Here is a 72,089-nt window from a genome sequence, read left to right on the forward strand (position 1 = left end):
GAGCCATTTGAACCATTTTGTGCGAAAGCCACTCTGAAAATTCATCAACATTGTTCCTGAAGTGGTCAGTTAACTGGTTCTGTACTTTAGCTTTCTGTTTTACAACAAAAGTATCGACTTTATTTCCTAACTCACTACAGTCTCTTCTAATTATTTTTATTCTTCAGACAATGTCTGAATGGCTTTGGGGAGACGAGGAGGGTCCTTGTTTAACTATGAATCATTATCTGCTAAAGTTTTATACTCCACTGCCAGTGTTGTAATTGACAGTGAATTTCTCTAAATTATGGGACTGTTTCTGTAAATCATCTCCCATTCATTTATGTTGTGTTGACTAACGGTTACAATTCGATTGTTATTCTAAGTCCCTTTCTGCTTTTTTCCATTGCTTGAATACTTCGTAATAACAGTGTAATTGGATCAGTTGTTCTATTACTTACTTACACATTCAATTCACTGGAAGCGTTGTCTACTATGACATTTACTCCACGTGAAGCGTCATCATGGTGAACAGTACCATTATGTAAAAAACTGTCTAGGTGAGCATCAACTTTAAACAAAAGATTATCAGTTGAAACATGTGCATCGTTTTCAGAGCATCATGCTACATCATGTTCTGAACTGTGTGAATTTTCATAATACTTGTTACCGAATTTACTTTGTTCACTGTTAAGCACCACGCGGTGATTTTCTTTCCTATCCATTATTGTCTTCTTTACTATTTTTACTGTAACACGAAATTCAGGCTAAATCATTTGAAACAATTTTGAAAGAAATCTGAATTACAAAAGTGTCTACCTGGTAATAGAGCTGAACTTTTATCTATATCAACAATGAAGAACTATGCATGTGGCAATCTGACATGACTTGGCTATTACATGAACTATGTTACAAGGATGCCTATCTCCCATATGGTAAAGAGTTTTTATTGGAGTGGACGTAAATCCTAGTATCAAAATTTATATATACTTTATGATAAGAAAATTATTTTGCTGTCCGTACCTTAAGAAACGGCAAGTTACCATTCTCAGTCACGGTTCATGTTAATCTTTCTCTGAAAAACTCTTCTATTTTCGGTTCGATCGAGTGATTCCTCTTATTTCCATTGTAATAATTTTCACTTTATGTTTGGGATATGAAACATAAATGAAACAATGTAGGACATTCACAACTCGTGTCACGGTCTCGTCATGATATTTCTTCCTCTCTTTCGTATGTGATAAAATGTTATTTTTTTTATACGATTAGCAAGATGAGAAGACAGAATTATCTTAATGATACAAGTGGGTTTTAATATCAACGTAATCACTGATTGTTGGTCCGTCACAAATATAGTCAGGAATGACAGTGGAAAGAAATTGAAAGAATTTCGAAGCTAGTATTTGCGTCGATTAGCTACATTTGTTTTGTATTGGACATCGAAAACAGAAGTTCGAAAAAGTACAGTTTTTTATTGTTCATGTAGTATGCATTAAAGATTGCAGCAATGGCGGCCATCAGTAGCATTAGCATGCTACTAACACCAATGCTGTATTCGCTCCACAATTACAATCCTGTAAAGTACTTTCAAAGTACAAGGTAAAGACTGGAAACACTTTTATAATAAAAAAACTAAATTTAGCTTTGAATTATATGCAATTAATCTCAGATTTACATCGAATAATGATCACCTTCTGATTTCCATACAGACAGGAGAGATGGTAAGAAATATGTGTTACAGAAACAACTCAGTGAGAACTGACCGTTGTATTAAAATAAAATCGCAGCGAAACATTTCACAGAGGTTATAATTTCTGCTTCATTTCAGTTGTAGGCAAGGTATGGAACTTATTTCATAACGTTCGATTAAATTACATTATCTCCTTCCTCAACACAGTTAAACCAACTCCATTTCTCTTGTAACTTACAAAAACGTCACTGACAGTCTAATAACAGAATTAGATTAGTACTCTTTTCCTATACAATATGTTTCATATCATAGAATATCATTGACCTATGCTAAATTCTTGTCGTCAACACCTCGAGAAACACTGAAACAGACATTCGTGAGGATATGTCTTTTGACTAGATTAACGATCGATTCGTTTTCTAGGAGTAATAAATATTGAACTATGCTTTAGGTACTAAGGACATTTATTTTCACGAATCGTCTTCATCGTCGACACTTCATTGGATTCCATTATTAAGGTTAAATAGGCAATGAAAAATGAAAAATAATTTTGAAACACAAGCTGTTGCAAATGACGCAGTGTAACGGTTTTTGTAACGGATAGATGGAACTGGACATTTTCAGCTACGACTAAAATATAGGGTAACGAGCCATCGGATTGGCTAATTTCGCCGAGGAGTTCAGCTGAGTTATTGTCTTGGTATTACTTCAGTGTTTTATCAGTCAACTATTCGTTAGCCACCGGAGCCACAATAACAGACAATGTAAATATTTGCCTCGGTCATGGCTGTGTGTGATGTCCTTAGGTTAGTTAGGTTAAATTAGTTCTAAGTTCTAGGCGACTGATGACCTCACGAGTTAAGTCGCATAGTGCTCAGAACCATTTTTTTTTTTGTAAATATTTCGTAGATGGAATAATATTCGGAGAAAAATCAGATACAATACTAGTGCATTTGCAAGTAAATATGACAATGTTTTTAACAGCACAAAATAAAATAGTACGTTTCCCTCGCAGAGCTTTGCCACAGCAAAAGATGAGAACATTTTGAGGTTCCCAGAAGAGAGAATGATGTTCGTCGCAAGAAATGAAAATTCTCATTCCCATCACTAATAGTTCCAACCTCGATATTTTTCCTAATTGGAGAATTAACACGCAAGTGTTTGCGATGTAAACCATATGTTGAAAGAATGTAACTCAATACACAATCTGCAGGAGGCTGCTGATACAACAAGCCGGAAAACTAGTTTTGGAGCAAAACAGTCAATAAGTTGGTGAATGTTTGATGTAATCGAAGAATCATTATGAATACTGTCACAAGTGAAACCAAGGTAAAGAATACAACCAACTGTAAACTTGATTAACCTTTTGTATTTGTGTAGAGCAAACAGAGAGTAAAAAAGCAACTATCTCAATCACTCATTACTTATAAGTTCTGTGGCACACATACCAAAATATATTTAATATGTGTAAAGTTTAATTAATTATTGTTCACCTTCCTTCACCTTGAAAAGTATACACTTACCTCCAATTCTGACTGAAATATCATTAGGTGCTTATCAATACTGGGGGTACTGGCTGCTGCGTAATATCGTTGCGGGTTAATACTACAAGAAAGGTAGCTACCGCTATTATGCATGATTTGACACGTTTTTCTGTGGGCTCGACGGTTAGCGCGCATGACGGTCACTTGATTACCACTCTACAGAGATGAAAAACTCAAAGTAGGTGCATGAAATCCGCCACTTCAGCTCAAGAATACTGGGTGGATACAGTCTGCCATGCTGAGCGATATATTCTGTGCGATAAAAAGTGTCCGCCCGCCAGTATGTAATGCGGAGCTGACCAGTAGATGTCACGAAAGTTGGAGCCGCCAAAATATAAAGTGGCGGGGAGTATTGTTGTCAGTAGAGATAATGTAAGCGCTGAATGACTCGGCCACAAGAGCTCAGTGAAATCGAACGTCAACTGGTGACTGGATGCCATGTAAACAACAAATTCGTCACTGACATGTCAGAAATCCGAAGCTGCACAAGTCGACTGTTGATGATGTCATTCTCAGGCCAAAACGCGACGGAAGAACCACAGGTAATCCGAGATCAGGAGGACTATATGTACTCTTCAGCCGTCCAGCATTGCGAAGATGGTAGCAAAAAATCAGAGGAAGGAATCACTTGTTAGTGACAAAGTGCTACCAGCAGTCTAGCTAGTATGATGATCTGCTTAGGGAGTTAGTAAGAACAGAGTACATTGATCATGCAGCTGTTTATAATCCACACGTTTTTGCAGTCAACACTTTGCGAAGCTTCAGGTAAAGTAAATACCTATTTCACTAGACTGTAGATGACTGTAAACGAGTCATGAGTCACGCAATACTCCATCTACATCTACATCTGCATCCATACTCCGCAAGCCACCTGACGGTGTGTGGCGGAGGGTACCTTGAGTACCTCTATCGGTTTTCCCTTCTATTCCAGTCTCGTATTGTACGTGGAAAGAAGCATTGTCGGTATGCTTCTGTGTGGGCTCTAATCTCTCTGATTTTATCCTCATGGTCTCTTCGCGAGATACACGTAGGAGGGAGCAATATACTGCTTGACTCTTCGGTGAAGGTATGTTCTTGAAACTTTAACAAAAGCGCATACCGAGCTACTGAGCGTCTCTCCTACAGAGTCTTCCACTGGAGTTTATCTATCATCTCCGTAACGCTTTCGCGATTACTAAATGATCCTGTAACGAAGCGCGCTGCTCTCCGGTGGATCTTCTCTATCTCTTCTATCAACCCTATCTGGTGCGGATCCCACACTGCTGAGCAGTATTCAAGCAGTGAGCGAACAAGCGTACTGTAACCTACTTTCTTTGTTGTCGGATTGCATTTCCTTAGGATTCTTCCAATGAATCTCAGACTGGCATCTGCTTTACCGACGATCAACTTTATATGATCATTCCATTTTAAATCACTCCTAATGCGTACTCCCAGATAATTTATGGAAATAACTGCTTCCAGTTACTGACCTGCTATTTTGTAGCTAAATGATAAGGGCCCTCTCTTTCTATATATTCGCATCACATTACACTTGTGTACATTGAGATTCAATTGCCATTCCGTGCACCATGCGACAATTCGCTGCAGATTCTCTTACATTTCAGTACAATTTTCCATTGTTGCAACCTCTCGATACAAAACAGCATCATCTGCAAAAAGCCTCATTGAACTTCCGATGTCATCCTCCAGCTCATTTATGTACACTCCTGGAAATTGAAATAAGAACACAGTGAATTCATTGTCCCAGGAAGGGGAAACTTTATTGACACATTCCTGGGGTCAGATACATCACATGATCACACTGACAGAACCACAGGTACATAGACACAGGCAACAAGCATGCACAATGTCGGCACTAGTACAGTGTATATCCACCTTTCGCAGCAATGCAGGCTGCTTTCTCCCATGGAGACGATCGTAGAGATGCTGGATGTACTCCTGTGGAACGGCTTGCCATGCCATTTCCACCTGGCGCCTCAGTTGGACCAGCGTTCGTGCTGGACGTGCAGACCGCGTGAGACGACACTTCATCCAGTCCCAAACATGCTCAATGGGGGACAGATCCGGAGATGTTGCTGGCCAGGGTAGTTGACTTACACCTTCTAGAGCACGTTGGGTAGCACGGGATACATGCCGACGTGCATTGTCCTGTTGGAACAGCAAGTTCCCTTGTCGGTCTAGGAATGGTAGAACGATGGGTTCGATGACGGTTTGGATGTACCGTGCACTATTCAGTGTCCCCTCGACGATCACCAGAGGTGTACGGCCAGTGTAGGCGTTCGCTCACCACACCATGATGCCGGGTGTTGACCCTGTGTGACTCGGTCGTATGCAGTCCTGATTGTGGCGCTCACCTGCACGGCGCCAAACACGCATACGACCATCATTAGCACCAAGGCAGAAGCGACTCTCATCGTTAAAGACGACACGTCTCCATTCGTCCCTCCATTCACGCCTGTCGCGACACCACTGGAGGCGGGCTGCACGATGTTGGGGCGTGAGCGGAAGACGGCCTAACGGTGTGCGGGACCGTAGCCCAGCTTCATGGAGACGGTTGCGAATGGTCCTCGCCGATAACCCAGGAGCAACAGTGTCCCTAATTTGCTGGGAAGTGGCGGTGCGGTCCCCTACGGCACTGCGTAGGATCCTACGGTCTTGGCGTGCATCCGTGCGTCGCTGCGGTCCGGTCCCAGGTCGAAGGGCACGTGCACCTTCCGCCGACCACTGGCGACAACATCGATGTACTGTGGAGACCTCACGCCCCACGTGTTGAGCAATTCGGCGGTACGTCCACCGGGCCTCCCGCATGCCCACTATACGCTCTCGCTCAAAGTCCGTCAACTGCACATACGGTTCACGTCCACGCTGTCACGGCATGCTACCAGTGTTAAAGACTGCGATGGAGCTCCGTATGCCACGGAAAACTTTCTGACACTGACGGCGGCGGTGCACAAATGCTGCGCAGCTAGCGCCATTCGACGGCCGACACTGCGGTTCCTGGTGTGTCCGCTGTGCCGTGCGTGTGATCATTGCTTGCACAGCCCTCTCGCAGTGTCCGGAGCAAGTATGGTGGGTCTGACACACCGGTGTCAATGTGTTCTTTTTTCCATTTCCAGGAGTGTATATTGTGAATAGCAACGGTCCTATGACACTCCCCTGCGGCACACCAGAAATCACTTTTGCTTCGGAAGACTTCTCTCCATTGAGGATGACATGCTGCGTTCTGTTATCTAGGAACTCCTCAATCCAATCACACAATTGATCTGATAGTCCGTATGCTCTTACTTTGTTCATTAAACGACTGTGGGGAACTGTGTCAAACGCCTTGCGGAAGTCAAGAAGCACGGCATCTACCTGTGAACCCGTGTCTAAGGCCTTCTGAGTCTAGTGGACGAATAGCGCGAGCTGGGTTTCACACGACCGTCTTTTTCGAAACCCTTGCTGATTCCTACAGAGTAGATTTCTAGTCTCCAGAAAAGACATTATACTCGAACATAATACGTGTTCCAAAATTCTACAACAGATCGACGTTAGAGATATAGGTCTATAGTTCTGCACATCTGTTCGACGTCCTTTCTTGAAAACGGGGATGACTTGTGCCCTTTTCCAATCCTTTGGAACGCTTCGGTCTTCTAGTGACTACGGTACACCTCTGCAAGAAGGGGGGCAAGTTCCTTCGCGTACTCTGTGTAAAATCGAACTGGTATCCCATCAGGACCAGCGGCCTTTCCTCTTTTGAGCGATATTAATTGTTTCTCTACCCCTCGATATCTACCATTTTGTCAACTGTGCGACAATCTAGAGAAGAAAGCACAGTGCAGTCTTCCTCTGTGAAACAGCTTTGGAAGAAGGCATTTAGTGTTTCGGCCTTTAGTCTGTCATCCTCTGTTTCAGTACCATTTTGGTCACAGAGTGTCTGGACATTTTGTTTTGATCCACCTACCGCTTTGACATAGGACCAAAATCTCTTCGGATTTTCTGCCAAGTCAGTACATAGAACTTTACTTTCGAATTCATTGAAAGCCTCTCGTATAGCCCTCCTCACACTACATTTCGCTTCGCGTAATTTTTGTTTGTCTGCAAGGCTTTGGCTATGTTTATGTTTGCTGTGAAGTTCCCTTTGCTTCCGCAGCAGTTTCCTAACTCGGTTGTTGTACCACGGTGGCTCTTTCCCATCTCTTACGATCTTGCTCGGCACATACTCATCTAACGCATATTGTACGATGGTTTTGAACTTTGTCCACTGATCCTCAAGACTATCTGTACTTGAGACAAAACTTTTGTGCTGAGCCGTCAGGTACTCTGTAATCTGGTTTTTGTCACTGTTGCTAAACAGAAAAATCTTCCTACCTTTTTTAATATTTTTATCTACGGCTGAAATCATCGATGCAGTAACCGCTTTATGATCGCTGATTCCCTGTTCTGCATTAACTAATTCAAATAGTTCGGGTCTGTTTGTCACCAGCAGGTCTAATATGTTATCGCCACGAGTCGGTTCTCTGTTTAACTGCTCAAGGTAGTTTTCAGATAAAGCACTTAAAAATATTTCACTGGATTCTTTGTCCCTGCCACCCGTTATGAACGTTTGAGTCTCCCAGTCTATATCCGGCAAATTAAAATCTCCACCCAGAACAATAACATGGTGGGGAAATCTACTCGAAATATTTTCCTAATTATTCTCTATGGCAATCCAATGCCAGTGTTTTATTTGTTTGAATATTGTGACAACTTTACTTGCTACCATCTGTAGTGCCAATAGTAAAGTACGGAAAAGACGATGTTATGATATGAGAATGTTTTGCCTAGGAATGGTGCATACTCGGTTCGCTAGACAAACAATTAAACAACTCGTATTAATGGGTCTTCTTACAACAAGACAAATACTTTGATTAGACATATGTGTCGGAAGCAAATGGCGCCACACCAAATCAACTAAACTGTAGCGACTGTTGACCTCTGTCTGTGCTACGTAGGGATTTCTAATGAAGAGATTACGATGCATCGGCTAACTTCTCAGAACCGTCTTTTCTCTGTTGTTCCCGACTGGCGTACCGCCGTCGACTTTACGCCGTATAATCCATCCCCCGAAAGCGATGAACCGTCGTCTATATGAGGCATGACAATGGGTGGAGCAGGGGGGAGGGGGGAGACAGGAGAGTGGATGCACTGATGGATCAGAAGCCGTGGCTGCAGGGGACGTCATAGTTCCGGTCGCACACCGCCAGAAGGGTACGCGTCCACCTCCTGAGGTCCATACCAAGATGTAGAATGTGTCGGCAGCTGCGGCGTGGGCCGGTCCAGTTCCATCGGTAGGACGTGAGGAGGCGGAGGAGGCGATGGCTCCGGCTCCATGGAGTAGTCCTGTGGTGTTGGGATGACACCCTCTGGCGGTTGCTGTGACCGAGCTGTCCTCGGGTTCCGTGAATCTGGGGGAAGAGGTACAGAAGGATCATCGTGCACGTGACAGTGGCGTATTTCATTGCTATGTCGGCGCTGCAATCCGCCTGGGCCTGTAATGAGATACATGCAGTCGCAGAGTCGACGAAGGAATTCACCTAGCGTCCACCGTCTGCTGCCGCCAGCAATCCTGAAAAACACAATATCATATGGCGCGAAGTGGTATTTGCGGCCTTTCTTCGGCGCGAGATGCTGAGGAAGGCAAAGGAGGTGGAGCAGCGCCCGTGGCGGCGTCCGTTAAGCAATTCAGCCCGCGATGGTCCATGCAGTATCGGTCAATTTCGGAAACGATGATTATTTGCGTCAGGGTTGTCAAAGCACTCCTTCACAAAGGAGCATCTGTGAAGAAATTGTTTGCGGCGAATAACATTCCTGAAATGGATTGGTTTCCCGACGTCTCGACCTGAATCCAGTAGAATACTTCTGGGATGGGTGCAACGTCGACTTCGCTTCAGACTCTAGCGTTTATCATAGCCTCTAATTTCGTAGGTTGAGGAAGAACCGGCAGCTATTCAACCACTGACATTCGGCTGGACCACTGAATGTATCCACAGCAGTAGTCAAGCTGTCATAAAGGCGAAGGGTGGACCCACATCATATTGATGCCCGCTAACAAGTGTGTGGATACTTTTGATCATGCAATGTAGAAAAAGAGTCTCTTGAGGAATTACGGACAAAACTTGGGATTTCGACACCTTCAATTACGACTCCTGCGTCACAACTCCAACTGCTACATTAAGGATATACTAGTGTTTGATGTACTGCCAAAATTTCTACCGGTACTTACGTGCTAAGCCATCACTACATATATCAAGAAATAGGCAAGACTTCTTCGATGATCAACAGATACCATCTCCACATGAGCTCGTACGTTCGCTGAAATGATCTAGAGCCAACAGGTTTTGGATAAAATTGGAGAAATTAATAAACGCCTGAGCACGCCGGTCGCTTTGGGGCGCTGTGAGCATCGTAGATCCGCTACGTGGCTATACAATGATCATCCTCCGATGACAAGGTCGTGCAAGTGAAGTGATGTGTATGTATACGACGCTATATGGATTCAAATAGTCAAGCGTCTACGGGGGAATGTCAGGTTCTCAGAAGGAAGCTGTCGCATGAGTTTCTAGTATTTAGTGTCTCAATGCAGACGTTCCAACGTGTCTACAGTGAATCGTTTACCACTTAGAGCCTTGCAGCCACGAGTTGTAAGTGTCGCAGAAGTAAACAAATCCCAACAGACTGAAACCAGATACGAGTGCCACGGGTTTTCAATGACTATCGAAACATAAAAAGTTCGGTGTCAGGTGCCCCACAAAAGTGAGGTATTCAGAGCTGCACATCAAGATATATGTTCTCAGTGAGCCAGACAACAAAGAAACAGTACAGTGACTAGCTGGAGGCATACAGTGCAGTCCTACGAGTGGCGTTTTGGCCACTTTTCAAATGACGCAAGCTGTCTAGTCTCCCGACGGCCAAGAAGGCGTTTAATCCTGTGTGAGTAGATGGCGTAATTTAGACCGAGAGTGGGATAGGGGAGGTGTTTCTCGTAACGTGACTTGGGCCCACTCATCCCCATAATAGTAAACAGGAACTAAGTTGTCTACTTCAACATTATTAACACGAGTGTATTCTACACCTTCAAGATAAATTTTCAGTGCACATTTTCGTATTCCGAGGTGCCAGCTGCATCGTTTAGAGAGTTACACGCATGATTTGCGGGTCTCACAAACACTAGGGAATCGTATGGCACCAAAATCACCCGATCTTAGCCTCATAAAAACATCTGGGCATATTTGAAACCGCAGATGATAGGTGCAATCAACAATGGACTAATTTAATAGCTACAACGAATTTAAGCGTCAGAGACTGATTTCATCTCGATATGGTGGAATTTTGGAGTCTCTTCCTCGTTTAGTTGAAGCTGTTATTACGGCTAGAGGCGGTGCTAGCTAGTATTAGCGTGATGTCTCTTTACATTGAATAATTTTTGTGCCTTGAATTTAGCTGGTCGGTTACCTGATCGGCAAGATCAATTAGTACACACCACGTGTTGTTTGTGGCCTCTTATGCATAGAATGTGGTGGTATCAACCAGCGCCGTAGCAAGACCTTCCTTGACCTCAAGTCGCTAGTAGTGGAGACTCTGATAGAAGGTCGTGTCCATTTCTGAAACAAGAGTCCGTGATTTAAATCATTTGAGTGTTATTACGTGAGTAAACCGTGACAGAAAGCTCATTTCAATCACGTATTTTCTTTCTGTCCGTTTGTACACACGTAAGAATATGATGACTTACGTATACGGTCGTTAGCCATCTCAGTGGGAACACTTGGTTTCACGCCCACAAGCTACAGGGCGGACATTAGCGATATTGTGCAACCACCATAATCACCTCATGTGTCACCTAATGAGTCCGTTGTGTGTCTCAGGAAACGGCATATCCAATCACCCAGAACGAATGTCGCAGCGTCTTTACTGCTATCGAAGAGCTCGTTATATGATACGCACTGCGAAAGTCTAAAATCCACACCTGGTAACAATACAGCCAAGTCACATAGCTGCTGCTGGTAATGTGAATGGCCGACCTAAACGGTACGTAAAGATGAAATTAGAAACTATATGTACAAGGAAACTTTTTTTAGAGATTTGTGACAAGCATATGAGCACGTAGGCTTCCGCAACCGATGTCAAGAGCGTTCTCTGTCCATTACCGCGACATCTTCTAAAATATTTAGATTGTTAAAGTGAATCAAGGTTTAGTGCTTCATTATACACATCAGAATTTAAATTAATCTCTATCTCTAAGTACGATTTGAAGAACTACACTGGTGTATCAAGCGATGTAAAGTCACTGCAGTACGTAAAATGACTAGTATAATTTACTTAATTTTCTTTCTGGGCTTGAAATTAAAAATTAAATTTAGCAAGAATGAGATAAAGGGAGTTCCAGAGATCCTGACAGTGTCTATCTGCATCTTATCGTACGGCTGATAATGCTATCTGTATAAAAAAGGTGGTACCTCGAGGGACACTGAATAAATTTTGGAGGGCGTATTAGTGAGGTTCTGTATTCTCGTTTGTCTTTAAGGAACTAAAGAAATTATTCACTATATTTCTGGGTAATATAAGAAGGTTATGAGATGAAGCGGTGCTGAGTCAGAGACGTGGGTGATACGTGTTCAATCGACAACGAAATTATTGGAGGTGGAGCACAAGCTCGGATTAGGGAAGGGTGGCGAAGGAAATAGGTCATGCTGTTTCGAAGGAACCATCCTGGCATTTAGTTGAAGCGATTTAGGGAAATTCTGGGAAACGTAAAATCAGATTGGCAGGACGCGAATTTGAACCATCTTCCTCCGGCATGCGTATCCAGTGTACTATCCACTGTGCCAACTCACTCGGTAACAATGATAAATATGTGCTTAATTGTTGTAGCGTGGTGTGTTATCGGGAAACTATGAACGGTCTGCACTCTAATTATCGGAGTTCCTATGTTTACACCAATATTCCTAAGAGAATGTTTACTTGTAAAAGTGCCCGTAAGCGTTGTACAGGCTGACTGAACTCTAGCAACAAACAGTCTGCAATAGGTGAGTGCTCTTTCATAAGCATATCGTCGTTGGGGAGGCGAAGTATCCAGTAACTCGTTACAGACAAACTGCAGTTCGTCCAGTTTCTTACCTCCTCTTTTCTTTGTACCTGTGTTGTGTGGGATTTTGGTTGTGCTGTTTAACATATCACTAGATGCAATAATTCGATCTCTGGCGACCTACGGAGGATAAAAGGATCTGATATCGTCGAGCAAATTAATTTAATTAAATGATGACGTCCACACAAAGTAAACTTTTTAATGAATGATAAATAATCGCGGAAGTCCTATCAAGTATGAAAATATGGGTACCACACCACGCTCATTGACATATTAAAGAGAGTAGGGATCATCTCATCTGTAACAGAAACAAATGGTCATTACAACATTAGGTTTAATATCGAAAAACAAAACACGTGAGTTAACTACTGAGATAAACAATTGAACACTTAAAAATTGTACAAGGGGCTCTAATGGTGAATTGTGGCCTGGATACAGGTTGTGAGCACGATAAATAGAATACAATCCCTTCATCATGCTAAAAAAGAGAGACTGGAGAGCCACCAGTAGTACAGAATGTCAGTTATGATCAGTGTAACATAAAGAGTTTTTGATCAGAATAATGACAGCAACACATTGCGAAAAACGTTAGGTGACAGTTTCAGATAACACAGACTATGCAACATCAAATCTTGGTTATGAACAAAATGGAAGTCTATGACGTTATATCAAGAGTCACCTATAACATATGAGGAGCTACTTTTCAAAACGCATTATGTCCCAGAAAGTAAATTTATCAGGAAAAGTGAAAACCGTACACCGCAAACAATATTCTATTAATTTTTACGAATTTTACAGCACCTTCTCAGGCAAGGCTGTTAATCAAAATGTGTTTCATACAAGGAAATTGTTTTTTTATACTTTCAAGCTATGAGCACTTCAGTGATGAACAAAATGCGTTTGGTTGGGTTCTGTTGGACAATCTTCCTTGTAGTGTAAACTATTTTTGGCATAATGCGTTTTTATTAGTTTTCAGTGACATAAAACCAGTAAAAATACATTTTATTGTTTGAAAATACATTTTTTAGCATTCAGTAAAATGTGCTTCATTTACAATAACAAAGTTAACAATATTTTTCCCAAAACAGGCTCCTCTTCTAAACAGTCACAAACAGTATCTTGGGCAATAAGTCCGTTACATGGAAGGCTGATTGAGTGAAAAAGTCAAGTATTTCATTTGCATATCTGAGCCTTGGTAGCTTTTTCACATCGTCCTATTCTTGTTTCCATCTCATCATTGATGACACTTGGTGATATCTGATACTTTTTCAAGCTGTATTCACCTTTACCTAATGGAAAAAAACCCTTGGAAGGATCGTCAGAATAGTTCATCAAATTAATTTTTAGATCACTGATCCTATCTACAGGCCTCAAAATTGTACTTAGTTCCTTGAAATCAAATATTTCCTAGTCTTTCCCTAAAATCCTTGTTTCGCCCACTTCTGTATAAACATCCTGGTACGCATTTGGATTCAATATTTCTGAAATGTTGCGAAATTTCTTTTCTATTCGTCGAAATTTTCAGGAGGTAAAAAGGAATGTCCTCGAAATAGAAAGAAGAGAAGTACACCAGTCAAATGCAGTGGAGATTCTTTGAATAACCAGAAATCAATTGCATAAATAACTTGGTGATTTTTGTTTTGGCCAGCACATCCATCTGCGAACAATCTGAGAAATGTGACAGTTGTGTCAATGGTCAATTATTTAAAGAAATAGGTGATGGCCTAGGAAATTTCTTGTGACCCTCTATCTGCCTACGTTTCATTCCAAATGTAAAAATGTAGGTTCTGTACCTCTCAAATTTGTTACACAAAAGGAGGAGAGGGATATCTGTTTTGCATAGTATGCCCCACCAATAGATAATTTTGGGAGAGGTTGTACCTGCTGTAGATCAAAGGCAAATGTAGGGCTACAGTCATATGTTTGCTTCATTAATTTGTGGAAAGCTCTAGCTCTTTACTTATGTGACCCAAGTTCAATCATTAGCTTATTCTTTGTGTTGATGTCTATAGCAGTTTTCATTTGGTAATACATTTTATGGCAGAAGCTACAGGTGTAACTTGCTGGAGTTCCAAAAGCTATATAAAATTTTGTATTAAATATTTTCGTATAAAATGTTTTCTTTACTTTCAGATCAGATGTGACTGAATTTTTATACATGAGGGAAAGTTTGTTATACTTAGGTCACATGGCAGATAAAGGCGCTGGCTATTAGTTCTGGAGTAGTGTCTCTCCCTTGCTTGTAGTTGTGCAATGATTTCAGTTACCGTTTTAGTTTTTGCACTGTGCTTTCCAGCTTATGATCTCCTCCTTTCTTGTGAAGCACTCCTTCACCTGTTTTATGGCCATAAGCGATGGTAAGCGATGGCATGCACTCTTCTTTGGCCACTGGCAAAAAGCTTCCTGAAGAAAGCATCACAGACAGGAACCCTACCACAGTTTGAATAATACTGAAAAGCATTAAAGGTAGCAATTACCGTATTATTCCTCTAACAAGTATTTTCAGATTAATACATCATAAACCTGACGACTTCTTCTTACATCACAATGTGCTGTTTGAGAAGTTGGTTTATTTCTACGATCATTCCGTACTCTCCTACGCTTAGGTCTGCTCACATTGAGAAGGAAGGAAAGCGTTTTTTCTTGTTCCTTTTTGTCTGGTTTAACAAATACTAACCTGTGAACAGGAATCGACCAACAGCAAAAGTGTCCCACTTCATGCTTTCAAGGAGGTTAGAAGCTAATGAGATGAGGATCCTTATCCTTACATCTGACAGTAGGAAATTACAAGAGAAATAATTGTTCAGGTAAGTACAAATAGATTAATTTAAATAGTTTTGCAATAACAGTAACTTTATTACTCTATACTCATACCCTAATCCCCTTCTTTATTCGCTCGTCGTTTGTTTTCTCGTTCCACGATTCATTTCCTCCCAGACAGTCACACATTCACTCGTAATAATGCTCTACATCTCAGCAGAAACACATTTTCACGTCGACTTCTGTAAATCTAACGTACAGACTGATAAATGTTCATACAGAACAATGCTGTAATACTGAAAACAAGTATTAACTGGTCATTGTCGGTCAGTTAAAGGATTTCACTTTATTCCACCACTCTTACATTGTAGCCAACATAGTTTAATAAAACAAAATAAAGGCAACTCTTGGACTTAATGCTGTTTAATTCAATCATAATAGAGGACAAATGCTATTTGTTGCATCTACTACTTTTCGGTGCTCTTTTTGAAGGTATTAAAATGCATTTGGACACAATCTGATAGCAGGAGTGTAAAGAGCGAGTAATAAAATCCCGGATTTCATATCAAAATCAATTTTGTCCACCAGTGAACATAATCCGTTTTGAAAAGTTGCTGCTCATATGCCTATCGACGTCCTTTTTTTGGATGAGGATGTCTTATTTCTTTTTTACGTTACACGTTCATTGTCTGCTGAGTATAGTTCCATGGCTGACAGTGTTCGAACTATCTCCATGGTAAACATCCTGAAAACACACAGGCACATTTTATAAAAGCCAACTCACTTTTACACATAAATACCGGTACTTGTACAATCGGATCTTTATTTATTAAATCGTATATTAATTGTGAGGAACACAAAATGTTACAGTGCTACACAGTCATACCAAATACTTACAATATTCTTGTATTGGGTCAGCGCCTTTATAGACTCACACACAATTAGGTAGCTTGTTGTTAAGATCCAGATACACCCAATTCAATTTCCAATAAATTACTCTATCCATATTAATAACATTACTGCACCTAATCAATCACTCAGTCTGAAACATAGCCACATAATATAGGATGCTGCACAAAAGAATAACTTATACTGAAAATGTTGTGCAATAAGTCACATCGAACAGAAAACTCGTAGTGTTTCACACTGAATAATGCGAGGCATATTCAAAAACTGAAATGTAGCAACTTCAGCCGGGCAGTAAAAGAATAAAAATTATAGAAATACATATCTGAAACAAGCTAGCCACAATAAAATCAATTCCTATCACATTTCTGTTATTCTATGGCAGTGTATCAGTAAAAAATTTTAAATTCTAAGAAGCAAAGTTACAGCTAATGAAAATTAGAAAAACCGCTACGAATGCCCTCGATGACTGCTCACATTTGTGCTGCTCTATGGATAATATGATGTGCATATCAGTAATTGAGTAACGTACTAGCAAAATTAGTTAAGACAGCATCAAGCGTAAGTGACACAAACATAAAATATCTCAAAAAATGACGTATTTATAAATGCTCAAAAACTATCACTTGCGATGTGATGCATTAAAATTACTATCTTATCAGTTGCAAATAATATAAACCACCAACGATGGCATGCCTTAAAACCTTGCAGTAACGCACATGAAAACTAATGGCTCGTTTTTACAGGAGATATTGGTCGGAACTAATGGCAAGTCTCTGGCCCTGAAATTTACAGTAAAAGAATAACAAAACAATACAATCACTTCAGTGTTCTTTTTGTCACACATGAGGAACTCGGAAACGATACATATAGTGAGGGGGGAGAGGATTATGAGAAGAACATGGAAATTAGAGACCGACATGGATTTGGGTTGGGTTGGGTTATTTGGGGGAGGAGACCAGACAGCGAGGTCATCGGTCTCATCGGATTAGGGAAGGACGGGGAAGGAACTCCGCCGTGCCCTTTCAATGGAACCATTCCGGCATTTGCCTGGAGCGATTTAGGGAAATCACGGAAAACCTAATCAGAATTGTCGGATACATATAGTGTGTTCAGTCTTAGCAGATCACCTCGTGCTAGTATGACACATTTCAGTAGTCAAAAATCAATGCTTCATGCAAATGATACACCTTGACTGTTACCAGTGTGTATGGTAGCATAGAATTTAAGACCATAGTTTTCTCCTTACAGGAATTAGCCCTTCTCTTCTACAGTAGCAGTGTCTACTTCCATGTAGTCCGACAACTCCCTCTAACATTTGACTGGTCATCAGTAAATTTGTGAGCAATCGTGAGAAAGTCCATGACTCACAAGAAATGATTTGACGTTGTGGCAAGTGTCGTTAAAATGCTCATTCACCATATACACACAAAGGAAGAAACGACGTCGTTATGGCAGTATTCTGCATGTTTCTGCATAGCATTAATTACGATTGAAGCGCATAACAATATTTCATGTTCGTTGACATATGTGCAATATCTAAATGTGTAGTATAATTCAGTGGTGCCTAAAGGTTCATGGAAAATTCCTTGACTACACAGAGGTGTGCGTGTGTTTGAGTTCGACTGAAAGCCTGCCCCATATTTACTTAGCCGCCATGCGCTCAATGAGGTGCATAGTGTCATCTCATACACTGAGGTAGAAATGTATCCCTGCCTGCAGTAAACAGGTTGGGCGACGAGACCGGTCGTCTACCTACAGTCGGCATGCACTTTTAGCAGCTACGTTCCCTCTACCTGCCAACAGAGTTAGGGACCGGCAAGCAGTGTTCTCTTCACTAAGGCACTCAAGAAACCTCACAGAGTAAGAAGAAAATGGCAGGTGAAATATTAGGGTTTGTTCAAGATGAGCCTGTGGAATGTGTGGTGACGTGTATGCTCGAGTGCGCGGACAATGTACTTGAGGAATACAATGACGACAATACAGGCTTAACAAGTGAAAGTATTCTGAAACAAATCCCGAGCCATGTAGTTCAAAACCCTTGCTGGACAGAGAGCAACAAGTCCCGTGTCCAGTGAAACGAAGTAAATGATAATCGATGTCCAAGAAATGGGTACTAACATAATCACGTACATGGAAGATGATCCGCAGCATAGTAAAAAAAAAAAAAACAATAATGAACGGATTTGGAATAAGTTCACAGTAATATGATCGTGTAGTGCATAAATAAAACTACGGATATTGAAGATAGGACAATGTGCACTTTTCACTGAAACTGGTGTTTGCAAATTTCAGTGATGCTCGATACAATTTAGAGGACGTAATCATAGGAACTTACTAAGTTATTCACATAAATATGCACACGAGACTGATTTCAGTGACCTCCAGGAAACAGTAGATGGTTGCGTAACTTCAGTCAGTGCTACAGAATTGGAAGACGTAAGCTGAAGAAATTTCAATCAAAGCGTTAACTAAAAGTGCGGAATCGGCCTCTAGATGAGATAAAAAAATTATCCCATCGTTCAAAAACGAATTTATTTTCTACTCCGTCTAATCGGGAATAATATGGAAAATGTCTGTGAAAGGATTCCTGGAAACTGGAGGTACCAAGAGAGTTGGATCAGGATCTACTAATAACAGTGCATTATCGCATTCGTTCACAATTATGCCGACTGGATGGTAAACTGGCTAGAAAAAGTTATTTATTGTACTGCGAGAAGTTGGACGTGTTCTGACCCCTACAATTCTTGCTTGTGTGCATCGTTTACAAGGGCAATAGAGAATATCTACTTCACATGAAGCAAGAGTTGAGAAATGTGCTTAAGACAACTACAACTATGATATGAGCCCTGCTTTGGGCCAATAGCTGATCAAAAGAGCTTACTTTTGCTTCATTCCTGGTCTGCGTGGAAAAATCATAGTCCTTTAGAGCAAACTATCCCTCCTGAAATGTGTATGACATTACAAATTCATATCACCTGGCAGCGCTGAAAAAATTCAGCCTCTGGATCAACTTATAAAACAGACTGTTTAACATTCGGCTGCATGCCATCACATTCCACCAGTTCTCATCAGACTGTTACACCAATATGATTCTATAGACGTTATTTAAGAATAGATAACTAGCTGGAGGTCTCGCACGGTTTGTAACTCTCAAGGAGTTAGCATCCGATCTCGATGGTGCGAACCTTTGTGATCATCTGGCGCGCCATTCGGTGTTCATGGTGCAAGTTTATAGTTTATCCTGAATATTCGGTAAATGTCGACGATGTCGGTTCTGAGAACTGTAATTCATGCATCCGATACAAGGCAAATATCTACACCTCCCGGACACTCATTTTCCGTCGTCCTTCTGATGCACATGGTGAGTCATTAGCAGCCAATATTTTTCCTCTCATAATTTTTAACACAACATTTTCAAATGAGCCTTAGTAAAGACTGAACATACAACCTCTCACTCCAGGGCTTCCTTCTGAGTCAAGGCTACTTCAGTTATGCTGGCGTCGGCTGTGACCTAGAAACCCTCGAACAGGTATGACATTAGGCATACAATAGCTAATTTCACATAAAACCGTTATCCATGACCGTCATATTCACATAAGAAAATATTATTCTAAGCAGTCCTGTGAGAAAGCAGTGATAATTAAGTATTTGTGATATCAAAAAACGAGGCATTTGACATTCTAATCAAATACTCATGCACTTCGTCCTTCAAACACTGTGAATTGTTTACAAATATATACAAACATGAGTTTGGCTCCGTACCGCGGAACGGTTTACGTCAACGAGTTCAGGCTTCTTGGCCACATAAAAACGTTATAAAATGTTTTATGATAAAAGAAACGTTACATCAGTCTAGTAATATTGAGAAGGTTTAGTCGAAAAAAAAATTTATTTGTATCAAGATTAACCACTGTTAGCGGACATGCAGGTATTGTACATTGTTATATTTCCAAGGCATCTGTGGACGCCAGACGGAATTTGCTCTACTTACATTGAGCAAGTACACTGCTGGTCATTAAAACTGCTACACCACGAAGATGACGTGCTACAGACGCGATATTTAACCGACAGGAAGAGGATGCTGTGATATGCAAATGATTAGTTTCTTAGAGCATTCACGCCAGGTTGGAGCTGGTGGTGACACCTACAACGTGCTGCCATGAGGAATGTTTCCAAGCGATTTCTCATACACAAACAGCAGTTGACCGGCGTTGCCTGGTGAAACGTTGTTGTGATGCCTCGTGTAAGGAGGAAACATGCGTACCATCACGTTTCCGACTTTGATAAAGGACGGAATGTAGCCTATCACGATTATGGTTTATCGTATCGTGGCATTCTTGCTCGCGTTGGTCGAGATTCAATGACTGTTAGCATAATATGGAAACGGTGGTTTCAAGAGGATAATATGGAATGCTGTGCTGGATCCCAACGGCGTCGCATCGCTAGCGGTCGAGATGACAGGCATCTCATCCGCATGGCTGTAACGGATCATGCAGCTACCTCTAGATCTCTGAACCAACATATGGGGACGTTTGCAGGAAAACAACCACCTGCACGAACAGCTGGTGGTGGTGGTTAGTGTTTAACGTCCCGTCGACAACGAGGTCATTAGAGACACTCACCGTGTCCAGCTTGGTTTCGGGTTTGTTTGCCGGATCCTAGATGATCTGTTACGTCCTCTCTTCAGATCTCTTAAGATCTCCCCCAATTCTTTGTCTAATTACTCCATTCGTGCGTCACACTCTTGTACGCAACCTGTTAACTGTTGTTCTAGACTTAAAACGATCACCATGTTTCTTGATTAGCACTTGAACTCTTAAAACTTTCATAAGTTTTATCGTCTTGTTTCTAGAAATTTTTCTCTGTACTGTTAAAATTTTCGTCTATCTTTTTGTCCCTTTATCTGAAACATTCGCAAGTCGTTTTGAAATTGTCATGAATGATTTGCATCAAGTTAGGAGTTGCCGGTGAAAAAAAATATATATATGGAGCGCGCTCGGCAAAACCGTTTGTCATGATTTTGTGGGCACAGGTTACGGAATTTTCCATTGGCTGCTTCCGTTAACACCTCAGCTTTCGATTCTTCTACACTGCCATCAACCATGGACCTTGCCGTGGGTGGGGAGGCTTGCGTGCCTCAACGCTGCAGATAGCCGTACCGTAGGTGCAACCACAACGGAAGGGGAATCTGTTGAGAGGCCAAGCAACGTGTGGTTCCTGAAGAGGGGCAGCAGCCTTTTCAGTAGTTGCAGGGGCAACAGTCTGGATGATTGACTGATTTGACCTTGTAACACTAACCGAAATGGCCTTGCTGTTCTGGTACTGCGAACGGCTGAAATCGAGGGGAAACTACTGCCGTAATTTATCCCGAGGGCATGCAGCTTTACTGTATACTAAAATGATAATGGCGTCCTCTTAGATGAAATATTATGGAGGTAAAATAGTCAATCTTCGGATCTCTGGGTGAGGTCTACTCAAGAGGACGTCGTTATCAGGAGAAAGAAAACTGGCGTTATACGGATCGGAGAGTGGTATGTCAGATCCCTTAATTGGGGAGGTAGGTTAGAAAATTTAAAAACGGAAATGGATAGGTTAAAGTTAGATATAGTGGGAATTAGTGAAGTTCGGTGGCAGGAGGAACAAGACTTTTGGTCAGGTGAATACAGGGTTATAAAGACAAAATCAAATAGGGGTAGTGCAGGAGTACGTTTAATAATGAATAAAAAAATAGGAGTACTGGTAAGCTACTACAAAGAGAATAGTGAACGCATTATTGTTTCCATGATAGACACATAACGCACACCTACTACAGTAGTACCAGTTTATATGCCAACTACGTCTGCAAATGATGAAGAAATTTATGAAATGTATGATGAGATGAAAGAAATTAATCAGGTAGTAAAGGGAGACGAAAATTTAATAGTCATGGGTGACTGGAATTCGAGAGTAGGGAAAGGGAGAGAAGGAAACATAGTTGGTGAATAATGATTGGTGCTAAGAAATGTGAGAGGAAGCCGCCTGGTATAATATTGCACGGAGCATAGTGAACACTTGGTTCAAGAATCATAAAAGAAGGTTGTATACATGGAAGAAACCTAGAGATACTAAAAGGTATCAGATATGTTATATAATGGTAAGACAGAGATTTAGGGACCTGGTTGTTAATTGTAAGACATTTGCAGGTGCACATGTGGACTCTGAACACAATCTATTGGTGATGCACTGTAGATTAAAACTGAAGAGACTGCAAAAAGGTGAGAATTTCGGGAGATGGGACGTGGATAAACTGAAAGAACCAGAGGTTGTACAGAGTTTCAGGGAGACCATAAGGGAACAATTCACAGGAATGGGGGAAAGAAATACAGTAGAAGAAGAATGGGTAGCTTTGAGGGATGCAATAGTGAAGACAGCAGAGGATCGAAAATAGGTAAAAAGAGAGCTAGTAGAAATCATTGGGTAACAGAAGAATTATTGAATTAAATTGATTAAAGGAGAAAATGTAAAAATGCAGTAAATGAAGCAGGCAAAAAGGAATACAAACGTCTCAAAACTGATATCGACAGGAAGTGCAGAATGGCTAAGCAGGGATGCCTAGAGGACCAATGTAAGGATGTAGAAGCACATCTCACTAGGGGTAAGATAGATACCGCCTACAGCAAAATTAAAGAGACCTTTGGAGAAAAGAGAACCACATGTATTAATATCAAGAGCTCAGATGGAAACTTAGTTCTAAGGAAAGAAGGGAAAGCAGAAAGGTGGAAGGAGTATATAGAGGGTCTCTACAAGGGCGATGTTCTTGAGGAAAATATTGTGGAAATGGAAGAGGATGTAGATGAAGATGAAATGGGAGATATGATACTGCGTGAAGAGTTTGACACAGCACTGAAAGACCTGAGACGAAACAAGGCCCCCAGAGTAGACAACAACTGATAGCCCTGGGACAGCCAGTCCTGTCAAAACTCTACCGTCTGGTGAGCAAGGTGTATGAGACGGGCGAAATAACCTCAGACTTCAATATGAATATCATAATTCCAATTTCAAAGAAAGCAGGTGCTGACAGATGTGAAAATTACCGAACTATCAGTTTAATAAGTCACAGCTGCAAAATACTAACGCGAATTTTTTACAGATGAAAGGAAAAACTGGTAGAAGCCGACCTCAGGGAAGATCACTTTGGATTCCGTGGAAATGTTGGAACACGTGAGGCAATACTCACCCTACGACTTATCTAAGAAGAAAGATTAAGGAAAAGCAAACCTACGTTTGTAGCACTTGTAGACTTCGAGAAAGCTTTTGACCGTGTTGAATACTATCTTTCAAATTCTAAAGGTGTCAGGGGTAGAATACAGGGAGTGAAAGGCCATTTACAACTTTTACAGAAAGCAGATGGCAGTTATAAGAGTCGAGGAGTATGAAAGGGAAGCAGTGGTTGGGAAGGTAGTGAGACAGTGTTGTACCCTCTCCCCGATGTTATTCAATCTGTATATTGAGCAAGTAATAAAGGAAACTAAGGAAAAGTTCGGAGTAGGTATTAAAATCCACGAAGAAGAAATAAAAGCTTTGAGGTTCGCTGATGACATTTTAATTCTGTCAGACACAGCAGGGGATTTGAAAGAGCAGTTGAACGGAATGGACAGTGTCTTGAAAGGAGGGTATAAGATGAACATCACCAAAAGCAAAACGAGGATAATGGAATGTAGTCGAATTAAATCGGGTGATGGTGATGGATTTAGATTAAGAAATGAGACACAAAGTAGCAAAGGAGTTTTGCTATTTGGGGAGCAAAATAACTGATGATGGTCGAAGTAGAGAGGATATAAAACGTAGACCGGCAATGACAAGGAAAGCGTTTCTAAAGAAGAAAAATTTGTTAACACCGAGTGCAGATTTAAGTGTGAGGAAGTCATTTCTGAAAGTATTTGGATGGAGTGTAGGCATGTATGGAAGTGAAACATGGACAATAAATAGTTTGGACAAGAAGAGAATAGAAGCTTTCGAAATGTGGTGCTACAGAAGAATGTTGAAGATTAGGTGGGTAGATCACGTAACTAATGAGGAAGTATTGAATAGGATTGGGGAGAAGAGGAGTTTGTGGCACTACTTGACTAGAAGAAGGGATCGGTTTGTAGGAGATGTTCTGAGACATCGAGGGATTACCAATTTAGTATTGTAAGGCCACGTGGAGGGTAATAATCGTAGAGGGAGACCAAGAGATGAATACACTAAGCCGATTCAGAAGGATGTAGGCTGCAGTAGGTTCTGGGAGATGAAGAAGCTTGCACAGGATAAAGTAGCATGGAGAGCTGCATCAAACCAGTCTCAGGACTGAAGACCAAAATAACAACTACAACCATGCACCGTATTTGCTTTTCGATGGACCGCCAATGATTCGATTACGCTGCATTCACTTATATCAAAAGGTGCGAAGTATCTTGTTCGACCTCAATGCATCTTCCGAGAAATAAGTTAAGTGCTTATCGTTTTCTGTTTTTTCATCGCACTCTATTCATTAAATTTCGTGCGTGTTTTTATTTAAGGCTTCTGATCTCACCCTGTAAGGCAGTAATTTCTTACTCAACAGCCAGCTACATATCTCATTCATGCATCAGCATCAATTGCAGAAATATAAGGAGGGTAGCAAGTCGCATATCTAGGATTCTGTCTGCTTTTGCAGTTTGCTTCTTCTGTTAGTTTCTCTAGGATGGTAAGAGTGCGCCGATACTGTGTTCTCATGCAAGAGGATCTTGCTGCAAACCGCAAACAGTTCAATGCGCTTTTGGTTGCGGCCAGTCACCTTCAGGCTGTTGCCTCGTGATGTAGCAGATACGCGTCACATGGGACAGCTCGCGTGTGACTTGTTTTGCTTCCGAGACACCTCTTGATGCATCCGACGTGATGGATCCCCCCCTCCCCACCACAGGGCGAGTAGCGGACGATGATGCATTCGAGTCGTTTGAGGTGGAGGGCCAATGAGGAGACTGGCCGCCTGGTCACGCCCATTCACCCTTTGAGGGGACAGGTTGCCGCGTCTTCTACATCTACATCTACATCTACATGGATACTCTGCAGATCACATTTAAGGGCCTGGCAGAGGTTTCATCGAACCACCTTCACAATTCTTTATTATTCCGATCTCGTATAGCACGCAGAAAGAACGAACACCTACATACGGGCGCTGATTTCCCTTATTTTATATTCGTGATCGTTCCTCCATATGTAAGTCGGTGTCAGAAAATATTATCGCATTCGGAGGAGAAAGTCGGTGATTGAAATTTCGTGAGAAGTTTCTGTCACAACGAAGAACGCCTTTCTTTTAATGATGTCCATCCTAAATCCTGTTTCATTTCTGTGACTCTCCCATATTTCGCGATAATACGAAACATGCTGCCTTTATTTGAACTTTTTCGATATACTCCATTGGTCTATCTGGTAAGGATCCAACACCGCGCAACAATATTCTAAAAGAGGACGGACAAGCGTAGTGTAGGCAGTATCCTTAGTAGGTCTGTTACATTATCTAAGTGTTCTGCCAATGAAACGCAGTCTTTGGTTAGCCTTCCCCACAATATTTTCTACACATTCCTTGCAATTTCAATTGTTCGTAATTGTAATACCTAGGTATGTAATTGAATTTACTACTTTTGGAATTGGACTCATTTATCGTGCAACCGAAGTTTAATGTGTTTCTTTTAGCACTCATGTGGATGACCTCAGTTTTTGAGGTCAACTGCCACTTTTCCCACCATTCTGAAATTTCTTCTAATTCGTTTTGCAGTTTGTATCGATCTTATGATGACTTTATCAGTCGATAAACGACAGCGTCATATGCAAACAACCGAAGACGGATGTCTCCCAAATCGTTTATATTGATAAGGAGCAGCAAAGGGCCTATAATACTACCTTGGGGAACGCCAGAAGTGATTTCCGATTTGCACGATAAATTTCCGGCATTTACAACGAACTGTGACCTCTCTGACAGGAAATCACAGATCCAGCCACATAACTGAGACGTTATTCCATAAGGACGCAATTCCACTACAAGCCGTTTGTGTGTTACAGTATCAAAAGCCTTCCGGAAATCCAGAAATACAGGATGAGAAACTTAATTTTGGTGGCAATGCAATGTCGTTTGAGATGTTGCACTACACTCACACATTGTGGGAATCTGAACCATAAATAATTCTAGCGCTGTCATGAAACGCAACTGACATATAATAAAATTAAATCTGTTCCGTAGGATCTCCTCATTTGAAGTAGCTCACTTTACAGAATAAAGCATTACACGACCAGTGCTGTTGATTCCCTCGGCCGTGAAGACCAATTACCACACAGTGCTACCATGAGTAGTAGTAGCTCTAAGGGAGTAAATATTCCCCCTTTTATAATATCTGTTCTATTCATTTAGAATATAACCTTACATCTGCATCTAAACCCGCAAACTATGTGGCGGAATTATCATGTTTTACACTTTCTATTACGTTTTCTACTAGTATAACCGAAAAAGAACATATGCTTACCTCCATGTTCATTTGTTTTATTCTTATTTTAACTTCACTGGCATTTCACTACAAACGTGAGGGACGAAGTAATAGTACTTATATAATTCGATAATTTTAAAAGTAATATTCTCTAAGATACACGACACTTAGAGCGTTTGGCATTGGAATTGGATAGGCACCCTCTCGACCCTCTTTAGTTCCTCTATGAATTCCATCACAGCTACAGAATGGCGATCAATACCCAGTAATCGGATGACCGATATTTTTAGAAGACAACACTTTACACTCGAGTAGTAAGATTTCAATGAATCGCAATGGGCCATCGGGTACACACAAAACTCTTTATACTTGTGATATACCTTTTCACGTCAAATCGTTGTGGATGTATATTCCTAATTTACAACATATTTTTTTTTTAAATGCTGTTTTGTATTCTAACTGAGGAATCATGGGAAGCGCTTATGTGTTTTATACATGAAGGTGTGCTGAGTAGTTAGACCCCCAATATGTTTTTGCAAAAGGTCTTAAGACCTTCAAAATAAAACAAACGTTACTAACATTCTACATCAATATTATTCGTATTTATTTCTCAACATAGTCAGTCTGGTGACGAACACAATTCTCCGAACGAGAGACCTGTTTGTTGATTCCGTCACTATGGGAAATTTGAGGTAAGATCTTATGGGGCCAAACTGCTGAGGTCATCGATCTTTAAGCTTACACACTACTTAATCTAACTTAAATTAACTTACGCTAAGGACAACACTCACACCCATGCCCAAGGGAGAATTCGAACCTCCGACGGAAGCAGCCGCGAGTTCCTTGACAAGACGCCTCGCGCGGCCCTTCACTATAGAGTATGTCTTGACAGACCACTACCTCACCTCTCATTGCACTGCACTGCTTCATGACTATCAAAGTCATCGACGGTGGTCTTTAAGTTCTGGAAACATGAAAATCGTATGCAGTCAAGTCCGGACTTTGTCGAGGATGTTCGATGGGTCGTGCGGTAGCGTTCTCGCTTCTCGCGCCGGGGTTCCCGGGTTCGATTCCCGGCGGGGTCAGTGATATTCTGTGCCTTGTCATGACTGGGTGTTTTGTGACGTCTTTAGGTTAGTTATGCTTAAGTAGTTCTAAGTTCTATGCGACTGATGACCATAGATGTTAAGTCCTACAGTGCTCAGACCCATTTCAACCTATTTGATGACCGATGATAGTGAAACCATGACGTCGGTTTGTGCGGATGCTGAAGGGGAGAGTGCTCTTTTGTGTTCGAACTCGACTCCAACACTGTTTCACTCTCAGCGACGTGATTAGGCTACACACCGCCAAGTTACGCGCTACAATTCCGAGCCCCCTAGTGGCAGACGACTGCAGATACGCACGCATGGTGAATAATGTATTTTTTAACAAGCATTAAGAGTTTTTACATAAAGATTTGGCAAAGGCATTACTTTTCAGCACGCCCTTGTACAAAGTAAATTAGTGTCTTATGTGGAGTAGTGGTTTTATACATACCGCGTGATTCTTTTAACAGGTGGCCTGGACGCGATGTCGGAGAACGTACCCTGGTCAGATACTGGGCTGTGGATAAATGCTCGTGTTCTTGCGCTTGCTGGTATGTGGAGACCGCCATGGATCCAGCCAAAGTGGTACCTACTGTACAGAGCATGGGTGCTCTTCACGCTCTTCAGCTTCCTCGTCGCTCAGATTCAGGCCCTCTGGCACTTCTGGGGAAACATTGACAAAGTCACCCATGACACATGTCTTATGATTAGCATAATTCTAAGTCTAATAAAATTCTTTAGTTTCGTTTTCAGACAAGAAGAATTTTTTCGCATGGTGCACAGAATAGACGGTATCAGCGCGGAACAAAAGAAAACTGGCGATTCAGAAACGATCTCTATCCTCGACGCGTCGTACAGATCTGCGAGAGCTGTCACGCTGTACATGACTTTTCTGGGAGGGTCTATGCCCGGTGTCTGGGCTACAATTCCCAGTATCATGCGGAAGCTCGGCGTATTTCCACCGGAGAGGGAACTTCCTGCCACGGCCTGGTACTCCAGCAGGGACACGCAGACACCTTACTACGAAATGCTCAGCACACTGCAGTACTTCAGTATGCAGTACAGTTTCTTCACTGCAGTGGGTCCAGACTTGCTTTTTGTATCCATGATAATTCACGCAGCTGGTCAACTGGAGGTTCTCAACGCTAGACTGAGACGTGTTGGGAAAATGAATGGAAACCGCAGCACCAGCAGTAGTAAACAGCAGAAGACAGAGGAGGAACTTTCGCTCGAAGTTTCCAGTGGCGAGGTGATGTGGAAAAATCTCTGCAGTTGCATCGAGCACCATAAGGATATCATAGAGTGAGTAAGCATTGCAAGGCAAATGTTAAAGGTCACTTTTGATAAAATATATAGTCGCAAAATGTCTAAGTGTTTAAACCGCATTCATTATGAGGATAAGTCTATAAAGAAATGAGCAAATATTGTCCTACATTCTGCGTTAGATTGCTTTTTCCATTTACAGGTTAATTAAAGAAATCGAAAGGCTTGTGAGCAAAACAGTCCTCCTTCAGTTCATGGGAGCTACTGTCATTATTTGCGTCACACTCTACCAAAGTTCTACGGTATGTTCTATGTCCATCAATCGCTCAAATCAGTTTTATTTTTGTCTTCGATACTCACATCACTGCACGTGGCACACATTTGTATATTATTGACTGAATTTCCTGTTGTAATTTTTGTATATCGTTCCATTTATAGAATACCGAGAACATTGCAGCGCTCTTGATGTTGCAAGGATACTTAGGACTCATCATGTACGAAGTATTCATGTATTGCTGGTACGCTGAAGATATATTATATCAGGTAAGTCACTACAATCGGTTTATAGATACGGTTCTTTCTGTCTAGCATAAGATTTTCATTCTTTGTAAGCTTTCTTTCATTTTAAAGGACAAAAAGAAAGGTACCACTCAGAAACGTAGTCATAATGTTTTTTGAGTAAATATTAAATTTCATTTCCGAAGATACAGATAAAACTGTTTAACGTTATCTTTATTCATGTGGACATAAATTATGACGTAAAATTGTTTCTTGCCTGAGATATTTCCAAGTAGTAATTAATATTCGATTACTTTGCTGTTGATTTGAGCTGATCGTTTGAAGCAAAAGAAAGCGTAGGGGACGTTATGGTCAGACGTTCGCCAATCAAAACTTCCTTCAAGAAGTTTCCTGTGATGGCGAACGCATTGATGAGCTAAAAAATTATATCGCTTTCTCAATACTATATTGATCCCCCTTTGACGACAATGCACCAGCGGCTGTAAGTAGCACGGATTCTAAAGCTCCATCGTACGTTTCAAGATACATTAGGCTCGGTATGTCCATCACAGGTCACGCAGTTTTCCTGAAGTATGCGTCAGATCTATGGCGACGTGCTCGCACCCAATATTGTCCGACATATGTTCAATCTCATTCATGTCAGAAAAATTTCGTGGCCAACAGGCGAACATGACATCACCATCTGGCTCCTCAGACCACTGTAACACGATTCTGTACTCGTGACACGGACAGTCGTCCTTCTAGACGATGCCATCGCTGTCGGGCATGAGAAAAGGCATGAAGCGATGCAGCTGGATCGCAGTAATGTTCATGAAGTCTAAAACCGTCACGGCGCATTAGATTCCTGCCGCAGGTCCTGTGGAAGCCCAGCTGAATATTCACTATATCATAATACTGCCGCCACTGAGTTCCATCCACTGCGCGTAGAATATGTTGATCAGCGATTCTGCTGGTTGACAGACTATATTAGCTCGAACATCGACTTGTACCAAGACAGATGATTCATCCTAACAGGCGGCACATTTCCATTGGTCTATGTTCTATGCCCACTGACATCGTAACTGACGTTGTAGTAGAACCAACATGTGATCACGTAGAGGACCTCTGCTGGGAATCACCATGTTTGTTTAACAATGTCCACTGAACGACATGCTCCGAAATACTTGTGCCGGAAAGCTGGTAGTGTGCGTGCAGAATCGACGCACTGCTCAGAGTGCAGGGTGCACACAGAGAACGCAGGTTAGCAAGCTATTCAAGACCCAACAGTCCCATTACCAGTACAGTGTCGTGTGTGTCCCGTTAGCTGTGCAGATTTTCTCACAGGTTCTTACAAAATTTGTTCATTAAAAATATTGACTTGTATGTTGCTTACAGCTGTATGTGGCAGATTCATGGTGAAGAATCTATCATTTTCTTAGTGGTCATAGTAGTAGTAGTAGTAGTAGTAGTAGTAGTAATAGTAGTAGAGGGGTTTTGAGCGCACGGCAGCAAGGTCTTCAGCGCCCTTTCAGGAACTTGGTGAGACTGGTGTCAAGAAAAATCACGGAGCACGAATATAAAACGGAACAGAAAACATGGGTAACAATCGTTGAAAAACATGTGCTCACCCACACCAAAGCGTGGGATGAAGCAGAGCGTCAGCAGTAAAATATGGACAACACAGGAAGAAAATGATAGAGGAAGTTAAAACAATGTAGCAGATGGAAGTGGCAGGCTGACCGCAAGGAAAAAAGGGGAGGAGTCAGCCCCTCTGCAATACACTAAAACCTCCAGCCTAAAAGTTTAGGCCAGAGTCCAGGCACATCACAAAACTTAAAAACCCTAGACACACACATCTCATCATTAGCTAAAACAGAAGGCAGATCCCCATCAACCTGTGCTTCTGCCCCTGCATCACGGTATAAAATGCAGTCTGTTAAAATGTGCCGGACAGAGATGTGCACACCACAAACATCACAAAACGGTGGATCCTCCCGCCGTAATAAAAACCTATGTGTGAGAGGACAGTGCCCGATCTGAAGACGTGTGAGGGCCACCTCCTCCCGCCTGAGCAACCGGCAGGAGGAACGCCACGGCCGAGTGGCTGACTTTATCAACCGCAGTTTATTGGCCGTCACCGCCAGACATTCGTCCTCCCACAACTCCATGCACTTCCTGTGGAGTGCAGCCATGACTGACTGCAAGGGAATAGTACGCAGGACCACATCCTGCTCTCTGCAGGCCCCCTTGGCAGCCTGATCGGCCTGTTCATTGCCCCATATGCCGAGACATGACAAGGCACCCAGCAGAAGGATACTTCTGTACCCCGCCGTTGGAGCTAGTACAGTTGGTCATGTATCAGCTGGACCATCTCCTCAGTCGGGTACAGGTTCTGCAGTGAATGTAAGGCACTAAGAGAATCGGAGCAGAGAAGAAATCGATCGCCCCGAACACGATTCATCTGCTCCAGTGCCTCCAGGATCGCGTGGAGCTCCGCTCCGAAAACGGTATATTCAGCAGGGAGGCGAATCCGGGTAACTTGTTCAGGGAACACTACAGAACAGCCAAGGAAATTCTCCTGTTTGGAGCCATCTGTGAACACGACAGTGAAACCGTGTTGCACATCCAAAATGTTAAAAAACAGAAATTGGAATGTAAAATCTGGTGTGCCATCTTTCTTAAAATTAGTCAAATCTAAAATAAGTTTGGGGCTACGGAGGAGCCAAGGTGGAGATCTGCTCCAACCGTGACGCAAAACACGAAGACCAGCCATAGACATCACATCGCGAATAACATAGGGCTGCGTCGCACGTTGCCGGTTATGAAATAACTGTGCCAGAGGAGGCTGAACAACGGTATGGTATCCATGGGTGTATGGTGTGGACAAAGTTTTATACGCCTGGCGCACCGTAAGTAGCCGTCGCCGCATAGGAAGTGGCGGTTCACCAGCCTCTGCACAGAGGCTTGGTATGGGGCTAGTTCGGAATGCCCCAGTGGCCAACCGAAGCCCTTCATGGTGCACAACGTCCAACATCTGTAAGTAAGAAGGCCTCGCAGACCCATACACCGTGCACCCATAATCGAGCCGAGATCGCACAAACGCCCTGTAAAACTGGAGCAGACAAGTCCTGTCAGCTCCCCATGTACAGTGGCTAAGACACTTTAAAATACTTAAAGCCTTAAGTGACCGTCGTTTCAGATCTTTAAGATGAGACAACTACGTGAGCTACGAGTCAAAAATGAGTCCCAGAAACCTCACCGTGTCTTTAAAAGTAAGAATAGTGTCCCTCATCCGCAACTCAGGAAAGGTTAAAATCGAACGAGAAAGGTTAAAAATAACACACAAAGACTTCTCGGTGGAAAACTTAAAACCACTCTTCATCGCCCAGTCATCCAAACGTCTAACCGTAAGTTGCAACTGACGAGTTGTCGTTGCAAGGCTTGAAGAAGAGCAAAACAAGAGAAATCATCCACAAACAAAGAACACTGGAAAGAACTTTTCACTATGGAAGTAATTCTATTAATAGCGATGGCAAAGAGAATCACACTTGAAACGCTACCCTGAGGGACACCGTTCTCCTGCTCAAAGCGATCAGACAGGACGTCACCAATTCGTTATCTAAAATATCGTGGCGAGAGGAAAGACTGAATAAAAAGAGGAAGACAACCACGAAAACCCCATTCGTGAAGTTGTTCCAGGATGAGACGCCTCCGAGTGGTATCGTAGGCCTTCTCAATGTCGAAAAATACACCTAGAAGGTGATGACGGCGTAGGAAGGCTTGTTGTATAGCCGCCTCCAGGAGCACAAGGTTATCCAAGGTGGAACGAAACCTCCTGAACCCACACTGAAAGCGACTAAGGAGTTGCCGGGATTCTAACATCCAGACAAGGCGGCGGTTGACCATCCGCTCCAAGGTCTTCCCTATGCAACTATTGAGGGCAACACTACGGTAGCTACTCGGGCTCGTGCGGTCTTTCCCAGGTTTTAAAATAGGAATTAAAACTGCCTCACGCGACGCGTCACGAAAGTTATCCGACGCCCAAACTGCATTAAAAAGTGCGAGGAGGATTTCTTTGTTGCGCAATGTGAGGTGCCATAGCATACTGTAATGGATCCTGTCGTGACCAGGGGATGTGTCACGAGCTCCAGACAATGCAGAATCCAGCTCCCAAATAGAAAATTGGCAATTGTAAACTTCATGAGAGGTGGACTGGAAGTCCAGACTACATCTCTCAGCAACGGCCCTATGGCGCTGGAAACCTAGATCCTTACTGGTTGTTGCAGTAACTATGGCAAAATACGCTGCCATAGTCTGGGAAATGTCTCGCGGATCCGTGTGGAGAGTGCCGTTATTCATTACAGCAGCTATGGGGCACCTCCCTCCTGTGCCAGAAATTCTCCTGATGGTCTCCCACACAATGGAACTTTTGGTGGAACGATTTATGGTGTTCAGGAACTGTTGCCATGACCACCTCTTGCTCTCACGAATAATGCGGCGACACCTTGCCCTCGCCACCCGAAATACTGCAAGATTCTCAGCAGTCGGCCGAGACTTGAACCGACGCAGAGTCGCACGCCTGGTCCTGATTGCAGAGCGGAATTCTGCACTCCACCAAGGCACAGGTGGCCTCTTCCGGGGGAAGGATGCTGCAGCGGCGTGGTGGACCGTTTCGGTAATATGATCCACCCACACCTCAACAGTCGCACAGTGGTCGAATTGGGAGAACTGGCTATAAAGTGTCCAGTCAGCTCCACTGAGCACCCATTGTGGTGGCCTCCTTTCGGCGCCCACGCCATCTGGCAGGTGAATCCATATTGGGAAATGATCACTGCCATGCAAGTCAGCGACCACTTCCCAGTGAGCGCTGGTGGCAAGAGCTGGAGAGCAAAGCGAGAGATCAGTGGCAGAGAACGACCCAGTCGCTGTGCAGAAATGAGTACTCTGTCCTGTATTGAGCAAGTAGGCACAGGATTGCTCTACCCCTGGGGCAGGAAATTGCAGAGCCCCAAAGCACATTGTGGGCATTAAAATCACCACAAATAATGAATGGTTGGGGGAGCTGTGTAAGAAGGTCGGTGAGGGCCACTTCATCAAGTGCGTCATGTGGGGGCAACTAAAGTGAACAGACAGTCAATGGATGACGTACGTGCACGGACACAGCGACAGCATGTAAAGACGTCATAAGCGAGAGAGGCGAGGAGTGGTAGTCCGTCCTGACGAAAATACCTACACCTCCTCTAGCTCACTCTCCTCGCAGGTCGTCCTTTTTGTGGAGTGTCTAGCCTCGCAGCTCAGGGGAGTATGAGGGATGGAAATAAGTCTCCTGGAGACAGAGACACAGTGGCCTACCCTGAGAGAGTAGACAAAATTCCTCCACATGCGTCCTGAACCCCTGCAAGTTCCACTGAAGTATGGGAGCCATCTATGTTGGGGGTAGCACCTTCATCCTGCCTCTCCGACGGGGCGGGGAGACCGCAGCAGGTGGAGGGGCAGGTGTGGGGCGAGATGATTGCCCCACACATACGTCGTATTCCATCAACTCTGGGGTAAGAGTCAGATGAAGCCTCACGTAAAACAACACCCGCATGGTCAGACGGTTTCCCACGGGGTTTGACCCGGTGTTGCTGCTGTACAGGAGCTTTCTATGGTTTGGTGGGCTTTGGGGGAGCTGATGTGGGAGTGGTAATTGGCGCACTGGGCTTTGGAACAGCCTCAGCTGTTGGAGGCGCCAGGGGCTGGCCCAAGTTCACCATTGTACTCCTGTCTGCCGTTCGAGTAGGGGCGACTGGCTCTGAAACACTGGCTGCGTTGCAAGTGCACTGACGGCTGCAGGTGTTAGTGCCAACACTCACCACCTCGGCCTGTGTTGAGGCATCGACTTTTGGATTAGGCTTTTGAACCAGGGATGCGAAAGATGTAGTAAATGTGGGAGGTTGCATCGACTTATAGATCTATTTCGCCTCACCATAGGAGATACGCTTGGATGTTTTGATTTCCTGGACTTTGCGTTCCTCTAAAAATATTCGGCAGTCCCTACTCCAAACAGGGTGTTTCCCAGAGCAATGAATACATTTAGCCGGAGACGAGCAACCAACTCCTTCATGAGCAGCCTTACCACAGTTTCCACAAGTCGCTTCGCCTTTACATCGTAAGGTGGTATGCCCAAAACGCTGGCATTTAAAACAGCGCATTAGGATCGGGAAATAAGGCCTCACACTAAGGCGACGGAAGCCAGCTTTAACATGTTCAGTAATTTTGTGCTACTGAAGGTCAGAATAAAGGAGTCGGATTTGACAAGATTGACATCAACCCTCTTCATGATGTGTTAGACATCAACGATACCTTCCGGAGCCAACTCACGTTGCAGTTCGTCCTTGGGAATGTCAACTAGAACTCGCCATGGCACAACACCTTTGCTGTAGTTCAAGGTGCTGTGCAGTTAAGTGTATATGGCATACTCTCCAAGGCATTTAGCAGCTTGCAGGTTAGTTGCTTGCTGGGAAGTGGAAGTTCCCACTAGCAAGGTCCCATTACGTATGCGCTTCACCGATTTTAAGGAGCCACAGATGCCCTCCAATCCCTTTTGTATATAGAAGGGCGAAACTTTCTCGAAACTACCCTCCTTCCGTTTCACGATGAGAAACACATTCGGATTACCAGAATGCTTTCTGTTACCTAAGACTGGACTTGTCAAAGAAGTGCCGGAGTCAGGGGGACTGACTGCACGAGCCCTCTTAAGAGACTGGGTGTTAGAACCTTCCAGTGGCTCACCCTTTCCGCTGGGAAGAAGAAAAGGGGATTTCGAAGGATCCATCTCGGTCCCACGAGCAGCTAGGGAACTAGAAGTCCACATAGACAGAGCCCCGCGTGCCTAGGTAAGCCTTATACACCTGAGGTGCGGCAGGTTCCCCAGAGGTTGTCTGCTAACGACTGTTCTACCTCAACAGTCATGCATCTCATCAGCGTGCAGCACACCTTGAGATTGAGGGGTTGTATATAGAGGTTTATTCCATCCTCGCGATCCGGGCGGCCAAGCCAAGATCCCCACTCCCTGAGACACACAACATTCCACCGCCGTGCCGCACGGTGGTCGCTGAAGTATGCCCAGAGCTTACGGTGACAGAGGACTGGCGGCGCTTACCAGTCCCCAGCGCAGGAACCCCGGGGTCGCCAAGCTAGTGGTCATAGTTATTGTGATACCTCACATTTTAGTAAGACTGCACGAAATTCTCAATACTTGCAATGCAAAAGAAGGGTCGCCATTAATTTGCGTTTGGTACATACTAGACTATACGTTTATGTGTATGATATGTATAAACTATTTTGAATTTTTCTTTGTAGAGGCTCAATATCTGCCTCCAGTCTCTGGAAAATGGATTTTGTCTAGCACATTCACTTTCCATCGCACCTGCTCAGGATGAAATATTCGTAATATTTATTATATCTCAAACTATTCGAGGTACCGAAGAGAGATTTTGGCAAATGACAGCACGCAAAGAGGAGTGTAAGTTGCCAAACTTCTAGAACTTTCTTAACCAAGGCGTGATAGCAGGAGCTACTTTTTCACTTTTTTGGAACGCATACAGCAATTTTGTTTAAGTTATCCACACGTAATGGAAAGGTAATTTGCTAGCATGAAAATAAACATAAAATTTCTTGTCTTATGTTACAGAAAACTAATACAGTCGGCTTTTCTGTTAGCTATTGAAACCTCTGGTAGCCAGACCCTTTGATATGACCCACTGTTTCAGTTATTTGAGTTTGTGCAAATTATACCGTGTTTTGAAAAAAGAAACAAAATTAAACCTTTCAAAATGGGAAACGTAGCTACTGCTCAGAAACAATGATGCCTATTCGAATAAGAACAGTCATACAGTTCAGACAAAAATAAACCACTAGTTCTGTTTTAATTTTGACGACAGGATTTTTTCGTGTTGTTCATGTGAGAAATATATATTACTTTCTAAGCAGTTCTGTACGAAACTTTTGTTGCTATAGCAGTTCTCAGTGAAGTGGTAAACTTCTTCATCTGAAGTATCGTTTACAGAATGAAATTTTTTGCTCTACAGCGGCGAGTGCGTTGATGTTAAATTTCCTGGAAGATTAAAATTGTGCAGGACCGTGACTCGAACTCGGGACCTATTCATTTCGTTGGCAAGTGCTCAGCCGACATTACTGCAAGTTTCGCTGAACTTCTGTGACGTTTGGAAGGTAGGAGATGAGGTAGTGACGGAGATATGGCTGTGAGGAGAAGCTATGTGCTCTACTTGAGTAGCTCACTCGGTAGAACACTTGCTGCGAAAACCAAGGGGTCGAGTTCGAGTCTCGGCTGAGCACACACTTTTAATCGACTAGGATGTTTGACTTCAGTGCACAGCTAGCTGTAGAGTGAAAATTTCAGACTTAAGACATCAAAATTTTATTAAGATGAAGTTCACTTCTGCACTCTTAATGGGGCTAGAAACAAAAAAAAATGTGCCCTAAATACTGTGAATTATTTTTCTAATACTCAGACGAAGAACGGGAAGAAAATCCTTTCCACTCCAGTCGTTCACTATTGTAAATAAGATGGGTTATAGGATTCTGCCAAAGTTTCAACAGAATTAGCGATTTATCTTTGTCTGAATTATTAACGTCTTCTCATTTGAACAAACATCATCATTTAAGAGTACTGGACAGAAGTCGCAGCATTTTGGTACATTAGTGGAAATGATCCCAAGGCGCTACATACCATACAAACAAAACCCACAGTTCCTGTACGCGATTTACACTCCTGGAAATGGAAAAAAGAACACATTGACACCGGTGTGTCAGACCCACCATACTTGCTCCGGACACTGCGAGAGGGCTGTACAAGCAATGATCACACGCACGGCACAGCAGACACACCAGGAACCGCGGTGTTGGCCGTCGAATGGCGCTAGCTGCGCAGCATTTGTGCACCGCCGCCGTCAGTGTCAGCCAGTTTGCCGTGGCATACGGAGCTCCATCGCAGTCTTAAACACTGGTAGCATGCCGCGACAGCGTGGACGTGAACCGTTTGTGCAGTTGACGGACTCTGAACGAGGGCGTATAGTGGGCATGCGGGAGGCCGGGTGGACGTACCGCCGAATTGCTCAACACGTGGGGCGTGAGGTCTCCACAGTACATCGTTGTTGTCGCCAGTGGTCGGCGGAAGGTGCACGTGCCCGTCGACCTGGGACCAGACCGCAGCGACGCACGGATGCACGCCAAGACCGTAGGATCCTACGCAGTGCCGTAGGGGACCGCACCGCCATTTCCCAGCAAATTAGGGACACTGTTGCTCCTGGGGTATCAGCGAGGACCATTCCCAACCGTCTCCATGAAGCTGGGCTACGGTCTCGCACACCGTTAGGCCGTCTTCCGCTCACGCCCCAACATCGTGCAGCCCGCCTCCAGTGGTGTTGCGACAGGCGTGAATGGAGGGACGAATGGAGACGTGTCGTCCTCAGCGATGAGTGTCGCTTCTGCCTTGGTGCCAATGATGGTCGTATGCGTTTTTGGCGCCGTGCAGGTGAGCGCCACAATCAGGACTGCATACGACCGAGGCACACAGGGCCAACACCCGGCATCATGGTGTGGGGAGCGATCACCTACACTGGCCGTACACCTCTGGTGATCGTCGAGGGGACACTGAATAGTGCACGGTAAATCCAAACCGTCATCGAACCCATCGTTCTACCATTCCTAGAGCGGCAAGGGAACTTGCTGTTCCAACAGGACAATGCACGTCCGCATGTATCCCGTGCCACCCAACGTGCTCTAGAAGGTGTAAGTCAAGTATCCTGGCCAGCAAGATCTCCGGATCTGTCCCCCATTGAGCATGTTTGGGACTGGATGAAGCGTCGTCTCACGCGGTCTGCACGTCCAGCACGAACGCTGGTCCAACTGAGGCGCCAGGTGGAAATGGCATGGCAAGCCGTTCCACAGGACTACATCCAGCATCTTTACGATCGTCTCCATGGGAGAATAGCAGCCTGCATTGCTGCGAAAGGTGGATATACACTGTACTATTGCGGACATTGTGCATGCTCTGTTGCCTGTGTCTATGTTCCTGTGGTTCTGTTAATGTGATCATGTGATGTATCTGACCCCAGGAATGTGTCAATAAAGTTTCCCCTTCCTGGGACAATGAATTCACGGTGTTCTTATTTCAATTTCCAGGAGTGTATTTCAAAAATGTGTTGTACTATTACTAAATTACAGAGGTTTTAAGCTCCGATAATTCGTTATGTACTATCACGACGAAAATAATTCCTGGGTGATATCATACAAGTCTTCAGCTATTTTTTGAGAGTCACCAGTTTTCCGAGTAATGTAAAACCAGAAACGACTCTGCATATGAAAACAACGTAATTATTACTAGATACGACATTAAAAGTCCACTTTATAAGTAAACTTGCCTTACAATTTATTATCTGATGTGTCAACCATTTCGTTTTAGACATCTGTACTGCTTTAGTGGCCTCTTCTATCATCATCTTCTATTTAATTCAATTGAACGTAGCGATTACTGATACAATTACACTCTTATTAACATGAACACGCAAATTTACAAACTACACGCTTGATGTCTCAGAATGAATAGTGTCCAATAAATATCTAGCTGTCAGATGATACGTTACTCTTACCCCGTTCGCTCCCTTATGGTCTTCCTCCGAAGTTCTTCATACACTCGCAGGAATGAATATGAAAACTTGTAGACACATCCAAACGTAATAACAATTAAGAAAATTTTATATACACATATCCCTACGAATCACGTAATATTGTGACGGAAGGCGTGCGAGCAAGCCACTGTATGAAACACGTAGCTCACTTCTTTGCAGAACTCCCGACTTGCTGACTCCGCCTACTCATGCGGCTGGCCTGGCGCACCTCTAAAGCTGCAGCGAGCGTTGGTGGTCGTCATCTGTAGGACGCAGAAGCCACTCGGATTGACGGCCGGAAAATTCTACTACGTATCGCGAGAGACGTTTGTCCGGGTAAGTGCAGCAGGGTAACCGAGCTGTAAAAGTGGTTATATTAACGTAAGAATGCAAAACACATTTAAAGTACACTACTGGCCATTAAAATTGTTACTCCAAAAAGAAATGCATATGATAAACGGGTATTCATTGGACATATATATTACACTAGAACTGACATGTGATTACATTTTCACGCAATTCGGGTGCATAGATCCTGAGAAATCAGTACCCAGAACAACCACCTCTGGCCGTAATAACGGCCTTGATACGCCTGGGCATTGAGTCAAACAGAGCTTGGATGGCGTGTACAGGTACAGCTGTCCATGCAGCTTCAACACAATAACACAGTTCATCAAGAATAGTGACCGGCGTATTGTGACGAGCCAGTTGCTCGGCCACCATTGACCACACGTTTTAAATTGGTGAGAGATCTGGAGAATGTGCTGGCCAGAACAGAAGTCGAACATTTTCTGTATTCACAAAGGCCCGTACAGGACCTGCAACATGTGGTTGCACATTATCCTGCTGAAATATACGGTTTCGAAGGGATCGAATGAAGAGTAAAGCCACAGGTCGTAATACATCTGAAATGTAACGTCCACTGTTCAAAGTGCCGTCAATGCGAACAAGAGGTGACCGATACGTGTAACCAATGGTACCCCATACCACCACGACGGGTGATACGACAGTATGGCGCTGACGAATATACGCTTCCAATGTGAGTTCACCGCGATGTCGCCAAACACGGATGCGACCACCATAATGCTTCAAACAGAACCTCGATTTACCCAAAAAAATGACGTATCGCCATTCGTGCACCCAGGTTCATCGTTGAGTGCACCATCGCAGGCGCTCCTGTCTGTGATGCTGCGTCAAAGGTAACCGCAGCCATGGTCTCCAGCTGATAATCCATGCTGCTGCAAACGTCATCGAACTGTTCGTGCAGATGGTTGTTGTCTTGCAAACGTCCCCATCTGTTGACTCAGGGATCGAGATGTGGCTGCACGATCCGTCACAGCAATGCAAATAAGATGCCTGTCATGTCGATTGCTAGTGATACGTGGCCGTTGGGATCCAGCACGGCGTTCCGTATTACCCTCCTGAACCCATCGATTCCATATTCTGCTAACAGTCATTGGATCTCGACCAACGCGAGCAGCAATGTCGCGATACGATAAACCGCAATCGCGGTAGGCTACAATCAGTCCTTTATCAAAGTCGGAAACGTGATGGTACGCATTTCTCCTCCTTACACGAGGCATCACAACAACGTTTCACCAGGTAATGCAGGTCAGCTGCTGCTTGTGTCTGAGAAATCGGTTGGAAACTTTCCACGTGACAGCACGTTCTAGTTGTCGCCACCGGCGCCAACCCTGTGTGAATGGTCTGAAAAGCTTATTTGCATATCAAAGCATCTACTACCTGTCGGTTAAATTTCGCGTCTGCAGCACGTCATCTTCATTGTGTAGCAATTTTAATGGCCAGTAGTGTAAGATCAAATTGTCGTTCGTAAACAACATGATAGCTGTGCACAAACTCCGATTTTTTTCACCTCGTTTTCTTTACGGACAGTGCTTCGATGTAGCAACACTGCTGCATTAATTAGAGGTAAAACTCATATTAGGTGATTTTAAAACTGTGTGATGTACGAACATTTGAACCTGTCTCTCTCTCTTTGGCAGAGAGTGTACTACTTCAGAGCGAAACTTACTGACTGGCTCAAGACTTAATGTTTGCCGTGTTGATTCCATAGAACTCCCGCGAGCTGGATAATCCTTAATGCAGATGGTATCAGATAATGGCCATGCGATTTGATGTCGAAACCTGATTCAACATATCGGTATTTTCAGCAGGCCAGATTACTTAGTACTAGAGGAGTACAGTAGGATCGTTTAAGGGATATTCACTCTTACTTCATTCCGTCGCAGCCATCGGGTAGTTTTTTACTTTTTACGTCGTTATACTTCTGACGCGGTGCCCCAAGTATTCCTAACCAGATCATAGTAGCACTTGCTGCTTGGGTCTTCAATTGTTTGTTGGATGTAGTCCAGTGTTTTGTCCTATTATATTTACACTCTACAACCCCCTCTAGTTCCCTTGGACATTATTTCCTCATGTTACAACACATGTCCTATATTTCTGTCCCTTTTTCTTGTCATTGAAACTTGGTATAAAATCCGAACAAATTCTGGTCGTATGTAAAGTACATAAGAGGCAAGACGCAGTCAATACCTTCGCTGCACAGTGCCGATGGTACTGTTACCGACGACTGTGCCGCTAAAGCGGAGTTATTGAACGCAGTTTTCCGAAATTTCTTCACCAGGTAAGACGAATGGAATATTCCAGAATCTGAAACACGAACAGCTGCTAGCATCTGTTTCTTAGACGTAGGCATCTTAGAGGGTTGCGAAGCAACTCAAATCGCTTGATACGGGCTAGTCTTCAGGTCCAGATTGTATACCGATTAGGTTCCTTTCAGATTACGCTAGGCCGGCCGAAGTGGCCGTGTGGTTCTAATCGCTGTAGTCTGGAACCGAGCGACCGCTACGGTAACAGGTTCGAATCCTGCCTCGGGCATGGATGTGTGTGCTGTCCTTACTTTAGTTCGGTTTAATTAGTTCGAAGTTCTAGGCGACTGATGACCTCAGAAGTTAAGTCGAATAGTTCTCAGAGTCATTTGAACCATTTGAGCGAGATTACGCTAATGCATAGCACCCTACTTAGCAATCATATACAACCGCTCGCTCACCGATAGATCTGTACCTACAGATTGGAAAATTGCGCAGGTAGCACCAGTGTTTAAGAAGAGTAGTTGGAGTAATCCATCGAACTACAGACCTATATCATTGACGTCGGTTTGCAGTAGGGTTTTGGAGCATATTCTGTACTCAAACATTATGAATCACCTCGAAGGGAACGATCTATTGATACGTAATCAGCATGGTTTCAGAAAATGTTGTGGTTGGCAGGAGAGCCAACACCGTGTTACTAGAGGAGGCCGAAATGCACGCGTTTTAGCTCACGCAGGCTGGCGTGAGATCTGAAACATGACAAGGGAATTAGAATTTAGAAAAACGGACGTCGCTGGTGGAATACTTAACTTTAATCCATTAATGACGAACGTCACTCTTGACATTACATGATTCACAGTATCAATAGTAACTGATAATGGCGCCTTGCTAGGTCGTAGCAAATGACGTAGCTGAAGGCTATGCTACCTATCGTCTCGGCAAATGAGAGCGTATTTTGTCAGTGAACCATCGCTAGCAAAGTCGGCTGTACAACTGGAGCGAGTGCTAGGAAGTCTCTCTAGACCTGCCGTGTGGCGGCGCTCGGTCTGCAATCACTGATAGTGGCGACACGCGGGTCCGACGTATACTACCGGACCGCGGCCGATTTAAAGGCTACCACGTAGCAAGTGTGGTGTCTGGCGGTGACACCACATTCCTCCCACGCAAATCGGCCTACGGTTGTGGCATAAGGCTTCCCCCCGCCGTGGGGAGGACACCATGTTGACGTATGCGACGAGGTGGGGAGCCTAACAACAGGTGAGGCTGTGCCACCCGTACCCTGCCATTCGGACCGCGGGGAGCTAGGAAACGCCTGAAAACCTGCTCCAGGGACGCCCCCAAAACCAGATACATAGCGCGTCCGAGGCAGCGAAGAATGCGCCCTTCGAGCCTACGCCGTGAACCTCGGCAGTGGCGATAGTACACAACGTCGCCTGGAGCAAATGCAGGTGTCTGCCGCTGCACAGGTACCTCATGCGACGGATGTAGCAAAGTTATCAAGGGTCGATGATGACGACCGTGGAGCAACTCACCCGGCGAGCGACGATCTCGGGCTTGAGAGCGATACGAGGACAAAAAGAGCAATAACGCGTCCTCCCGAGAATGCGACTCTTTCAACTTCAACATCTGTGACTTGAAAGTCCTGACCAATCGTTCAGCGGCACCGTTTGACTGTGGCGTAAACGCCGCGGACGTCAGATGTTGAATACCATTGGTCTTTCAGAATGACTAAAATTCTGCGGACATGAATTGTGGGCCATTGTCGGAAACAATAGTCTATGGAAAACCTTCAGTGCAAAAGATAGCGGATAACGCTTGGATGGTGGCAGATGACGCCGTGGAAGACATCCGGACAACAAAAGGAAAATTACCGAATGAATCTACCACAACAAACCATCAACCATTCCAGAATGGACCAGCAAAATCGATGTGTAAGCGTTGCCAAGGAGAAGTGGCTTTTGGCCATGCAAAGAATTTCCGTGGTGGTGCTGACTGTTGTTCGGCACACACGATGCAAGAAGAGCACATATTCATAATCGCGGCATCGATTCCCAACCAAGTACAGTGCTGACGAACGTGTTGTTTCATTCTCACTATACCCTAATGTCCTTGGTGGAGAAGCTGTAAGACAGAGAACTGTAACGATCGTGGTACCACGACCCTGGACTGATCATTATCAGAAAGCAACAGCAAAACACCACGTCGTACAAAAAGTCTCTCCTTGTGAGGAAAAAATCGGTGAACCAACGGGTCCCCGATCCGTGACTTGGACAAGGGCCATTGCGTAGCAACAAAACGCAGAATGGGAGCAAGGACAGGGTCGGCAGCTGTATCTGTAGCTACACGACGAAAATCAATCGGAAACGATTCGACCACATCATCGGTTTCCGCATCAATGAACATGAGAGCAAGTTCGGAGGAATCGATTGCCCTATCCTCAGCAACAGGCCAGAGGAAAAACGCATCGGTGTTTCCGTGCTTAGCAGTGGACCGATACAAGATATCGTAGCCGTACTGCGTGAGGAAAATAGACCAGCGAATGAATTTCTGAGCTGTTCGTGGAGGTACAGGCTTGGTCGGAAGAAAAAGCGATGTCAAAGGTTTGTGACCTGTGATTATGGTAAAGTGACGACCATACAAGAAATCATGAAACTTTGTAACACCAAATACGAGAGCCAATGCGTCTTTCTCGATCTGTGAATAATTTCTTTGAGCAGACGAGAGCAATTTGGACGCTAAGGCAATAGGGCGATCGTGCGATCCATCTTTGTTCGTAAGCACAGCACCGATCCCGAAATCCGATGCATCCACCATCAACAAGAGGGGCTTCTGGGGATCGAATGGCGTAAGGCAAGTACTTGAAAGCAACGCCGATTTCAACTGGCGAAAGGCGCATTCGCATTCCGTCGTCGTCGTCCAGACGAACGGAACACCCTTACGGCGTAAGCGATGAAGTGGAGCTGAAATGGAAGAGGCAAGTAGCACATATTTATTGTAATACGTAATTTTTCCAAGCACACTCTGTAGCTGCTTCAAATTCGGTGGCGAAGGCAAGTCTTGTATGGCACGGAGGTGCGTGGGCCTAGGATGTATGCCTTGGGCATTGATTACATGTCCCATGTATGGTAAGTCCCGAGCAAGAAACACACATTTGTCCTTCCGCAAGCGAAGACCATTTTGTCGCAAGACCTGAAATAATGTTCTGATATTGGCCAAATGTTCTTCTTCCGTCTTTCCAGAGATCACAATATCGTTCAGATAATTTGCTGCAGTAGGGACCGACGCAAAAAACAGTTTGTAGATATTGCTGAAACAATGCAGGGGCGGATGCACACCCGAATGGCAGTCGTTTGAATCGATACAAACCAAGATGCGTGTTAACCACCAAAACGCGCTGGGATTCTTTGTCCACCGGTATTTGCAAGTACGCATCTGCTAGGTCCAACTTCGAAAAATATTTACCCGGGCACAGTTTGTCAAAAAGAACTTCCGGTAGGAGTAAAGGAAAAGTTGCAATCACTAGTTGTGGATTCACTGTTGCCTTGAAGTCCACACATAGTCTCAACTTTCCGGAAGGTTTTGGTAAAATTACTAAGGGTGATGCCCAGAGAGAAGAAGCCTGCACACGTTCAATTACATCTTGTGATTCCAAATCGTGTTATGTTTTTGCGACCTCATCACGCAATGCGTGGGGAACATTGCGGGCTCTGAAAAATTTTGGTTGCGCGTTTACTTTCAGTTGAAAATGTGCTTTATAGTTCTTAGAACAACCGAGGCCCGGTGCAAAAATGTCTGCAAATTCTTCACATAGACGAGAAACACTGTCTGAAGGTACAGTCTGGTTTACTGATAGGACCTTATTTACTATAGACAAGTTAAACAACTGAAATAAATCGAAACCAAACAAGTTCACTGCAGAAGAAGAACGAAAGACTTAAAATGACACAAGAAGGCTGCACTATCCTAACACAGAGATGACTTGACCTGAATAGCTAGTTAACATTTGCGGCACGCAACGGAGTTGTGCCCAGCAGTTTGTAAGTGTCTTGATTGATCAGTGAGACTGCAGCTCCTGTATCGAGCTGGAATTGTATCACCCTTCCGTTAATGTCCAAGTCCACAAAAAGTTTATTGTCCTGCTGACGACAAGAGCGACTGTCTCGTGCAACGTGAACTGACACTGGTACATAATCACTTTAAACTTAACGGGAGTTCCGGCGATGTCGACGCACACTATTTTTGGGACGAACACAGTCACTGTTAGAGAGAGTGGCACTGGGCGGAGTGGAATGAACTACATGAATTTCCATGGGCGAAGTTTCGCGAGACTGAGTATCCTTGGTTCGATTCCGATTCCGGCGCGAAGTAAAGGGCCTGGAACAGGTTTGAGCTTCCGATCTGAGCTTTTTCTGGCAAACACTCTGAATATGTCCTTTTTTATTACAATAAAAGCAAATAGCTTGGCGTGACGGGCAATTCTCACGCGAATGTTTAGCAGCACACCGCGGACATGATTTGATCACTGCATTTGCATGCCGGCGCGGCACACGTGGCTGAGAGCCTGGCGGCAGCGGCGCAGCAGGGCGCGAGGGCTGTTTACTGGTCCGTGCAGCTCGCCCAGCGGGCCCGTTAACCTGACACACTGCTGGCGAAGTTTCAAATAGTTCCTGAGCAAAGTCAAGTGTGTCCTGCCGATCCAATATGTCCATCACTTGTTGAAGGGAGGGATTTACTAGTTTCAAAATCTGTTCCTTATACGAACATCAAAAACGTTCTGTGCAATTGCATCACGTACCATATTATCTGAAGAAGGAAATCAACATTGACACTCAAAAGCACAATCCCTAGTAAGACCTTGCAAGGTTGCAACCCACTCCCCATTAGTCTGACCTGCCGTACGTTTTGTACGAAAGAAGGTATACCTTTTCGCAACTACATTGACTGATTCTTTGAAATATGCATCTAATGCAGACAAAATTTCTTCGTAGGACACAGTTGCTACGTCGCGTCGGGGAAATAATTTGACTATCACACGGTACGTGGTCACCCCTACTGAAGAATGGAGAAAAGGCTGCCGCTCGTTACCTTGAATTCTGTAGGCGGCGAGATGGAATCCAAATTGGCGTGACCACTCCGTCCAGCTTTCCAGTGCAGCATCAAAAGGACAAAAAGTTGGGGCAACAGCGTGTTGTGGCTGCGTCAGCGGTGGAGCCCGCGGCTACCGCATCGTTTTGCATCGCACGTTGACCCTGGACGAGCTGTCCAAGGGCATTCAGTAAGGCCTGCGTCTGCTGATTCTGTAAGCGATAAAATTCGGACAGTATATCTGGAGATTGTGGCGAAGCCATTACACAAGTAAATGAGGGCAATTTAGAAAAGAACGCGGTTTTGCCTCGTCGCCAATTTTGTGATTGGCAGGAGAGCCAACACCGTGTTACTAGAGGAGGTCGAAATGCACGCGTTTTAGCTCACGCAGGCTGGCGTGAGGTCTGGAACATGACAAGGGAATTAGAATTGAGAAAAACGGACGTCGCTGGTGGAATACTTAACTTTAATCCATTAATGACGAACGTCGCTCTTGATATTACATGATTCACAGTATCAATAGTAACTGATAATGGCGCCTTGCTAGGTCGTAGCAAATGACGTAGCTGAAGGCTATGCTAACTATCGTCTCGGCAAATGAGAGCGTATTTTGTCAGTGAACCATCGCTAGCAAAGTCGGCTGTATAACTGGAGCAAGTGCTAGGAAGTCTCTCTAGACCTGCCGTGTGGCGGCGCTTGGTCTGCAATCACTGATAGTGGCGACACGCGGGTCCGACGTATACTACCGGACCGCGGCCGATTTAAAGGCTACCACGTAGCAAGTGTGGCGTCTGGCGGTGACACCACAGAAAACATCGTTCTTGTGCAATGCAATTCGCACGAAGTAATGGACGCTATCGACAAGGGAGCTCAAGTTGATTCCGTATTTCTAGATTTCCGGAAAGCTTTTGACACCGTAATCAAACTGCGGGCCTATGGGGTACCGTCTCAGTTGTGCGACTGGATTCGTGATTTCCTGTCAGGAAGGTGGCAGTTCGTAGTAATAGACGGCAAATCATCGAGTAAAACTGAAATGATATAAGGTATGCACCCTTGGTCTAGGGGTAGCGTCTTTGATTCATAATCAAAACGTCAATGAATCAGCAATGATCAACGACATGAGGATGCAGAAGGCAATGGAAACCACTGCATTAAAGACACGTAACGTGTATCCGCAGGACATGTGGCCTGTATTTGAAGAAGTGTCATGATGCTCTCTGCATTGGCAAAAGATTCCGGAATAGTCCCCCATTCGGATCTCCTGGAGGGGACTGCTAAGTGGGAGGTTACCATGAGAAATAGATTGAATAATCAACGAAAGGATAATGTTCTACGAGGCGGGGCGTGGAATGTCAGAAGCTTGAACGTGGTAGGGAAACTAGAAAATCTGAAAAGGGAAATGCAAAGGCTCAATCTAGATATAGTAGGGGTCAGTGAAGTGAAGTGGAAGGAAGACAAGGATTTCTGATCAGATGAGTATCGGGTAATATCAACAGCAGCAGAAAATGGTATATACAGGTGTAGGATTCGTTATGAATAGGAAGGTAGGGCACAGGGTGTGTTATTGTGAACAGTTCAGTGACCGGGTTGCTCTAATCAGAATCGACAGCAGACCAACACCGACAACGATAGTTCAGGTATACATGCCGAGGTCGCAAGCTGAAGATGAACAGATAGAGTAAGTGTATGAGGATATTGAAAGGGTAATGCAGTATGTAAAGGGGGACGAAAATCTAATGGTCATGGGTGACTGGAATGCAGTTGTAGGGGAAAGAGTAGAAGAAAAGGTTACAGGAGAATATGGACTTGGGACAAGGAATGAAAGAGGAGAAAGACTAATTGAGTTCTGTGACAAGTTTCAGCTAGTAATAGCGAATACCCTGTTCAAGAATCACAAGAGGAGGAGGTATACTTGGAAAAGGCCGGGAGATACGGGAAGATTTCAATTAGATTACATCATGGTCAGACAGAGATTACGAAATCAGATACTGGATTGTAAGGCGTACCCAGGAGCAGATATAGACTCAGATCACAATATAGTAGTGATGAAGATTTGGCTGAAGTTCAAGACATTAGTCAGGAAGAATCAATACGCTAAGAAGTGGGATACGGAAGTTCTAAGGAATGACGAGATACGTTTGAAGTTCTCTAACGCTATAGATACAGCAATAAGGAATAGCGCAGTATGCAACACAGTTGAAGAGGAATGGACGTTTCTAAAGGGCCATCACAGAAACTGGGAAGGAAAACATAGGTACAAAGAAGGTAGCTGCGAAGAAACCATGGGTAACAGAAGAAATACTTCAGTTGATGGATAAAAGGAGGAAGTACAAAAATGTTCCGGGAAAATCAGGAATACAGAAATACAAGTCGCTGAGGAATGAAATAAATAGGAAGTGCAGGGAAGCTAAGACGAAATGGCTGCATGAAAAATGTGAAGACATCGAAAAAGATATGATTGTCGGAAGAACAAACTCAGCATACGGGAAAGTCGAAACAACCTTTGGTGACATTAAAAGCAACGGTGGTAACATTAAGAGTGGAACGGGAATTCCACTGTTAAATGCAGAGGAGAGAGCAGATAGGTGGAAAGAATACATTGAAAGCCTGTATGAGCGTGAAGATTGGTCTGATATGATAGAAGAAGAAACAGGAGTCGATTTAGAAGAGATAGGGGGTCCAGTATTAGAATCGGAATTTAAAAGAGCTTTGGAGGATTTACGGTCAAATAAGGTAGAAGGGATAGATAACATTTCATCAGAATTTCTAAAATCATTAGGGGAAGTGGCAACAAAACGACTATTCACGTTGGTGTGTAGAATATATGAGTCTGGCGACATACCATCTGACTTTCGGAAAAGCATCATCCACACAATTCCGAAGACGGCAAGAGCTGACAAGTGAGAGAATTATCGCACAATCAGCTTAACAGCTCATGCATCGAAGCTGCTTACAAGAATAATATACAGAAGAATGGAAAAGAAAATTGAGAATGTGCTAGGTGACGATCAGTTTGGCTTTAGGAAAAGTAAAGGCACGAGAGAGACAGTTCTGACGTTACGGCTAATAATGGAAGCAAGGCTAAAGAAAAATCAAGACACGTTCATAGGATTTATCGACCTGGAAAAAGCGTTCGACGGTATAAAATGGTGCAAGCTGTTCGAGATCCTGAAAAAAGTAGGGGTAAGCTATAGGGAGAGACGGGTGATATACAATATGTACAACAACCAAGAGGGAATAATAAGAGTGGACGATCAAGAACGAAGTGCTCGTATTAAGAAGGGAGTAAGACAACGCTGTAGCCTTTCGCCCCTACTCTTCAATCTGTACATCTAGAAAGCAATGATGGAAATAAAAGAAAGGTTCTGGAGTGGAATTAAAATACAAGGTGAAAGGATATCAATGATACGATTCGCTGATGACATTGCCACCCTGAGTGAAAGTGAAGAAGAATTAAATGATCTGCTGAACGGAATGAACAGTCTAATGAGTACACAGTATGGTTTGAGAGTAAATCGGAGAAAGACGAATGTAATGAGAAGTAGTAGAAACGAGAACAGCGAGAAACTTAACATCAGGATTGATGGTAACGAAGTCAATGAAGTTAAGGAATTCTGCTACCTAGGCAGTAAAATAACCAATGACAGACGGAGCAAGGAGGACATCAAAAGCAGACTTGCTATGGCAAAAAAGGCATTTCTGGCCAAGAAAAGTCTACTAATATCAAATACCGGCCTTAATTTGAGGAAGAAATTTATGAGGATGTACGTCTGGAGTACAGCATTGTATGGTAGTGAAACATGGACAGTGGGAAAACCGGAACAGAAGAGAATCGAAGCATTTGAGATGTGGTGCTATAGACGAATGTTGAAAATTAGGTGGACTGATAAGGTAAGGAATGAGAAGGTTCTACGCAGAATCGGAGAGGAAAGGAATATGTGGAAAACACTGATAAGGAGAAGGGACAGGATGATAGGACATCTGCTAAGACATGAGGGAATGACTTCCATGGTACTAGAGGGAGCTGTAGAGGGCAAAAACGGTAGAGGAGGACAGAGATTGGAATACGTCAAGCAAATAATTGAGGACGTAGGTTGCAAGTGCTACTCTGAGATGAAGAGGTTAGCACAGGAAAGGAATTCGTGGCGGGCCGCATAAGACCAGTCAGTAGACTGATGACCAAAAAAAAATCAGGAAATATCAGGTATCAGGGAAGCGTCCTGGGACCTCTGCTGTTCCTGATCTATATAAATGACCTGGGTGACAATCTGAGCACTTCTCTTACTTTGTTCGCATAGGATGCTGTAATTTACCGTCTAGTAAGGTCATCCGAAGACGAGTATAAGTTGCAAATGTATTTAGAAAACATTGCCGTACGGTGTGGCAGGTGGCAGTTGACGCTAAATAATGAAAAGCGTGAGGTGATCCACATGAGTTCCAAAAGAAATCCGTTGGAATTCGATTACTCGATAAATAGTACAATTCTCAAGGCTGTCAATTCAACTAAGTACCTGGGTGTTAAAATTATGAACTACTGCAGTTGGAAAGACCACATAGATAATATTGTGCGAAAGTCGAGCCAAAGGTTGCGTTTCATTGGCAGGACACTTAGAAGATGCAACAAGTCCACCAAAGAGACTGCTTACGCTACACTCGTTCGTCCTCTGTTAGAATATTGCTGCGCAGTGTGGGATCCTTACCAGGTGGGACTGCCGGAGGACATCAAAAGGATGCAAAAAGGGGCATCTACTGTGAGTTCAGTTGTATACCATATGCCTGTTTGGTGCTCAGGGGTATCCAATCTTTTACAATGTATGACAGACACTTGCGATCTTATAGAGAGAGTGACAAAATTGCTTGTGCTGTTGTAGTACATGCACTGAGACGGGCCGTATCACTTTGGACAATTTCTATGAGCTATATTGTTATGATATGTACTCTGTGTGTGTCCATAATACTATAAATATGTATTTTTGACCATTCGTTCCCTTTCTCAGTATAATCGATTGTGGATCGTCTATGACCTGTATAGATGTCTGCCCTGTGCACAGCCCATAAGGTCAATGCTCGCGCATGATATTGTGGACACATCTTCACTGTATTAAGACTGATTGACAACTGACTTGCTTGTAACCCACGTCTTTGATTTGTCTGTCTACTAACCTCGCCATGTTGTCATCGTCCCGGCAGCATTTTTGAGTAGCAGCTTGTTGTTTTTTACTTTACTTATTCTTGTCCTGGTCTGTTGTCAACATATTTGTGTGCTGCAGAACTTGGCAGCATGGAACTCTTTGAAACCAGACGCTGTGAATTGTGACCCTTTATCAGAGGCCAAATTTCAAGGTAACGTTTCGACTGACAAAACCTTCGGCAAGATGGGTTCAGTCAAAGCTAACCCAGTATGTACAACATGTGCGTACTCTGAGTAGGAATTCACGATGAGAAACCATATCGATCTCAGAAGCATGCTCATAAAGTCGCAATTGTTGCGGCATCAGGGACGATAGGATGTAGGCCAAGGTAAAAACAATTTTGGTGGTTCTCCTTTAAGCCAGGCGAACACGGTGTGGGCATGTACCATTATCTTGATGTTGCTGTCGATACCCGGCCAATATACGTGTTGGTGCGCCAAGGCCTTCGTGGAGGATGTCCCCAATGTCCCTGGCGCGACAAGCACAGTACCCATTACCGTAATTCAACTGGAATGATTATCAATGCAGGTCAGTCTCAGTATCGAAGAGAATGACGTCACCGACAACTGAGGACCTGGGAGAGATGTGTTTCCAAGGGCTGAGATTGGACGCCAGCAAATGGTGAAGAAGGGTGGTCAGCTATGGGTATTGGAGGACATGTGGGCCATGAAGAGGAAGCTGTTTACTGTATGTTGTCGTGAACTGCCAGTCTGGAAGCACTGGACCCCCTGATGGTCGAAATGAGTGTCTGAGCTAGATGGTGGATACGTCAAGGGGTAAGTGTTGGACTGTTATGCCATGATCTTAAACTGGGTGGTACGCCAAGCATTGGAGGCACTGAGCTGTTTGCTCAGGAAGGTTTTATTGGGGCCATAATGATGTGTTCAAGGCTAATGATCCGTAATTAGAGAGCACTTTGCCCCAGAAAACTAGTCAAGTATTTTTTTTAACGCAAACGCTATCGTAAATGCCTTCCTTACGATCTGTGAGTAGATGTCCTGTCAAAGTCTTGGACGTGCATGCAACTGATTGTTTGGTCGCATCCTCGTTCCTTGCTCTGGAACCATCCCAGTGTCATAGGCGAATGATTCGGCCGCCACAAACAATCGACATTTGGGAGAGAAACTCAAGAGACAAGGGATGGATTTCAGCTTGGCTTTTTTATTAGGTAGAGTCCTAGTCTTCTGGCAGGGGTCCATTTGTGGGGCACTCCATTTTAAGCAAGTGACTGAGATGTTACAGAATGGGGCTAGCTTGGAGTAAGAACTTGAAGTGATGGTCGACTTCGACCAAAGACACGTGCAGTTCGGGTAAATTTCTTAGGAAGAGAAGGGCAGAGGGCTTGGCGAAAGAGCAGAAAGGGCTTTAGATTCTGAGGGTACGGAGGGTAGACTCAGCAACAATCAATATTTTAGTTGTAAACTGTCATAGATATGTTTCGAAAGAACCAGAGCTCAAAGTGGGTCTAGAAACCAATGAAGCTCAATTCTTTACAGTTACCGCTGGTGGTTACTTTAGTTTATCCTCGATTTGTAGGAGAAAATACGTATTCAGAGCTGGTGTCAGGTATAGAATACGGTCAGAAAATGTAATAAATGCTTTGTACGACAATTATTTTGAGCAATTAATTCAGCAGCACAGTCCATGTGTACATGATTGTGGTAACGTACCTGACCTCTGAGCAATAAAAATCCTGAGTAGATGAGTATCATGATGGACGAAGGGATTAGTAACCACAAGATCGTTACATCGAGGCTGACCACCGCAACATCCAAACCCACCAAGAGTGAACGGAAAACGTAATTACAAAAAATATTCCACAATTCGAAACACGAATAATTGCCAACATGAGTAAGTTAGACGTAGATGTCCTCGGAGAAGTGAAGTAGCTTAAACAATAAAAGCAGGTTTTTAAGGCCAGATAGCGTACCGGTAAGTTTCCGTTTCACAATACGCTAATACAATAGTACCATACATTACAAGCATATAAAAAGACTCGTTCGAAGAAAGATTCGTACCAATAAACTAGAAGCTATACATGTCACACCGGTACTCAAGAATGGAGATACGAGTAATCCGCTGAATTACAGACTCATTTCACTAACGTCGTTTTACAGCAGGATTTCGACACTGTGTTCGAACATTATGAGGGATCTCGAAAGTAATGGTCTATCACACAGTCAGCAAGAATTCAGAAAATGTAATTCTTGTGAAATACTACCAGCTCATTTGTACAAAGGAATGAGTGTTATCGACAGGGGATATTAAATTGATTCCATATTTGTAAATTTCCAAAAGGCTTATGACAAAGTGTCTCACACGATACTCCCAATCAAATTGCGTGGCTATGGAGCATCGCTTCAGTTGTGTGACTCTATCCATGATTTCCAACTCAGCACATAGTAATCGACGGAAAATCCTTGAGTAAAACAAGTGTTATCTGGCGTTTCCCGAAGAAGTGCTAGAAACCTTCTTCTGTTCGCAACCTACATAAAAGATTCAGGAGATCATGTAAGCTGCCCTCTTAGATTGTTCGCAGATTATGCTATCATTTATAGTCAGAAAATCAAAACCAATTGCAAAATGAGTTTTGGTAATATTGCTGCTAACGCTCTAGTGGTCGTACCACTAATGTGGAAATGCTGTGCAAGATGTCTGCTGTAATAAGTCTAGTTATGCCAGCTGTGGGACCAGTACAGCAACACACAAAATTTATCGATCCGTCTTGTGGACCGCTTACTGTTCTAGGGAACTGTAACATGGTGGAGCAATTTTGAAATAACTTGAAGATAATTTCATTCAGACTTTATTTCATCCAGCGAGTATTAACTCAGATGCATTTAGAGCAACAGCGTAACAACTTCTTTAGACACAAGGAGGAGGAGGAGGAGGAGGAGGTTAGTGTTTAACGTCCCGTCGACAACGAGGTCATTAGAGACGGAGCGCAAGCTCGGGTGAGGGAAGGATGGGGAAGGAAATCGGCTGTGCCCTTTCAAAGCAACCACCCCGGCATTTCCTGAAGCGATTTAGGGAAATCACGGAAAACCTAAATCAGGATGGCCCGAGACGGGATTGAACCGTCGTCCTCCCGAATGCGAGTCCAGTGTGCTAACCACCGCGCCACCTCGCTCGGTCCATTAAACACAAATCATATTCAGATTCACTATAAGAAATATCCCATTATGAATGGTATTTGAAAGGTCAGTCAGAATCCGAAGGACTCCTATTTACAATGGCAGTATACTTGACATGCCATCCGATGTTAATCGCGAAGTTACACGTCGATGCATACATCTACGCTACTGATTTTGAAAAAGTTAACGTCGGAAGTAATTTCAGAAATGAAATTGTGTAGAGACTTACTACATAAAAACTTACTGCATATAATAAGGGAGGGAAGGAGGTCGATTGAGTTCTCATTGGTGTCAAGATATTTGGAGCTGATATAATTTTGTTGATACAGCTCTCCGCATTGACATATTATAGCTCTTTTAACCCTTTTCCATTTTTTCATGGAGGCTGAAAACTACAGATAAATGGTTCAAATGGCTCTGAGCACTATGGGACTCAACATCTTAGGTCATAAGTCCCCTATAACTTAGAACTACTTAAACCTAACTAACCTAAGGACATCACACACACCCATGCCCCAGGCAGGATTCTAACCTGCGACCGTAGCAGCCCCGCAGTTCCGGACTGCAGCACCAGAACCGCACGGCCACCGCGGCCGGCCCCAACTACAGATATTTCGACCTCCTAGCTTCAGTAAACTTTTAATCTCGCGCCCACAATTTTTATCCCTCTCACCCACCCAACATGTCCCTCCGTAAACAAGTTGACGATTCTTTGAAGTCTCATTATCAATCAGTCCAATCTTTTCGTCAGCTGCTGCCAACCTATCCATTAAATTATCATTATTCTTCTGTAAAATCAGATTTCAATTTTTTTCTGTGCGGTCCCTGTCTCACATGTACAAATATCACTTTTCACTTCCATATAAGGCTGCAATTTCATTGAACACGTTATACTATTTCAGTTTACATTCGTTGTAGACTATTCCTCTCTTCTCTCTCTTTTTTTTCTGCTATTTAGAATCTGCTCTCGATTTTGCAGTCCATTACGAACAATCATTACATCAGGAAGAATTCACTAAACATTTCCACTAAATGTGTTTGCTTTAAATCTACTATAAATAGTAAAAGTTGGCCTTCCTACGAACCTACTAGTATTTCTAAAAGTACGAAGAGTTCTCTTACCTGTACATTCGTTCGGCAGCCCATCTATCGAACTTACGCGGGAAATGTTATCGCTGGCAACTCTTTAGTGACTGCTCTGGAGGGATTTTCGCCAGCAACAAAACCATATAAACTTGGGCCCAAATCTCACTACGTTCAAAAGCATTGTTTGCTGTAATATCGGGGTCACGCCCAGTTGGATTCACAAAGTAAGTAATCGCGCACAGTTCTTGACTTCTAACCCTTTATGTAATGTTATCTCTCTAATCTACGGTATGGAGCTCGTTCTGTACACATCTAAGGTGTGTACAGGGATCCACACGTTTGTAACTGTCATATGAATTTTATTTCCTAACCACAAGTTTAAGTTTGCAGGAGAAAAACAATGTTAAATGTCATCCATAAATGACTGTAGAACCATCGTTGTAGCGTTATGAAACTGTCTCAATGGTAAGAGTAGTTTTCAAAGTTTGAAGGACGAGTGCAGGCTACCAAGAATGCTTAGTATCAATGTGGATGTAGATGCAGATTTAGAAGTGGCAGTGGAAGACTGCGTAATATCCGGCAACTTAGAAAAAGGCCTTTCTGAATAAGTGCTTATAGTAGTCTTATTTTCTTTTTCATGTCGTTGGTCTTATGAATGGTTCCGTGCTGCTCACCACGAATTCCATTCGTGTGTCAACCTCCTCATCAAAGAGTACTTGCACTCAAGGTTCTCAGTAATTTTTGTATATATTCCAATATCTGCCTTGCGGTACCATATTAATCTCCTACAGCTCACTTTACTACTATGTGAGTTATCTCCGATGTCTTAGCACATACCTATAATCTTGTGCCTTCTCCTCCGCGGTAGTTTTCATATGTTCTTTTTAAGGCCAAAGTTTAATATTACCAGCCTTCTCTTGGCCAGTAATGCTCTCTTTGCCTGTGCGAATCTGTTTCTAATATGTTTCTTGCTTCAACCATTGCGTGTTATTTAGGTTTCAAAGTAGAAGCTCTCCTTAACTGCGTCTACTTCGCGGCACCCAATTTCGATGTCAGGTTTATCCCTAATCACATTTCTGCTGCTGCACATTACTTCCGTCTACTTTCGATTTCCTCTAAATTTATATTCTGTAATTATTAGACTGTTCCTTGCATTCCTTTAGTTCTTCTACGCTATTACTGAGGATAGGAAGGTCATCACCGAATCATATCATCAATGTCCGTTCATACTTATTTTTTATCCCAATCTTTTCTCTTTTATTAGCGTCACTAATTCTTCGATGTGAAGATTGAACAGATAGGGCGAAACATTGCAGCCCCGTCTTGCAGAATTTCTAATGCGAGCATTTCGTTCTTGGTATTCCATTCTTATCCGTCGCACCTTCTAATAAGAAGACGTAGCAATAATGGAACAACCACTTCTATTGTGCACTTACCTGTCCGATAGCCAATCTGATCATCGTCTAAAACGACGTTTGTCACTTCCAGCTACAAGGTTATCATTTACAAATCTTCAAGCTAAATTCGAGTTCCATGGAACATTGGCTTTATATTCAAACTCCAACGAGAGCAACCTCACACAGCTACAAGTGATGAATCCTGGAATGTGTATTGTAACTGTTTAAACCTAAATTTCAGAAAACCTGGAGGCCAGATTCATGTTAGGGTGTTGTAAGTGTTATTAGTTTACGATGAATTATGAGGAGAAACAGGCTACATCAGCTCGTTCCTAGGATGGAACAGCAATACAAACGACGAGCCAGATCGCAGGGAACAGATTTCTGAATGGGTTCAAGGCATGGATATACTTAGGCTAGGGTTTACGCCCAGCACTGTTTGGTCGGATAAGGCATAAACCAAATTAAACAGAACAGTGAACCGATATAATTGCTTTTATTGGGTTGCAAATAATCCTCACGCTAAAATTCAAAAGCTGTGTATTTTCATCACGTGCTGCAGTTTGCCTTACAGAGGTTTCATTGGAACTTTCCGTCGTGAATTAGCTGAAACTGGAGAGAAAGGACTCATCACTGCTTCAGAGCTAACTGATGTCTCCTTCCTGTTTTACTGAGTAAGATAATGACAGGCTTCCTTGTAACAAAATGGCGCCCCACAGCAGCGTCATAGAAATGTGCGGACGCATCGCTGTGGTAATCTTCCAGAAGAAAATATGGAACATAGCGGACCAACGGAGTTTTCTACACGTTCACCAGAGCATACGCTGCTCGATTTTTCCAGTGAAAGATTTTTGCATTAAGTACAAGTCTTTTATTACATGATGAAATGAACCATCATAGACCATGAAGAGAGGACATACAACTATTTGAGATACAAGCGGTGGGTGCAATAAACCTGCTGGCTAATTCATTGCACCTTACGGCACCTTCGTGGCTTGTACATAGAAATGAATCGGTGCAGAAATCCAGCTGAACCTATCCTTTCTTCTCCATTCTGAACAACGACTTTAAACAGACTTACGTTTGTAGGTGTGAGTTTAAAGTGTGTCAAATTTTTTTGATGCACTCTGTATAATATTAGTGACGCAGTTTGCAAAAACATTTCCATATTTCCACGTGTATATTCTCTGATATAGCCGTAACCACGAGTGACCTTTCTTTAGTGAAACTGTTGTTGTATTAGCCGTGTTACATTAAACAACGACTGCACCCAAAAATTGTTTTTTTAGAAATAAAGAGAGAATTTTAGAGCTAACAATACACATTCCCATACATGCTTCTCTTGATCTTATTTTGCTACTTGCATATCTTGTATATCTTGTTTCGTGTGTCATGTTTCAGCTGATGAGTGCTTCGTACTCCTACTACGCTCTCCTCCGCCAGGTGAACGACAAATGAATGGAAAGTACGTTTCATCATACGCAACTTGGTGGTCAGAACAGCGGTAAAAACCATCGAATTGTGAGTAGTGTACTTCAACACGACATTGATTGTACATCGATATGGGAACGATAATCATACATGGAAATACTCAAGTCGATTAGCGTAACTTAGTGGAACAAATTTTCATTTAAATTCTATATGCGTTCGATCACAGTACTTTTCGTTTTATTATCAAAAGGAAGCAAAGAAGCCACTGTAAATTCAGAAATATATTCGGCACTGTGTAAGTACTTATCGTTTACATATGCTTTGATGTAATTTTTGGTGATCTTACACATAATAGAAGTAAAATTATACGATCTCAGTCACAGACCAATGAAAATGCCTTTACAGTCAACAATGACGAGTATTTTCATTCAATATCTTTTTACTGATTTCTGTCTCTTTCGCATCACGGAGGCAATTATGAATGAAATGAAAATTATATCCAGAGCTAGTACCTCAATACTGCCGCTATATCTGGTAATGAGGATATCGCATTAGCGTATTTTTATTGAGAGGTATAGAGGTGAATGTATTGTTATACTAAGTGCAAATGAATGAACGGAATGATGTGCGAAATTATTTACAGAATGGAACCTCCTCCAGTTGTGAAGGAAAAAAAGTAATCTAAAGTTGAATTCAACCTTTTTTATGTTGGCTGCTGTCTCCTCACTTTCGCACAAACTACATTACCAAGCAAGTTTTATCACGCTCTCGGCAATAGAGTAACCACATCTGTGCTACATGGAGTCGCGTTGTTGTGCGTACACCATGAGTCTTGCATTGTTACACACTATCGACCAGACAGAATTGAAGCTTTATAGATAAAATGACACTGAAATCAGACACTCACCGATTTAGCTAAGATTTTGTCAGAAACAGCACTACTATTAATTTATAGTTTGTTATTATGACACAATGCATTGTACATCTGCTGACGACCTTTTATAAGAACTTGTAAAAAGTAACGGGCAGTTACTGGTTAGCTTGGTATCAAGATGAAGGGAATATTACAATAAAATTCCTCAGCTCTTCGACACAGTGATCAACAAATATCGAAAAAGATCTGAGAATTAAAAACGAAACAAAAATGTTGCTGAGAAGATCTGGCCCATATAATTTGTCAATCTGACAGAACGTTTAGAAACCTTGTAGAGTTCATTATAATGTTTATACCTAAGAAGACGTTCTTGTTCTAAAGTTAATAATTATAATTCCAAATCAAACGATCGAGTGAAATCTCCTTGTGCCTCTTCTTGTGCCGTTCAACGCATTAAACTACATTCCAAAGTATCAAGGATTATTCAGAACAGAACAAAGTCCTCGAGGACATTCTCGGAATTATTCTGCTAGTGTATATCTAAGATACCGACACGGCTGCGGTCACCGAATGTAACCTCTCCTGGGAGTCAGTAGCTTCTAACTGATGCACCGCTGCCCGTTTACTGAAATACTCACAGCCTCCCTCTGACGATGCGACACAGAAATTGCTTTTCGATTGCGTACTACAGGTTCACTGCCGATTTCATTCCAAGAGACCAGAACCGCCTTCAGGAGTTGACACTCCATTAGGTGGGTGGGTGGCTATTGCATAAGCCTCGAAGATATTGTCGGAGTCACTTTGGTAGTGTAAATCCATGATACTGGCACGGCTGCGGTCACTGCATGGACACGCTCCTGGGAGTGCAGTAACTTGTAGCCGTTGCCCTGCTGCTCGATTACTGTGACCTATGCATGATGTAGATTAAAACTGAAGAAACTGCAAAAATGTGGGAAATTAAGGAGATGGGACCTGGATAAACTGAAAGAACCAGAGGTTGTACAGAGTTTTAGGGAGAGCATAAGGGAACAATTGACAGGAATAGGGGAAAGAAATACAGTAGAAGAAGAATGGGTAGCTCTGAGGGATGTAGTAGTGAAGGCAGCAGAGGATAAAGTAGGTACAAAGACGAGGGCTGCTAGAAATCCTTGGGTAACAGAAGAAATATTGAATTTAATTGATGAAAGGAGAAAATATAAAAATGCAGTAAACGAAGCAGGCAAAAAGGAATACAAACGTCTCAAAAATGAGATCGACAGGAAGTGCAAAATGGCTAAACAGGGATGGCTAGAGGACAAATGTAAGGATGTAGAAGCTTATCTCACTAGGGGTAAGATAGATACTGCCTTCAGGAAAATTAAAGAGACTTTTGGGTAGAAGAGAACCACGTGTATGAATATCAAGAGCTCAGATGGCAACCCAGTTCTAAGCAAAGAAGGGAAGGCAGAAAGGTGGAAGGAGTATATAGAAGATTTATACAAGGGTGATGTACTTGAGGACAATATTATGGAAATAGAAGAGGATGTAGATGAAGACGAAATGGGAGATACGATACTGCGTGAAGAGTTTGACAGAGAACTGAAAGACCTGAGTCGAAACAAGGCCCCCGGAGTAGACAACATTCCATTAGAACTACTTACGGCCTTGGGAGAGCCAGTCATGTCAAAACTCTACCAGCTGGTGAGCAAGATGTATGAGACAGGCGAAATACCCTCAGACTTCAAGAAGAATATAATAATTCCAATCCCAAAGAAAGCAGGTGCTGACAGATGTGAAAATTACCGAACTATCAGTTTAATAAGCCACGGCTGCAAAATACTAACGCGAATTCTTTACAGACGAATGGAAAAACTGGTAGATGCAGACCTTGGGGAGGATCAGTTTGGATTCCGTAGAAATGTTGGAACACGTGCGGCAATACTGACCTTACGACTTATCTTAGAAGAAAGATTAAGAAAAGGCAAACCTACGTTTCTAGCATTTGTAGACTTAGAGAAAGCTTTTGACAATGTTGACTGGAATACTCTTTTTCAAATTCTAAAGGTGGCAGGGGTAAAATACAGGGAGCGAAAGGCTATGTATAATTTGTACAGAAACCAGATGGCAGTAATAAGAGTCGAGGGGCATGAAAGGGAAGCAGTGGTTGGGAAAGGAGTGAGACAGGGTTGTAGCCTCTCCCCAATGTTATTCAATCTGTATATTGAGCAAGCAGTAAAGGAAACAAAAGAAAAATTTGGAGTAGGTATTAAAATTCATGGAGACGAAGTAAAAACTTTGAGGTTCGCCGATGACATTGTAATTCTGTCAGAGACGGCAAAGGACTTGGAAGAGCAGTTGAACGGAATGGACAGTGTCTTGAAAGGAGGATATAAGATGAACATTAACAAAAGCAAAACGAGGATAATGGAATGTAGTCAAATTAAATCGGGTGATGCTGAGGGAATTAGATTAGGAAATGAGACACTTAAAGTAGTAAAGGAGTTTTGCTATTTAGGAAGTAAAATAACTGATGATGGTCGAAGTAGAGAGGATATAAAATGTAGACTGGCAATGGCAAGGAAAGCGTTTCTGAAGAAGAGAAATTTGTTAACATCGAATATAGATTTATGTATCAGGAAGTCGTTTCTGAAAGTATTTGTTTGGAGTGTAGCCATGTATGGAAGTGAAACATGGACGATAACTAGTTTGGACAAGAAGAGAATAGAAGCTTTTGAAATGTGGTGCTACAGAAGAATACTGAAGATAAGGTGGATAGATCACGTAACTAATGAGGAGGTATTGAATAGGATTGGGGAGAAGAGAAGTTTGTGGCACAACTTGACTAGAAGAAGGGATCGGTTGGTAGGACATGTTTTGAGGCATCAAGGGATCACAAATTTAGCATTGGAGGGCAGCGTGGAGGGTAAAAATCGTAGAGGGAGACCGAGAGATGAGTACACTAAGCAGATTCAGAAGGATGTAGGTTGCAGTAGGTACTGGGAGATGAAGCAGCTTGCACAGGATAGAGTAGCATGGAGAGCTGCATCAAACCAGTCTCAGGACTGAAGACAACAACAACAACAACATGCACTATGATACAGAAACTGCTTCGCGGCTGCAAACTGAAGGCTCATTGCCAACGCCTGTCCGAGATACTAATGCAGAACTCAGGAATTGTCTCGCCAATAGATGGATGCTGGTCTATTGAATAAGCCTCGAGGAATCTGTAGAATTCATTCCGCTAGCGTAAAACGATGATACTGGCAATGCTATTGTCACCGCATGGAATTCCTCCTGAGAGTACTGTAGATTGTAACCAATGCACCGCTTCCTGTTTACTGTAACCGTCGCACCCTAACATTGACACTGTGAGACAGAATCCAAAAACTTGTCAACGATGCACCACTACGCGTTTACTGTAACCCTCACACGATCACAATGACTATAAAACACAGATATTGCGTACTACAGGCTCCCAGGTAACTTCTCTCCAAGAGACCAATGACGGCCTCAGGAGACCTCTCGTCATTAAAAAGGTGCTCGGATATGTCGATATTCTGGGAGACATTCTGCTAATGTATAATATTGGCGCGGTTAGGGTCACCCTATGAAAGCTCTGGAGGGAGTACAGTAGCTTGTAACTTATGCACCGCTGCATATTTGCTGTAACCCTCGCACCCTCACATTGACGATGTGACCCAGAAATTACTTCGCGACTTACTACTACAGGCTCCTGCCGACATCTCTACAATATACAACGCCACCCACAGGAGTTGTCCCACCGCCTTACGGGTGATGGGCTATTGCATAAGCCTCAAGGACATTGTCGGAGTCATTCTATTGTACATCTATGATAATGATGCCGCTATAGTCACTCCATGGAACCTCTCCTGGGAGCCTAGTTGCTTTTAGTCGATGCTGTACTATCCCTTTAGTATAACCTTCGCACCTCACATTGATGATCCAACACAGAAATTGCTTCTTGAATGTGTACTTCAGTCTATCCGAGAGATTATTGCTCCCCTCAGGAGTTATCTCCCCATGAGGCACGTGCTGGACTACTGCATAAGCCTCGAGGATAATCTGCTACTGTACACCTATGGCATAGCCGTGGATACGGTCACCGCATGGATCGTCTGCTGATAGACTAGTAGCTAGTAATCGTGGAACTGCTGTCTATTTACTGTAATCATCGCACCCTCACATTGATGATTTGATACTGAAATTCCTTGGCGAGTGCATACTACAGGCCCACTTTTCATTTCACTCCTGGAGACTGAAACCGGCCTCTGGAGCTGTAATGTCAAGTGTTCGGCAATTGCATAAGCATAGAAGACATTGTCGGAGTCAGTCTGCTTGTGTAGATCTGTCATACTGGCACGGCTACGGTCACCGCATGCAACGTCTCTTTAGGGGACTAATAGCTTGTAACCAATGGACCGCTTCCCGTTTACTGTAAACCTCGCAGCCTCACACTGATGATGTGACACAGGAGTTGCTTCGTAATTGCATTCCACAGGCACCTTGCCGACTTCTCCCCAAGAGACTAATGACTCCCTCAGCAGATCTCTCACCATTAAGCAGGTAATCTGCTATTGCATATGCCTCGTGGACATTTTCGAAGTCATTCTGCTAGTGTACACCTATGATACTGGCCATGATACTGTCACCACATATAACCTTTCCTGCGACTCCAGTATCTAGTAGCCGATGCTCCGCTGCTCGTTTAGTCTAACTCTCGCACCCTCTCATTGACGATGCGACACAGAACTTGCTTTGCAAATTCATACTACAGACCACTGCCAGCTTCACTAGGCGGGTGCTCGGCTATTGGTTAAGCATCGAAGACATTGTCGGAATCACTCTGCTAGTGTACATTTAAGATATTGGCACGCTACAGTCACCGCATGGAACCGCTCCTGGAAGACAAGTAGCATGCTGTAAACCTCGCAGCCTCACATTGACGATGCGACACAAAAATTGCCTCGCGATTGCATACCACAAGTGCATTACCGACTTTTCTGTAAGTGATTAACGCAGCCTTCAGTAGTTGTCTCGCCATTGGGCGGGTGCTGGAATTTTGAATAATAGTCGAGGACATTGGGAATATTCTGCTAGTGTACATCGGTGATTCTGGCCTTGATACATTTCCCGGATGGAACCTCTCTTGTAGCCGTACACCACTGTGACCTCGGTACTCTCACATTAACTAGGTGGCACAGAAATGGCTTCGCTATTGCAATCTGCAGGCTCCTGGCCAACGACTGTCCGAGATACTAATGCCGATTTTAGGTGTAGTCTCGCCGTTAGGCTCTTCCTTCTTTATTGCGTATGACAACTGGTCACTCAGGACGTGGCCGTAATCAGTTACTCCCGGTTCCACAATAAACACGTAAACTTTATGTAAAGTAATTAAAATTTTAAAACAATCTCTTTTTTAAAAAAACACACACACACAATTGACTGACATTTAGGGGCGAAGGCCACCAACAATAACCTCAAACAACAAACGGCTGAAAGCCTAAATTAGAAGTCAGAAGAACAATTGCAAATGGCATTTTTAAAATAAATACTTCGTTTTAGACCATACTGAACACTTATTACAAAAGACGTGAAATTGTCACTCAGCTGAAAGCCATACACAATTTCAAATAAGAAACGGCCAAAGGTCTCAATTAGAAGTGAGAAGAACATTTCCATATAGCATTTTTAAAATAAATACCTTGTTTTAAAACAAGTATGCTTAAAAAAAACTTAATGTAACATGGCTGAAGGCCTTATCACCTAGGAAGTGAAATTATTGCTCGGCTGAAGGCTGCACCAACAATAATTGGAAAATTACGAATATCCTTAAGACAAACGTCACAGTCTAAGGAAACAGGACAAGCCGTTCTCAGCAAGTGTTCCAAGGGTCGGCCTGGAAAGGTAACTCATAGGATAAGGTGAGACAGACAGCCTACAGTTGTATTCACGTAACATTATGGTAACTCAAACTAGGAGTAGCTTAAGAGCCGACGGACCGACTAACCAATCCGCCTAACGTCAGATCACTGGTACAACGATGGAATATTTTTAGGCAAGAACGAAGAGACAGACAGCATTACGTCTTAAGAAAAGACCCAAGGCCGAAGGAAACACTGGAACCAGCGTCGACATCCCAAAAAATTATGCACAGTACAATACAAGAGGCTGTCGAACTACACGCTGTGTCAGACAGCATCAACACCACGAGGAAAGGTACACTGCCGGAAAAGAACCCTAATCTCCCTAGTAGGTAAATGGGGCGTTAGTGGCCTCAAGGCAGAAAATACCACTGGTTGCACTTCACTGTAAGAATAACACTACATTCAATGATGAATAACAAATAGAGAAAGACGGCTAAATGTTTCTCCGCCTCGAAACACTTCACTCGTTGCCGCCAGGCTCAGCGGCCCTGGGAGCAACAACCCGCCGACCAATCTCACAATACTAAAACCAGTTACTATGAAACAACATGGACGAGTTATAAGTCGGCTCAAACACAGAGAAGCCGGAAGCGGTCGGACGACCAAATGCACGTCGAACGCTGCGACGTCCAACCGAACGACCGACTAAAGGTCGTTCCCATTCAAGTCAGACACCTGAAAGATCGCAGTTTAAATCGTCGACTGACAACTTATTGCCACGAGGTCACTTCGATGGGCAGACACACACACACACACACACACACACACACACACACACACAGGTGAAAGTCGCACAACTCGAACATCACGGTCCATTCAATTAAAACTTGCTGAATGCTGTCTTTGACGTGGTCTTGCACTCTCGCGGCCACATCCTTCCGTCGGACAGTGCATGTGTACTGCCAGCGGTCGGGCTAATACTGGCTGTCCAGGCCTCACTGCTGCTCCGTCCCAACTCCCATCGCTCGACACACGACGATCCGGAAATACTAGAGGCCGCTCCAAAGATGGTACCACAGTGCGTGCTATCGATAAGCTCTGCTGCTGCCACTCACGGACAGGCAAGGCGAGTAAACGTAGTGGCGCCAGTGAACACATGAAGTAAACGAGAGTCCACTACCGCTATTAAAAGATGCCAATCTATGAACGGCATCAACGCAAGCCGCACATGGCTCAGCATAAGCCTCGAAGACATTGTCATAGTCATTACTGCTAGTATACATCTACGATACTGGTGCCGCTACGGTCACATAACGGAACCTCTCCAGGAAGCCCAGTAACTTATGCCCCGCTGCCAGTTCACTGTAACGCTCCCACTCTCACAATGACGATTCGACACAGAGATTACTCCATGATTTCGTGCTAGAGACTAGCTACCGAATGCTCTCCAAGATACTCATACTGCCCTCATGAGTCGTTTCGCCGATAGGCGGCTGCTCGGCTGTTGCACAGGTGTCAAGGGCATATCGCAGTCATTCTGCTAGGGTAGGTCAGCGATACTGGCGCGAGTACTGACAGCGAATGAAACCTTCTCTGGGTGTCCAGTAGCGTGTAACCGATGCACAGGTGACCGATTACTGTACCCTTTGCACAATCACATGGACCATGTGACAAAGAAATAGCTTCACGATTGTATACTACGAGTTTCCAGCTGAAGTCTCTCTTAAAGGCTAATGGTACCCTCAGGAGTTGTCTCGCCATTAAGCAGGTGATGTGCTATTGCATGAGCCGCGATGTCAGTATTGGAGTCTTTCTCTTAGTGTACATATATGATGGTGGCGAGGTTACAGTCTCTCCATGGAACCTCTCTGGGAGTCCATTAGTCTGTAACCGATGCACCGATGCCTGTTTACTGTAACTCCCACACCCTCATATTGAAAATCTGTCAGAGAAATAGTTACGCGATTGCATACTGCAGGTTTCCAGCCAATATCTCTCCAAGAGGCTAATGGTGCCCTCAGGAGTTTTCTCGTCATTATCTGGGTCCTGGGCTCTAGCATAAGCTTCGAGGACATTGTCGGAATGAATCTGCTAGTGTGCATTTAAGATACTGCGCGGTTACGGTCATCATCTTCTCTACATGTGACGCCAGTAGTTTCTCTCCCCTTATTGTGAAAAGCCAGATGACAACTACCCACACATTCCGACTATCGAACAGGATTTACAACATGGATTTATGGCACTGCACACAGGGTACATTAGGAATATCTCAGTCCGGCCGCAGGTACTCGCACCAGCGAATGCCAACATGTATTCCAGTAGACGGAGGTCAGTCCCAAGACGTATGTAGAATTATATGAAAGTGTTCATGAACAGTTTTCTTCGGATTTCCTCTTTGCTGCTTTTAGTGATAGATTTTTTAAAAATTAATCATTTATTATTTGGTTTAGGCGAGATTTTTAACTAATAATCTAACTCAAACTTTTTAGGATTTTATATGTCTATACAGTTCTGCGCAATCCAAAAGTTGGAAGCTAATATTAGACCCACTATGATTAAAATTTCAAATCAAGACACAGCCCTGCTCATTCTGTAGCCATGAGTTCATTATTAAGTAATGTGGGGCCATTTTTCGAGACGCAAAAGCCAGATGTATACCTGTGAAGAATGCCTTGAGAAAAAAAAAAAAGAAAAGTCGAGAGGGAGAAGTATTGCTACATCACTGAATCCTCTGTTGTGAAATAAAACATGCCAATGATTACACTGTATCTTATTCTGGAAAAAAGTTTCTTACTGCAGGAAGTGGAACCATCAATTCCGTCACACGAAAGTACTTGCAGCAATATGATGAGTCTATGAGATACATCTACAAGTCTCCATCTCAAAGAAATTAAAAATTAATGTAGCATAACAATGAAAATGTGAGCAATTTGAAGTTATACACAGCTTTCAACGCTGCTGCAGCTGAGTGAAAAGCCAGAACGGGTGTAATGTAATGCGCAAGTTGAATGGTTATTACCTAAGGGGAAAGTGCTGCTAATGGAGTATCCGATTTAGCGAGCACTAATCTGAAGAACGTTTTTACTAAAACGAGTAAGTACTGGCAGGTCGCCGTACGCTAAGGACAGCTTATATGGTATGATTGCTTCCAGCTAACGTTCTTTGTCGATCCTTTACACAGGTAACTTTTACTGGTTGTTAATCACTACTCATCATCAGGTGTACCCATGGGCTACTACTGGGTGAACGGATTCAATTCGTTTCTACTTGAACAAGCAAACGCTCTTCAGATCCTGGACACATAGATATACGCAGTGGAGGGACAACACAGGTGAACCATTACGTTGAAGGATATAAACGTTCACCAAACCTTCTACAACTATAATCACTATGTGCTGTTTTGTCAGAGCGGTTATAGGTGTAATAATTCAAACAAAGTTCGGTTTCTTTCTTGTCGGCAATGAACAAGAAAAGGCAGTACTATCGAATACTAATGTGTGTGATGGATCTATAAAAAACTAGAAAACGAAACGAGAGTTCACATCCTTGTTTTAATCGTCCTACTGTCTTCTTTCTTGAGGTAATGTTTGAAATTCCTGGACCACAGTGATCAAATTAGTTATTCACTCAGTATCACTATTTAACTCCTTAACCTCGAAGTGGCCATCTCATATTCTCGTACATACTTAACAATGTCAGGAAATACTAGAAAGCATTTGATGCATTCTCCTATCAACTATACATCCAGTTAATTTATATATGTAGAAAAATAAGGTATTTAGTATCGAAATGAATAAAAACAAATTGTAGCAGAAGTTCAGATAAAGTGCGAACTAATAGTTCATATTATTTTTTAATAAAATTATGAATACTGAAATTAAGTCCATAAAAACAATAACGCTAATTTCGGTACTTAATTCACAAGAATTACAAGAAGGTTGGACACTGCATAGTTTCTGGAACTAAGACCCATATTAGGAGCAGTTAATATATACGAAATACTGGACCAACATTTTGTCATGGTATCAGACAACATTACCTATGGTCTCAAATTTAGTTTAGATTTTCACCTAAACTACTATCATCCTGAAGTAGTCAAACTAATCTCGAGTGTGTCACAAAAAACCAACAATGTCTATTTTACAGATATTGAAAAATAGAATAATTTGAGAAATCAGTAAGTACTGTATTTATTTTGGACTAAACAGAGATTATTCCACACATCTCTCATACATTCTAACCTTTATTTAGCTGTTCATCTGTAACTTAAATAGGTATATACATCTTGGAAGATGGTGTATAAAGGACTACTCAGTTAATTTGTATGTGGACACCATAATCGCCGGCCGAAGTGGCCGTGCGGTTCTAGGCGCTGCAGACTGGAACCGCGAGACCGCTACGGTCCCAGGTTCGAATCCTGCCTCGGGCATGGATGTGTGTGATGTCCTTAAGTTAGTTAGGTTTAACTAGTTCTACGTTCTAGCCGGCTAACGACGTCAGAATTTGAGTCCCATAGTGCTCAGAGCCATTTGAACCATTTGACACCATAATCATTGGTAGGCATTACACTGTATTCTACGTTATGTGGAAAATTCCAGAGCATTCTCTGAATCATACTTCTATAAGATACATTTGAATGTCTTCAATATTGTAGTGGTAGTCTGTGAGATCAACAGCTAATGGAGTAAAGGACAACGGAATTCGGTACTCAAATGAAATTTGATTATCATTTAGCCTAAAGTATACTTGGTATGTTTAATACAAAGGAATAGAAATACATTTTTTTAATTGACACAATTTCTTACATGGAGTGTGCCAACCACTACTAGGGTGCACAAGAATGGAATATGTAAAATAACCAAGATGCAGGAACCACAAATATTTCACAGCCCAAATTATCTCTTTGCACACTAAACACATGCCAAAATATCTGACTGTGACACGTCCTTAGTATTTGGGTCAGTATTTAGCATTTTATAATCCGTGAGAACGGTTTCGTTCATTTATAACTGTCGAAATTTCTTGAAATAACTGCAGTATACTGAAGTCATATATAAATGAGTAATTAATTTAGGATACTATAATAAATACAATTTATATAAATATGATGAAAGTGATTCAAGTACAGAGTAGGCCTAAGGCGACATCGACTCATTTTGTTTACAATGGGCCTTCTAACACACGTAGTACACATCTCATACATGGTTATACTATCATTCATATCAGTAGCATAATTTACCAAGTCATCGGTGATCTAGAAGTGAGGGCATTATGTATGCTGTCATCATTCTTATCACTGTGTGCCAAACACTTTCTTATCTCCAGCCAATCATAGTGCAGTATTATAAATTCAAGATAGCGAAAAGAGCCAAATTGTGTAAGTAAAAATTTAAAATCTTTCCCCTCCCTTAACTCTAATCAGTCATAGC

At 43.1% G+C, this 72,089-nt stretch overlaps 1 protein-coding gene across 1 annotated transcript; it reads left to right on the top strand.

The window, feature by feature from the left end:
• Positions 1-28,035: 28,035 nt before the first annotated feature.
• Positions 28,036-59,949, top strand: LOC126282282 (odorant receptor Or2-like). The gene is made up of 5 exons (XM_049981935.1): positions 28,036-28,853; positions 29,017-29,116; positions 29,253-29,357; positions 40,166-40,321; positions 59,893-59,949. The coding sequence occupies exons 1-5, from the start codon at positions 28,036-28,038 to the stop codon at positions 59,947-59,949; spliced, it is 1,236 nt and encodes a 411-aa protein (XP_049837892.1).
• Positions 59,950-72,089: the final 12,140 nt, after the last annotated feature.

The sequence above is a fragment of the Schistocerca gregaria genome, chromosome 7 (assembly GCF_023897955.1).
Source record: "Schistocerca gregaria isolate iqSchGreg1 chromosome 7, iqSchGreg1.2, whole genome shotgun sequence".
NCBI classification, from domain to species: domain Eukaryota; kingdom Metazoa; phylum Arthropoda; class Insecta; order Orthoptera; family Acrididae; genus Schistocerca; species Schistocerca gregaria.

Excerpts from the sequence above, each read along its gene's own strand:
- LOC126282282 (XM_049981935.1), top strand. The coding sequence starts at position 28,036 with ATGTCGGAGAACGTACCCTGGTCAGATACTGGGCTGTGGATAAATGCT. Across the intron at positions 28,854-29,016 it reads CACCATAAGGATATCATAGA|GTTAATTAAAGAAATCGAAA; the intron begins GTGAGTAAGCAT and ends TTCCATTTACAG. Across the intron at positions 40,322-59,892 it reads CGCGAGAGACGTTTGTCCGG|CTGATGAGTGCTTCGTACTC; the intron begins GTAAGTGCAGCA and ends GTCATGTTTCAG.